The sequence below is a fragment of the Pleurodeles waltl genome, chromosome 6 (assembly GCF_031143425.1).
Source record: "Pleurodeles waltl isolate 20211129_DDA chromosome 6, aPleWal1.hap1.20221129, whole genome shotgun sequence".
NCBI classification, from domain to species: Eukaryota; Metazoa; Chordata; class Amphibia; order Caudata; family Salamandridae; genus Pleurodeles; species Pleurodeles waltl.
The window spans coordinates 1,657,127,509-1,657,199,597 of record NC_090445.1 but is presented as its reverse complement, the minus strand read 5'-3'; positions in this window follow the sequence as shown (position 1 = coordinate 1,657,199,597).

Sequence of the window (72,089 nt, the reverse complement as noted above, 5' to 3'; positions counted from 1 at the left end):
GGATAAAACTCGACAACTAGTATTTCATGTATTAAAAATTTGTATTGTTTGAAACATCTACATCCATTGCAAGTGAACTGTACATAGTGAGAGCATAAAATGAATGACCTGTTGTTGGCTTTTGTGATCAGATCACGACATTGTAGTCATATCACCAATATCTGTAAAATGACAATCCATAGGTGCCAGTAAGTAGAGGAAACAAGTGGGTAATGCCAGCATGCAAATGCCACACAGAATACAACAATAGTCATAGAAATGTGAAGTTGCACTGTCTCACCTGTGTGTCATTGGAAATAGTGACAGATCACTAATGTTCTGTGGTCCACATCCTCATCCTCTGCATCCTCATCCTCACTGTCCTCAGGGTCCACTGCTGCCACAGGGGCATCTCCAGTCTCCTCCTCCTGGAGAAAAGGTACATGGCGTCTCAGGGCCAGGTTGTGCAACATGCAGCATGCCACTATTATCTGGCAGACCTTCTCGGGTGAGTAGCACAGGGATCGACCTGACAGATGGAGGCACCTGAACCTGGCTTTCAGGAGGCCGAAGGTCCTCTCAATTATCCTTCTGGTTCGCCCATGTACCTCATTATAACGTTCTTCAGCCCTTGTCCTGGCATTCCTCACAGGGGTCAGCAGCCACGATAGGTGTGGGTAGCCAGAGTCACCTGTAAGTATTGAGGGACAACATTTAGCCACACACTATCCTATTTGGCTAACAGCAGAGGAATACACTAACATCCACTGGGTGGGGACCAAGGCTCACCCATAAGCCACACCCTGTGCCTCTGTAGTTGGGCCATCATATTTGGGATACTGCTATTCCTCAGGACAAAGGCATCATGCACCGACCATGGATATTTAGAATTGACATGGGTGATGTACTGGTCAGCCAGGCACACCATTTGCACATTCATGAAGTGGAAACTCCTATGATTCCTAAACACCTGTTCGTTCTGTTGGGGGTGACAAACGCAATATGTGTACCATGAATCGTCCCCATAATATTGGGGATATGTCTCATTGCATTCAATACGGCCTTCACAGTGGCCCAATCTTCCACCTGGGGGAAAAAATGTAGCTGCACATGTGTTTTACCAGGGGAGACAAAACTCTTGCCAGCACGTATTATGTACCTGTCCTCCAGTGTAGCTAAGTCCACCAGGGGTCTGTACACAGGGTTATGTCTCCATCTCCTAATCATCTGCAGCGGCAGGAATCTAAGGGACACAAGAGTGAGTAGGCTGTCACAATTTGAACAACCACACCACAACAGTCCACATCGTGCAATAATGTTTTGGGACATTGTGATTTAAAAGTATGTGCCTATTTATCCAGTGACACAGAAATTATCCATAGGCCTGTTAAACCCCCTGAAATGGCGACTGCCTGTCCTGTGTGGGGGGGCAGGTGGAAGTGAGATAATTCCGCCGACTTTGTGCGCAGTGGCGGTAGGCGGTCGTGAACTGATGTGCAATTCCTTATTGGGTTATATTGGGCACTATGGGGTACAGTGGTCAGCCTTCACTTTGGAGGAGTTGGAGTGACTGGTGGATGGGGTCCTACCCCAGTATGGACTGCTGTATGAGCCTCCATACCAACAGGTGAGTATACTGTGGTCACGATGCATGTGGCATGAATACATGGAGATGTGTGTGAAGGCATCATGTAAGGGTGGGTGGGGGGATTGTCTGTTCGCAGTGTACATGTTGTGAGCTGGCCTATGTAGGTTGCAATGGTGATGGGGTTGAGTATGTGGGGCCATGTGTGTGACAGGCTGGACTGTTTGTTTAATGGAATTCTCCTGTATGTATTACCTCTGCAGGTCAGCGCCCATCAAAAGAAGGGATTATGGCATGCCATCGCCAAGGACGTGTGGAACCTGGGGGTCTATGGAAGGCGGAGCACCCACTGTCGGAAACAGTGGGTGGATCTGAGACGTTGGGCACGGAAGACCGCGGAGGCCCAGCTGGGGATGGCCTCCCAACGAGGAAGGGGTGCCCGTCGGACCCTGACCCCCCTGATGGCCTGCATACTGGTGGTGGTGTACCCTGAGCTGAGCTGGATGGGCGCCTGAGGGAATCACAGCAGCCTGACGGGGGTGAGTACAGTGGGTATCATTACAGCTTATGGCTGGTGGGGTGGTATCCAGGTGGTGGTTGTGTGTTAGTGGTTGTCATTAAGGCCAGGCCAGACATAGCAGCGTAGGTCCTCAGAAGGGTAATGGTTGCATGACAAATTCAGGTAACCTACATTGTTAGTATTCACCTCTAGGTGGGGCTGCGTGGGTCCCAGGTATGCTGCAGTTGGTGGTGTGTGCTCCTCCTCATGCCTTGGTGACAAGCCATTTCACTGGTAGTGCAATGCATAGTGCATAGGCCTGTTCCCTGTGTGTGAGGGTGCTGTGTACGTTAACGGTGGTGTTGGTGCAGTCATTGACCCAGTGTATCCTTTGTCTCTCTCCCCCCCTTTCTTGTTTCATCATCCTGTCCCTGTGTTCATTAGCATCATCTGGCGGAGGAGCAGAGGAATCGGTGAAAGAGGGAGCTGCATCCCACAGGATCCTGGAGGCAGAGTCCACCAACGCCAAGGGAACAAGTGGGACAGAGGGCGAGGGGAGCACCATGTAGGAGACTGGAGGGGACAACAGACTCAGATACCTCCTTAAACGGGAGCTCCCTGGAGGTGGCGGACACCTCAGTGACCAACCCAGCTGCAGGTACAGCCACCAACCCCCATACCAGCACCACCCTCCCAGTAGCCCCTCAGCGAGTTGCCCGTGCCCGCTCACCCAGGAGGGTGGGCATCTCTGTCGCCCCAGGCACCTCAGGCCCTGCCCCATTGAGCCCTGCTGCCCTGAGTGAGGAGGCTATTGACCTCCTGAGATCCATCTCTGTAGGGCAGTCAACCATTGTGAATGCCATGCAGGGGCTGGCATCCCAGATGCAGCAATGCAATGCAATGCATTCCTGGAGAGCATTCATGGTGGTTTGGCAGCCCAACAGAGATCGATTCAGGCTCTGGCCTCCTCTCTGATGGCAGCCATTGTCCCTGTTTCTACCGTCCCCCTCCAACTTCCAATTCCCAGTCCCATTCTCCTCAACCCCATCCCAAGCACACAGACAGACGAGCATGCACACAAGGCAACACACAAGAATGGCACAGGCAAACACAAGCACCACACTTCATCCCACAGGCACTCACACAAACAGACACAACAACATCCACAGCCTCCGCTGTCTCCCCCTCATCCTCCTCCTCCAATTCCCTCCCAGTTACATCCACAATCACACCTGCATGCACTACATCTACCTTCACTATCAGCATCACCACACCAAACAGAACACACACCACACTAGCAGACACCTCCACAACATCCATGCATGCGTCCCCTGTGTCCTCTCCCACCGTGTCTGTGCTCCCCTCCTAAAGGACACAAATGCAAGCACTCAGACACCCAACAGCCATCCACCTCACATCAGCATACAACCCTTGCACTTGCACCCAAATCCAGCAGACATACACCTCCAGCAACCACTCCCTCATCTTCCACTCCCATTTCTCCTCCCTCCTCCCACCCAAACGTACCTAAAAAGCTTTTCCTTCCCCAACTTGAGCTCTTCCCTACCCCTGCCCCCCCATCCAAAGACACAGCCCAGCACCTCAGCCAAACAATCCACGGGACAGTGGTAGCACCACCTACTCATGCTGGATACCAGACATGCAACATTGAAGGGGAAGGAGCCAGCACCACCAGGGATGAAAGGGAAAAGTCCTGCACCAGTTGTGAGGAAGAGGAAGGAGCCAGCACCAGCTGTGAGGAAGGGGAAGGAGTCTGCACCCCTAGGCAGAGAGGGGAAGAGCTCATCCACCCCTGCCAGGAAGGGTAAAGGATCCCCGACCCATGAACAGAAGGAGATGAGGCACTATACGCCAGTGGAAGCTGTCAGGCAAACACTGCCACCACCACCAGCTGTCATGGGGCCCCCACTGGCAGCTGTGGATGTGCAGCCATCAGTGAGTGCAGGGAATGCCCAGGAGCCTCCTCCAACAACCACCACCATGCATCCATCAGTGAGTGCAGGGACTGCCCAGGATCCTCCTCCAACCACCACCACAGTGCAGCCATCACCGCAGGCGGACGCAATGTAATCCACCCTCCAGGGGCTATTGTGCGGGCTGCCCCCTCTAGAACCAGTGGGCAAGACACCCGCTCGAGAGGCTGTGGCCTTGCACTCCCCAGGACAAAGCAATGGGCATGTTGTCCCCTCCAGAACCAGTGGGAAAGACACCCACTCGAGAGACTGTGGCCTTGTATTCCCCAGGACAAAGCAATGGGCATGTTGCCCCCTCTGGAACGAGTGGGCAAGACACCCACTCCAGAGTCTGTGGCCTTGCACTCCCCAGGATAAAGCAATGGGCATATTGCCCCCTCCAGAACCAGTGGGAAAGATAACCACTCCAGAGACTGTGGCCTTGCACTCCCCAGGACGAAGCAATTGGCATGCTGCTTCCTCCAGAACCAGTGGGCTTGTTCCTTCATCCCGCTGAGGTGCCCTCCCTCCCCCTGAGGTGCTTGCCTATTTGCAAACTGATGCCCCTGAAGTGCACTATCCGGATGTGGTCATGACTCGAGTTCGACCTTATACTGTGCCCTGTGGCCATGTTGGCCCTTTTAACATTGGACTGGGCAGTGTCCCTTTGTGTACATGTGTATGTATCTGTTTCATTGACAAATCGAATTCTTAATTTCGATGTTGATCTGATTACAATCACTTTAGTCAATTCCTGTTGTCCTGCCGTTTTTCGGCGACAAATTGTTTTTCGTGTGTAGCTGGTTGTGTGTATGGTGTGTGTGTGTCGGTGTGTGTGGTGCGTGTGTGTGTCACTCTCGTTTTCCTTCCATCCTCCCTTATGTGCTAGGCGGCTGTACTCACCGTCTTCGTCGGTGTTGGTGTTCCAGGTAGAGCATAACATAGAAGATCATCTGGAAAACATACAGTTCTGGTTCCATGGCAGCGTGGTTCTTTCCTGTGTCTCCAATGGTGAGTCCTTTCACTTCTGAGCTCTTTTTCCCTCAGGCTTTTGTTGGCGTTGGTACTGCCACTGAAAAAGTGGCGGTTTCCTGTGTCAAAATATGGTGGGTGGTACATTGTCTTCCGCCTGCCTGTTGCCGGCTACCGCCGTAGTGGCTGTTGTTTCCGCCGTGGTGGTTGGTGTGGTATGTTGGCTGTCTATGAGAGTTATCATCACCATGGTCATAATTTTGGGGTACATACCACCAGCCTGTTGGCGGGATTACCGCCACTTTGTCACCCACTGCCAGGGTTGTAATGAGGGCCAATATCCTTTTTCTGTAGCAGAAGTCATAGAACCACAAATCTCTTCATTTTAATGTTAGTGCCATAGGAAAAGTCTCCTGCGGAGTTCCTGTAGGGATACGGTCCATGCTTCTTAGCAAATACAATGAGCTGCCGGGCCTGTTGGTGTTGAGTATGGCAAATCATGGTGTGCCAAGGGTGAAAAGAATTGGAGCTGCAGCGTGATCTCATCTGGTGTGCCCTGTGAATCTCCAGAAAGAGATTCAAGGTGAGACCAAGCATCATGAATATGACGGAACTCAGGAAGGCCAGTAAATGATCTTTTTCAGTATTTTCAGGCACATTCATGATTTGCACGTTATCCCGGTGACTATTATATTCTAAATCAATGGTTTTCCAACATAGTTGTCAAATTTCACTGCCCCAGTCTGGGACATCGTCAATCTGGCTTTCAAGATCCTTGGTCCTCCCGCAAAGGAGGTGATCTGTGAGCAGAATGTAGTGGTTCACTGAAGCTATAGACCGATTGATGTCAGTCAGTTTCTTCATTAACATTACAAGGGTGGGTTCAGTTATAGCTGGTGCCATGTCTGTGTTTTGAAGCTTCTGAGAACAGCTGTTGCCTGCCAGGCTTAGGTCTTTCCATATATCAAGTAGGGGAGACTACTAGGGAATCATATAGTCAGGGATGACAAATTACAGCTCAGGAGTGCACGATTGAAGTAGACTCCAAGGGTCATACGGCTGGCCTCCTTTTCAAGCTACAGGGACACAACAAGCTACAAGAGGCCTCTTTCTACTACTTCACAGCTGACTGTTTCCAACTGGACCTGCCCTAGATCCTGCTGCTGACCTCTGCTGGAGTGAGTCTTAACACCCACATGCTGTACCCAAGGTCTTGGACTCTTGGCTCGTGTTAAAGTGTACTCCTCCCACCATCTTCAGAAACCTGTGTTTTCAAGAGTTTTTAGCTTCTAGATTCTGATGAGAACTGGGACCTGCCTGTCAAGCCAATCCAAAAAAGGTGCATTACTGCTGGGCCAAATATTCAGGATGGTCCTACTCTGAGCTTTTCAGCAGCAGCAACCGTTCATCAGGACCGCTTGGAGAAGGTATTTAGCCTCATAGAACCCTCTTTGGCTACAGCTTGAGCTTCAAAAAAGTGACTAAGTCGAATGTCGAAATAAGCAAGTTGCCTTATTTAGGCATGCAATTGAAATTTCTCCCACTTTGAGCTGTCCCGTCAAAAGTCAATGGCTTTATTGAGACCTAGGCCAGTATCTATTCCACATTGTGGAGCCCTCTTCAGCCACAGCCTGCTGCCTTGCCCCACTGAAATATTTTGACTTACATTTCAGAAAGTGTATCCGAAGGTAAAACTCCTAGTTTCTATGTCCAACCTGTGCTCTGTCACAGTCAGCCTTAACTTGCACCTAAGAATTAGTCAAGTACAACCAGGTGAGGGAAGTAAGTTCAAAACTTTAATAAGTCATAACTCTTTCCCATATTGATTTTTTGTCACTTTGGTGTCATTTTATTTATGATAATTTACTCTATTTTTCTAAAATGTTTTTTTTTATTTTTCTTGTGCTGTGTGTTGACATTATTATTGTTTTGGTACTGTATAAATACTTTACAAATTGCCTCTAAGTTAAGCCTGTCCACTCTGTGCCATAGATACTATCGGATTGAGCTCAGATTTATTAAGTTTAGTGGTTTACCCTAGCAAGGTTTGTAGGTATTACTTGAAGTGTGTACTCACCCCCCTACTAAATCAGGCCCTCATTCCAACCAGTGGAAGTGCTGGCGGTATTTCTGGCTCCCTATTTTGACCTTTCCGCTGGGCAAGCGGACGGTAACATCAACATTGCTGCCGGGTCGTAATAGAGCCGGCGGCAATGCTGATGTGCAGCGGGTGCAGTAGCACCCGTCGCACATTTCACTGCCTGAAATTCGGGCAGTGAAATGCGTGATTGGGCTATGCCTGGGGACCCCTGCACTGCCCATGCCAAGTGAATGGGCAGTGCAGGGGCCCACAGGGGCACCCCAAGTCCCCCTTACCGCCAAGCTTTCCATGGCGGTGTTTACCGTGGCCGTGGCCAAGCTGGCAGTCGGAGATTATGACCGCCAGGCAAAAGCCTGGCGGTATAGTGGACGGGCCGACAATATGGCCGTGGCTATTGCGCCACGGTCATAATAGCAGGCTGAACACCGCCAGCCTGTTGGCGGTGTTACCGCCAGCTTACCGCCGGCCGCCAGGGTCGTAATGAGGCCCACAGTGTCTTACAGTCAGAAACCGGGACTAGTATAACTAAAATCATTTTGTCAGGACCGCATTACATATAAAATAGGATAGATTTCACCAGCTTTCTAATAAAATAGGTAGCTAAATACATTAAATTCAATAAAGGCTCCAACCCAGGTTGTGTTGTATGGGAATGTCTAAAAGCTTGCATTAGGGGAATCACACATGCCTTCTCCATTCTAATAGCAAAAGCCTCTCAAAATAAGGATGAGAAATTACGAGACAACTAGATTTACTATTTACAATTCCTATTAGACAAATCAATCAGAAAAATCTGACCTGAACCAAATGTACACCAACATCTCCACCCTATGCAGATGTATTGAAGCATTTCAAGTGGCAAAAGCTAAAAGAAAGCATGTGCTAATACAACTAATAACTTTGAAACAGGAAAACCAGGAATAATACTTGCTTATATGAGCTAGCAACTCACACTTACAAACCTCACATTCCATCAGAGATTTGGATGCCAAGGACACTCAAAAACCTTCAGATATTTTATTCATGTTTGATAAATTCTACATTTATTTATATAGTTATGATACTAAAATGAAACTAATGAAATTCACATGTATCTAAAACAAATATAATTATCTTTCCTGAATGAATCCCAGAATGCTGAGCTGCATAAATGGCACCTGACAAAGCACCAGGTCCCGACCACATTCCACTGAAAATATATCAAACTACTATAGACGTAATTGCATCACTGTTTTTTAAGTACCTAATGAACTCAAAGAGCATTATGCATTACTGGTGACATGGGCAGAACATATTATTGTATTCTTGCCAAAAAGATTTAAAATCCCTTTGATTCTAAATCCTGTAGGGCAAAATATTTACTTATTTCTGCTTAAAAAATATTCTCTAAGATATTAGCCAATCGGATGAGCCGGGCCTTATGATCCATATTTTCGGACAACCAGTGTGGTTTTGTTCGGGTAAAGTACACCACCAACAATGGATAAAACCCGGGTCTCTGTGACTGGGGATGAATGTTTGCATTGTTCAGCATTCCGTCCATCATCTGTTCTTTTTGCGTTTGTTGCATTAGTGGGAAGGGTATGCACAGATCTGGGTCCCGTGCTCACTGCACCAGTGGATTCAAGCTAGCATGGCTGATGAGAGGTGGTACCGAAACTAGTTCTGGGATGCTTGTTTCTGGTCCAGGGAATACCTGGCCTGGCAGATTGAGCTGGACTGTTCCCATGGGGAGCAAGGTCAATATTTATTTGCATATGGGAACAGTCCCTGGACCGGAAACAAGCATCCCGGAACTGGTTTCGGTATCACCTCTCATCAGCCATGCTAGCTTGAATCCAGTGGTGCAGTGAGCATGGGACTGAAGACTATATTATTGGGCCTGTATGGGAAAAAGACTGCAATATTCTTAATGCACCAACAAACATTTTAGCTAACAGATAGAAAAGATGTTATTGAAAATTTTGATGACCCACATATCTTCGAAAGGGTCAGATTACAGGTTATAAACACTCTCAGGAAAAGACAGTACAAGAGTAAACAATATCTCAAATTTGCCATCACTACCACCTTTAAGAAATAATCAAGAACTTCCGAACAACTTCACGGATCTTAACTTCTGTAGGTAGCAACAATCATTTTATTTATCTCATTTATTTGATCTGTATTTTATTTGAGCACTAATGGAAAACTGGCTATTATTAGCTCTTTGGCTTGGATTCTATAGGTATACACATACATAGGTGTCTACTCACCATTGTGCTTCGTTTGCTACTGCTGGGAGAGCTTGACGTATTGAGGTAGGTGCTTCTTTTTCAAACACTTTCACCATTGTATCTTGTTTCATGGCCACATGCAGCTTCTCTAGGGACACATATCACCCTTTACATCCAGGCAAGTTGAATCTTTTTTTCAGTCCCTCTCACCTCTAATTCCAGGGCCTGCTCCTTCATGGAGCTCCTTGCAGATGCTGTATTGCTTCCTATAGAAGGTACACTGGGTGTTTTCCTTAAGAATCTTCGCCTAAGGGGCTTTCAGTGACTTCTCTTTCTCAGTGGGTGAATCCAGATTTGTAGGGGCCCACTTGGTCCTTCTCTTCTCATTCCAGGCACTCCAGGGATTTTTAGAGCTCATGTTTCTTCACCTAATGTGCATGCAAGGAATCACTTTTTTCCCCACAATTCTCTTATGGTGGTAGCTATCAGAACAAGTCAATTTCCATTTTCTCAAAATAAACCAACCAAAAATAACAAATTTAAGACTCACCATGGGGAAGCAACTTTGTTTCGCTACTACTAGCACTGCACAGAGTTTCAGTCTTACAGCTGCACACCAATTTTCACCCTGGGTCAGACCACACCAATACTGCTGGTCTATCCAGATTCTTCACCTTGGTGATGAGAACTCCCAAAAGGTTCTGAAGTTCTTCCCACCTCCAGCTAGATGGGATGCATGTTAGACCCGTCTGCGTTGGGGTGGTCTTTCCCCAAACATTTTGACTTGTTCCTCCATATTTTTCTGATCTCGTTTTTATTGGCCATGAGATGCTAAAGTGTGAGCTCAATCCTTAAAACATGATAACAGTGGCTTGTCCCAAATTGACATAATTCATTTACTTATAAGTCCCTAGCAAAGTGGTACTACATGTACCCAGGGCCTGTAAATTGCATGTTGCTGGTGGGCCTGCAGCGCTGGTTGTGCTACCAATTTAAATAGCCTTGCAACCCTGTTTTAGGCCCTGCCATTGCAGCCTGAATGTGCAGTTTTAAACTGCCATGTTAACCTGGCAAAATAAACCTTTTGCAGGCTGAAACCTGCCTTTTAACACAAGTAAATCAACCCTAAGCAGCCCACAGGACAGGGTGCATTTTATTTGAAAAGTAGGACATACAGTTTTAGGTTTTACATGTCCTGGTGGTGAAAAACTCTTAAACTTGTTTTTCACTACTGAAAGGCATTCTGGAGTTACCTTATTACATTTAGTAGATTGTAATGTCCAAATGGAAATAGGTAGACAGTTCGTGACTGGTGTCTTTGAAATTGCAATGAAAAATCCTCTTTTTTGGTGAAGTCAGATTTTTTGTTACAATTTTGAAAATGTCACTTTTAGAAATTGGAGAAAGAAAGAATGCCCCTACAACTATATATAATTACATCTTATACAGATACCACATATTTACTCTCAGTATATGTGTCTGATCACTTTCATCAACTTACTTGTACATTCATTTATATAATCATCATAAAAGGATTTCCTCTACACAAGTTATATTCAAATGTTAAAACACAACACGCAATACATCATTGCAAAGTGACCTGTAATTCAACAGTTCATGTGCACCATACAAGTTTTTATAAAACCTCTCACAGGTACGCGGTCAAGGATTTATGTGTATTAAATACAAAAGCACGACATTTACATGACAAAAAATGTTTTCACAGTTACGTAAATCATAAATATTTGACAGTTGCATAAATAATAAACAGAAGTTGCAGTCGCTGCTTGAGAAGGTTTCATCCCCCTCAATTAGTAACCCAATTTCCAACACTGGTGTTCAGCAGTTTGATCTGGACTTGTGTTTGTGCCGGGCCAAAGCGTGATTTTTTATTTCACTAAAGTCACATGTAGATCATTTAATAACACTTTGAGTTTCTTTTAAATTCTCCTTGATTGGCTCGTTTTGCTTTTTTCCAAATCTATTTTTGTTGCTACATAACTGTGTATGACCATGCCTGCAGTAATGGAATTTGACTTGTCCAACCTGGAAAGTTACACTGTGGTTGAGCTCAACCAGCTCTGAGGGTCTGGAAGCTGGACGGAGGTCCACCAGTTACTGACAGCAACAGAGGATGGTAATGAGGAGGATGATATGGAGGAGCAGGAGCTGGGCTCGGATACCAGCCCTGAGATGCAGCACTCAGAGCAGGGGGAGGAGTCCTCTCCTGACTTGGATCTCCCTGCCAAAACAGGAAGCACTGCATCTTTACAGGGCTTGTCCTCAGAGTGGACAGGAGGGCAAAGAAGGAGTTTAAGTTGCAAATGGCCAAGCTCAAGATGGAGGAAAAGAAATTAGCCAAGGAAAAGTGGAGAGTGGCTCATGAGGTAAGTCTCAGATAGCCTGACATCATAGCTAGACTAGAAGAGTCCAGCAACCATGGTGGGAGCATATCCACAGTGTCTGAAGGGGTCAAGAAAGTTTATCTAAATATGATGCTGAGAACACATGTTCAATATTTGGTTTACACAGCTGCGCCACCATCTTGTTGATAGTAAGTTGCTAGTAAGCTCACTGACCCAGGGAAGCTTTCTAAAGAGGTAGACTACTGGGTCAGCACCAAAGTGTCCAAAAAGGTATCTAAAGGAGATCACCAGAAGGGTGTTCAGGGGTCTCACCAGAAGAAATAGGAAAGGGAGTGAAAAACTTGCTAAAAATAAGGAGTTCTCTAAAGGCCCCTCAAATAATTCCTACGGGTAACATAATGGTAACCACCTCGAATTTGCCTGAAAGAAAGGGGTTCTTTGATACCCCAGTGTACTGAGTGCTCCATGTATGGACATTCCATGCCTATTGTTCCCCTAAAGGGAGGTACCACATAAGGTGTTTGGGTTTAGCCCATTTTAACTTGTCTATGAACACCCTCGCAGCCTTGTGAGGGAGAGGTGAGAGTAAGCTCCTAGGAAACCCCCTCAGGATTTGGTCAGCTGTATGCAGGACACTCCATAACCAGATGCAGCTCTTCTGGAAAAAGATGGAAGATAATCTTGAGGCACGTCAAGACGTAATGAAACTGAAGCACAACTAGTAGTTCTTAAGGTCTCTACAATCCCCTTAAGTGTGTGCTACATAAAACACATCAAACCCCACTTTGAAAGGTCTGAAGTCACCATGCTCTTGGTGACAGATGACAAGAGTGGAAGAGGAGACTGAACCTCTTCCTGAACTCCTGTCTTCCAAGGAGCATGATGGGTCCATCCATAGAGGGAGTTAATCTATCCACTACTCTGATCCCAGTACAGCAGAGTGACTATCACCAGTTACTGGGTATTTTTTTTCTCCATTCTCTCTCACCCCAGGGTTGAAACATTTTTGTACCCAGAACATAGATACTTGTGTCAGTATGCCTGTCAAAAACAGAATGTATAGACCATTGGATAAGATGAATGCCAGTATCATGGAGGAGGTTGCCACAATAATGGCATTAGAGGTGATTGGGCCCTCCAACAGTCCCTGGTCTAGCACAGTTATGCTGGTAGCAAGGTTGCCCCACTAGACCTAACTTGGCCCCTCTATGCAGCTCACACTCCATCATAGATGGCCTGAACTAGTGACTTTGTCCCAGTTCAGCATGATCAGCTAACCACAGTCGGCGCTTTAAGCCTTTGGGCCCTATTTTCACTAAAATCTTTAGAACTGATTATCTCCGGTTCTACTACTTGGATTTATGCCATTTGGTTGGCATATAATTCATTACATTGTTCCTTTGTTTCTAAATTGGGGTGGGCTCTTTCTTGTGTTGTGTGTTCACTTTATTACTGTTTGTGTGCTGCATAAATACTTTATACACTGCCTCGAAGTTAAGCCTGACTGCTTTTGCGCAAGCCACCAGAGGTTAATTTGGGGCTTGCTTGTGTTTTATCCTGACAGATGTTGCAGTTGCTGCTTGAGTAGGGTTTCACCATCCTCAATCAGTAACCTAATTTCCAACATGTTTGCTTTGCCAATGTTTGTTTATATTTACCAGCTTTTTTGATCATCATGGTAGTCTTCATTGTTTGAGTCAAATATTTTTTTCATTTTTTGCCTCTGTTGACTTTTTACATTTCACATAATCTTACACTTGTAAATAAAGGCATTTCTGCACCTAATTTGAATGTGAGGGTATCACCAGGGTGCAACAACTTACAGACTTTTTATCTCGCAAACGTTCAGTAGTTTATGCAAAAACTAATAGTGAGTTTGCGGAGTTCCATTCTACGTGATTTGTTCTTTGGTGTGAAAATATGGAATTTCACAAGTATGCATGGTGTAATTCATGTTGGGTCACTTGTGAGGAAAAGCTAAGCAAAGAATCCACTTGCATTTAAAAGATCTGTGAGTTGCGGGCACCATCCAACACTTGTGCGAAAGTACACAGGTCTAGCACAAGAGGAAAACTCTGTCAATTAAGGGTAGGCCAATAGGGTTTTTGGGGGGCAGCTGACCACGGGGAAGTGTGCCCCCAGGTTTACTTGGCGAATGGAGCAGTCCAGGAGACTGTAGCACCTTTGGCCTGTTTCCAACAAGTGTACAGCCCAAAGGGTTTACATGCAGCCATTTTGGGCTTCCCACCATCATTTTTGACCCTGTGGCTAATGTAGCGTAGGCAGTACAGGTGTTTCCAATTTTTCCAGTGTGTCAGAAAAGTTTCATAAAGGGTTTTTGGAGATGACAGAAGAAAAAGTTGCCCAGGCGTTGCGTCAGCTTAGTGAAGTAGGACACCTGGACTCGCTCGTATAGGGTGCACAGGTAGACCCTGGGTGCTTGGTGTGCCTGGTGTCCAAATAGGTAACTGCTACAGTCTTGGCGTGCTCGCTGCTGCAGCAGTCAACCATGCCTCAGAGAGGAGGTAAGGTAGGGGAAAGGGGCTGCTTGAGAGCTCATCTAGAGTCCCCAAAATTGGGGCAGAATGGTCGCACGGTGACAACAACTCCCATGCGGCATCTACGCGGGGAATGAGGAGAACGTAATGGGTAGCTGGCGGCATCAGTGTGGGAGGCTGCGGCCCTTGTGTCCGGGCCTATTCATGAAGCCAGTGTTGGTGGGCAAGGTGCTGAGGCCCTAGACGTTCTGGCTGTTGGTGAGGTGGGGGAGGGGCCAGGGAGCGACACTGATCCTGCTGGGCCATTAGGCTCAAATATGCATGGACTGAAAAAGCACAGTGCAGAGGTGTATAGGGAAGGGGAAGTGGAGGAGCCAGCCAATGGGACAGAGGAGCGTCAGCACATGGTGAGAAGAGAGAAGGCCGCTGTAAGTTTTTAGTAGTTAGAGTTTGGCAGTGCTAAGCTGAGAAAGGGCTGTTATGTCAAGGACACTGTTGTGGGCATAGAAGAATATAGAGTACTTGGCAAGGGTGACCAGTCCCCACTTAAAGAAGGCAGCAAACAGGGAGAAAGCTTGCAAAACAAGGCTACAGGGGTATCAGAAGTGGCACAGCAGAGTGTATCGGGTAGCAACTTGGCGACAGGAGCGGAAACAGAGGCAGGGGGAGAGAAGAAGGGGGAGAAGGCGGACAGTCCTGAGAGTAAGGAACTACAAATAAAAAAGCTGTTGTATATGGGCGTGACCAAACCCTCAGGCGCACACCTCATGATGTCCACAAAGGAGAAAATATGGAGAGGGGAGTCTTTGGAGATATTTAAGCTGTTGCACAGGGAGCTTAGTACTAAGGAAGGATCGAAGGAGGACAAATTTGATTTGTCCAAATGGCAGAAGGTACCGATGACTATTGAAAATTTCACAGCAGCCTTTCTAAGATATGCAAGCATGTAGAGTGAGAAATTCTCTGAGAGATGCATGCCGTTTTTCAAATGCATGGGCATGATCCTGAAGGTGCGGTTAATAAATTGGGAATATGCATAGGCACAGTGTGATGACAAATTCTGAGCGAGCATGGCGCTTGGCTCAGAAGCTAAGTGGCGGGAGATTGATTCTGAATTGTGGCAGCACATTATGGGGCCCTCCAAGTTTGGTAAGAACACATTTATTGAGATGCAACGCCAATGCCTTACTTATAGTATACTGGCACTTTCAGGGGTGCCCCTCTCAGGGAGGGCTGGGGGCTACATCAAGGGGCAAGGTGGGCCACTGGGAGCCTGCTGGGATTTCAAAAAAGGTTTATGCATGCACAATGCTGTAATTTGCAGCAGAAATGCTCCAAATGCACAGGGAAGTATGCACTCATACATTGTTTTGGGGCTACAGGAGGACACCAGACTGGGAAGTGGCACTCACAGGTAGGGAACTCAGGTGCGGAGCAACCCTGCCCAGCTACAGGCTCTAGAGGGTGGAGAGAGCACAGGAAGCAGTGGTAAAGGGCTCATGCACCAAATAATCTTGAGTGGTTGGAATTTTGACTGTGGTACTACAGCAAGAAAGAGGGTGCAATGCTGTTGAGGTAGGGGTTCTGCAGGGGATCAGATTTGGTTACAAAAGCTCGAGGGGGTGTAGGTGGGCAGAAAATTTGAAGTTGCTCGTCCCAGATACGGGTGGTGCAAGATAAACTTCAGAAGCAAATACAGGAGGGCAAGATGGCAGGCCTGTTCAATCATTGGCCAATAGAAAACTTGATTGTGTGTCCCATAGAAGTGCTTCCTAAGAAGGAGAAACTGCACTTTAGACTAATACAACATTTCTCCTGGCCCAAAGGTAGCTCAGTCAATAATTATATAGCAGAGGACTTGGCATCACTGTCTTACTCATCAGTTGATGTGGAGATGTCCTTAGTGGAACAAGTGGGCAGAGGCACAAAAATGGCCAAGAGTGACCTTCAGTCAGCCTTTCTGTTGCTGCCAGTGCTTTCTGATGATTTTCAGTTGCATGGCGTTCAATTTGCAGGTAACTAGTATGTGGACAAGGAACTGCCTATGGGGTGCTCGATTTCCTGCAATTTATTGGAGCGTTTCTGTTCGTTCTTACAAAGGCTGTTTCACGTAGGGCATGTGTTTATGACGCAGTATGTTAATGATTTCTTTTTGTCGGACAACCTGGCTCAGATGACTGCCAGCGGTAGCTGTCAAGTTTTCAAGAGCTCATGAAGGACCTGAGAGTGCCTTTGGCACTGGAAAAGACAGTGGGTCTCATTACAGTGTTATCCTTTTTGGGGACCAAACTGGATTTGGTGGCCATGGAAGCATGCTTACCACCAGATAAGAAGCTGCCGATGCAACTGCTGTAGGACCCAATGTTCGCAAGGGCAAAGTTCAGGTATTGCTGGGTCAACTGAATTTTGGAAGCAGAGTGGTCAGAGCATAGAGGACTTTTTGTCGGTGCCTTGGTATATCCGTGTCTAGTTTGTTTGCCCCATCATCATTGTGATGAGATTGTCCGCAAGAGTGCGGGAGGATTTACACATGTGGTGTTGTTTTCTTTCCATTTCTTGACCTGAAAGAATTTCTGTGGAATGTGCATATTTACTCTGATGCAGCTGGTGCTGCGGGCTTTGGGTTGTATTGGAGGGGCGATGGTGTGTGGAGGACTGGCCTGTGGCGTGGAAGCGGGGTGGGCAGGAGCTCTTTCCGTTGGTGGTGGCGGTGACAATGTGGGGTTCTGAGTTGACACTTAAAAATTTTCTTTTCAGAACTGACAACATGGCAGGGGTGAAAATTGTGAACAGGCAGTCAGCGAGGGACTTCCAAGTACTGCACTGTTGTCGGTCTTTGTATTGAGGTATTTGAGGCACAACATTCTGTTTAGAGTGAAGCATGTGCCCTAGATGGACAATGATATTGCAGATGCTTTGTCTCATTCACAGTGAGAGAGATTATATGGGCTAGCCACGGAGGGGACAGGAACAGGACACCAATGCTGAAGGACCTGTGGACAGTAGACAACAGAGAACGTTCCAGTTGGTGGTAGAGTCCTTGGCAGAGTCTACCAGGAAAGCATATGCTTAGGCTTGGGTCGAATTTTTGGACAATGAGGCTCAGAGGAGGTCAGAGGAATGGAGCAGGATGGAAGATGTGGTACCATTCATTCTGAAGGTTTGTCCAGAGTCACAATCGCTGGGAACTTAGCAGTTATTGTATTTAATGAGAAGTTGGTCTCGGGTTACGCTCCATCAGCGGGGGAACTGGGGGAGAGGAAGTTCGGGGATAACATATTATAACATAATGTGTATTTGTAAAGCGCACATTCACTCAGAAGGGAATCTTGGCACTGAATAACAGATGTTTATTTGTACGCAACTCAATGGTACTCATTTTGTCGACCTCAGAAGGATGAAAGGCTGAGCTGACCTGCCAGAATTTGAACCTGTAAGCAAGAGATCAAACACAGGCCCCTACAGTGGACACATTAGTAAACTAAACCACCAGAAACTGCTGACCTAGGGAGAAGGTTCACGTGGGACCGAAAAGGAGACCGCTGACTTGTCTCCTGTTTTGGAAAGTTATTCAAACTTTGCCAGCTATATGCAATGGGGAGGACAAAACAATGTTTTTTCACCATACCAATGACTTGATTGTACCATGTTTATTATTGTTTAGTTTGTTAAAGGGGAGAGGCCACTGGGGTGACGAGCACTAAGGGGACTGCACAGAGCACTCCCCTCACTAGGCATGTACAAACACATATGCGCAGTAGGCTCTCTCCAGCCCAGCAACACAGTTGCCGGGCTGAAGGGAGCATGCACAGGCTTCAAGTCTGACTGGGAGCGCCCTGGCTTGGCGCTCCAAGCCAATCCTGATGCTGCTCTGAACAGCGTCAGGATTGGCTGCAGGGCAGGCTGGGAGTCTGTGCTTGCCTGCAGCGACGGGCGAAAGAGGAGCGGCGTGGTGGATTTGGTAAGTTTTTTTCCAATTTTAATTTTTTTTATTCCATTTTACCCACTCTCATCCCCACCATCCCCACCCCCGCACGCTGCACCTGCTCCTTGTAAGCGAAGCGAGCTGCGACTGGGCAGGGAGTGTCTGTAAATGGATTAAGGAGGCACGAGATGGCTTCAGGATTATGCTGCTTTAGTATTCTGTGTTCGCACATTTAATTGCAGCAGCTGCGTGTTTAACAGGAGAGCTTTGGGCACCGGCACGTTTTTATTTACAAATTAAGCACTATGTTTGACGTTTCACTGGGAATATGTACGAGTCTGTAGTTGGTTGTGTCAGGCACCGAAAGCATTCTTTGCAAAATATCACCATTTTCATCTTGGTTGTGTCGTTCATTAAAACAAAGGATGCTAGCACTGTTTTCAGTGCACCCTCGGCAATGCAGCCCATGGCAAGAATAAAAACCGGAAAAGGCTTTGCTGCCACTGGTACTCTGAGGACGTGGGTTGAGTGAAACACTCCGAGCTGCACGCCAGGAACACTTTGAATTGCCACTCACCCCTCAGTTGCTAATTTGCGCATGTCTCACCCTCACACCCACCCCTGCCTTTCCCACCGTCTTTGCAAATTAATGTGATTTCCAGTCAGCGAACCTGGTGAGGGGGCAGAGGCACGGGAAGCAGAGGAAGTCACTCCTGTAGCGCAGGTAATTAATCCATGCGCGGCGGCTGCAAGAATAGCTTTGATGACAAAAAGAAGCGCGCGCCGCTTCGGGAGCCAGCCTGCCCCAGCCCTGTCACTTCTGGAAACATTTTCATTTTGAAAGAAGCGTAGTTTGGAAGAGTGTGTGTGCCAGCCGATCCCTTTGCCTGCTGATAACTTCTTACATTCACGGGCGTAGCTCTAAATTGGAATATTATTAAGTTGAGCGCGGAATAATTAAGACATGTTTTCAGTTAACTCCCAAAGGGTCTTGGTGCAGCTGGAATTAATGAAGTTTTACATTCGTTTTAAGGATTCCTCATTTCACAAGTGCTCAAAAATACTAACCCAAGCACGTGTCATGCCTCAAACCTAACAACTCAGCCAACGTCAGGTTCTGGAGTGCAACAGTTGTAGTTTATTAAACAAGCATTGGCAAAGCCAATAGGTCTGGCTTGAATTGCTATTAATAATGCCTATAGTGAAATGTTCTAGTAAAGTAGTCCTCCATGTTTTGCAGTGCAAGTGTTGGCTCTCTAATTAAATAATAAGTGGGGTGATGCACAGGAACAGGACTGACCGGGTCTTTGTAAAACCTAGTATGTCATCCAAACATTAAGTCCCAGCTCCAGTTAATAAAACCATCACAGGACAAGAATTCATGTCAAAACCGAAATTGTTTATTCAAAATTAAGATCATTCCAGAAGGCAAAAAGATCATCAGTCGATCATGAATTAGCTCAAATCAAATTAGTCAAAGTCATAATCTGCAAGAAGGCTAACATAAAGTCAGTTCCCTAAGAAGTAAGCCAAAAGTCTCAAAGGGCCTCATTACGAATGTGGTGGTCTCATGACATGGTTTTCGGTGGCGGTCAGACCACCGGCTATGCGGTGGTCCAAACGCCATATTACGACTCAATTTAAGAAGATACATGTGAATTAACCAATGACAGTTCAAATAGACAAGATACATCAAATAATTTACATCTAGTTAACACCTACTTTGGTGCATATTAATATATCTTATGTGCATAGGAAATAAAGGAACTGTTAGTGTGTTTGTATATCTTAACAAGCAATAACACGTTTAGAGCAGGAATAACTCGCTCATTTGAGCGTAAGAAAAAGGCCTTGAATATTGCGTCATATGGGAACATCCTAGACATACTTTTCTAAAATATTAAAGCACACAGAGACATGCACAGGGAAAGGCTTGTTAATGTAAAATAAAAGTGTACATTTTGTTCTGAAAATATTAGTGGGTGTCAATTTAAGATGCTTTGCTACACATCTAAATTAAGCATTCACTTATTGTTATTAAAAAAAAATCTTACACAATCATAAGGTGAGATACACCAATAAACCAATTATTTGAGGTGAGAGTACAATACTTCAATGGGCTGAGTCAAGGTGTGATTGACAAAGTCACAAGACAATGACTGAAAGAGGCTTGTCCAAAAAAATCCAGTGACTTAAGGCAATGGACCCTAAGTGCCTTCGGTCTGTATTGTAAGCAATGGTTCCGGCTGATGTTTGTGCTATCAAGTCCATATCTGAAAAGCATGGCACTCACCCAAGCACACATGCAATTCAACATTCTTCAATGGCAAACATAATTCTACTTAATCTTTCACAGGGGAACATCAGTTGATCTAAGACAGCACTATAATTTGTACAACATCTGCATGACTGCCTGAACATTTTACTAGAATGGTCACACTAGTGCACTTTTGATATGTGTCCCCGTACTACTGCCTAGATTTTGGAACAAGCACTTTGTTTAAGCCCAGTTCCTGATGTTGGCAATGATGTCACTCATACACTAGCAGACCTGACTTCCTTGACTGGTGTCCTATCAGGCATCCCGACATATATCGTCAGCATCTACTCTAGCTTGTGTGGTCTCACCAAATTGATTACTTTTTCAACATTCTCAGTGGATCTTCATACAAGCTTCTGACAGATTCCAGATGCTTTTGCACAGATACAGAATCAGACATGTTCAGTATCATTCAGCTACTGATGGTGAGAGCAAGTTCACTTTTACTGCACAGATGCCAAAGTATAGCTAGGCACCCCAACAAGCAGCTCTAACAAGCACACCCCTCTTCTAACTTTCAGTTGCAGTAAAACGTTTTTTTTACTATCACTATTTTATTGTGTTATTAGACTGGTTGCAACATGACAACACTCTTCAGATTCTAATTCACTCTCTAGGCACTATAATTTATACCACGTTATATGTTGCCCCTAGAATGCTCCATGCTCCTGAGTCCATCATTATAAGGGACTAATTCAACTGCTTGCAGTCTCATTCCCCTTTCAATATGTGTCTATTTAAAGAGGACACTTTGCAATCCCAACCGACTGTGGCCACTCTACTCTAAACTTCAGCCTACTAGAAACAGAAACATGTGCAAACTCAAGCCTCTCTCAACGACTGTAGCGATCACATGACTGGCAGGTCATCTTCGCACTGGCTTTATAAAGGCTGCCCACACATTTAGGGGTGACTCCTTCGCTATGGCAAAGAGGCGTCACCCCCGCAGGGTGAGCCAGGAGCAAAAAAATAAAACAATAGTTTTCTATAGTTTTATTTTTCTGCTTCGGGCACCGCAGTGCAGGGAGGGCCGGGGCCTGGGAGGTGGGAGGGAGAAGTAGGGGAGAGTGCACCTAAGTGCGCATGTGTGTTTGGCCGGCTGTCCGAGGCCGGCTAAACACACATGGGCACTTAGGTTTCTCCAACCCAGCTGTGTACACAGCTGAGCTGGAGAAAAAGCACAGACCCGAGGCTTGTGTCTGCGCAGCAGTGACTGCCGCTCAGACCATTCCTGACGCTGCTTACATGCTATGTTTAGTATGTATGCAGCACCAGGATTGGTGGGGAGCCTGTGCTGGTGTCCCAGCAATCAGTGCCAGGACACCACATTGACGAAAGAGGATGGCAAGCGAGCTATGGCGTCCTTGAACATAAGTTCAATTTCCTCTATTTTATTGTTTCATTTTCTCCCATCCATGTTCGCCCCCCCGCCCCTCCCCTTGTGATTTTCGGCGGCCGTCGCTGCACCCAACTGACCCTGAACAATTACTCATTACACAGAAATGTAAACACCCAAAATTCTAGATAACATTCATTGCTTGATAGTTGATGGTGCCGTCTGTCTCCTTATTCTTCTGGATTTGTCCGTGGCATCAGATAGTTGATCACCATATGCTCTTCCGTTTTACAAGCAAACATGTGCATTGGTACTAAAATCTCCGAATGGTCCTTTATGACACATGGTAAACAACTGGCCAGGCTACAGAGTTTTACCCCAGATCTATCAAGAGATGTGATCACATGGGTTTGGTACAACCATCTCAGTTATTCAGGCTGTATATGGTGCCACTTATGATCCTGATGGAGAAGGCAGGTAACACCATTCACCACCAAGGCAGGTGAGGCCATTCACCTATATGCTCAAGACACTCAGATCTATTTAAACATTTCTGCAGTCCAAGCTTTATTAACACTGAGCAAATGCTCTGTGTGCTTACAAAACTGTAGAGCTTCTGTTCTTTCCAAGTTTAACGCAGAGAAAATGAAATGCATCCCGATTTCTTGACACAGGATGCAAATTTGAACAGAAACCGGCATGAAGAGGTGCGTTGTGGTAGTTTCATCCAATCTCTTACGAACAAAGTCAAGCAGTGCGAGACTGGAAACCAATGCCATCACAGCCCTGCCTTCTTCAACTGCTTTCATTCCCTCTTTTTCATCTCTCTCTGATCTCCATCTATTCTCTCTCTTTCCGTCCACATTCCTTCCCTCACCCATTTTTTCTTTCTGCCCTCTTCCTCGCTGATTTTGCCCACTATTTCTGGGGCGATGGAAAGAGTGAATGAGGTGGAACTCCGCACTTTAGGTGTATGCCCAGAGTTCTGCCCAATGGAGGATTTTTTTTTGGCAAAGCAGGGCTATATATATATATATATATATATATATATATATATATATAAATATATATATGTATATATATATGTGTGTGTGTTTATACAGACACAGACAGAAAGTTCTTGGGCTTCTTGTGCGGCGATCTGAGTCACACTCCGGTCACCTGTAACACTAACTCCCATACTCCTCATCATCAAAGGAATCCCTTAGACACTCCTGGTTGCTGCAGAGTATTTTATTAGAAAGTGGCTCCTCCAGGCTCGTTTCGGTCGTAGCCTTCTTCATGGGTCAAAGAGTGGAGCAAACATAAAAAAATCAGAATTTACAATAGCACTGTGGGGTAAAGGAGCGTTGTAGAGCCCTGCTTGGTATTACCACACAATGTAAAAGTCAACATGTTGTAATGCCCATGGGTAAACGGCATATGAAGTAAAGACCCGCATTGTAAAGTTTGATATTCTTTGCAGATTCTTCAGGACCCGAGGGCTATAAAGTAAAGTATAGAGTGTTTTCAAGGGAACCTGTTGTTCTATTAGTCTCTGCCCTTTGAAGGGAAAAACAAAACCAAACAAAAATGCATCTTATATTTCTTGATGGTGTGAAACGTGCAGTGCAGCAATTTTTTTAAAAAAATCTAATTGTAGCAATACATTTTAAAAAACCTAAAATTTTAAAATATTATGGCCCTCATTCCAACCCTGGCGGTCTCTGACCGCCAGGGCGGAGGGCAGCGGAAGCACCGCCAACAGGCTGGCGGTGCTTCCAGGGCTATTCTGACTGCGGCGGTAAAGCCGCGGTCAGAAAAGGGGGACCGGCGGTTTCCCGCCGGTTTTCCCCTGGCCCAGGGAATCCTCCATGGCGGCGCTGCTTGCAGCGCCGCCATGGGGATTCCGACCCCCTTCCCGCCAGCCTGTTTCTGGCTGTTTTCACACCCAGAACAAGGATGGCGGGAACGGGTGTCGTGGGGCCCCTGGGGGCCCCTGCACTGCCCATGCCACTGGCATGGGCAGTGCAGGGGCCCCCTAACAGGGCCCCATACAGAGTGAAAATCGCGACGGGTGCCACTGCACCCGTCGCACCCCTGCAACTCCGCCAGCTCCATTCGGAGCCGGCTTCCTCGTTGCAGGGGCTTTCCTGCTGGGCCGGCGGGCGGCCTTTTGGCGGTCGCCCGCCGGCCCAGCGGGAAAGCCAGAATGGCATCTGCGGTCTCCTGACCGCGGAGCGGCCATTTGGCGGTAACCGCATGGTGGGCGGCGACCGCCGCCCGCCGCGGTCAGAATGACAGCCTATGTCTTTTAGGTTGAACTATAGGTGTATCGTAAAAAGTTAGAATTATGTGGCCTTGGCTTAGATATTCTTTCGGACATTTTGAGGAGACTGCTGAGGACTGAGAAAACTGGTTTCATATTCAATACTAATTTATACTATATTCTGTATACATCAATACCTAAAACTGTAGAGTCAGAAAAATACTATAATGAGAGCTCCACCGTACTCAATCACAATTGTTTTTAAAAGTAGTGGGGAACTAAACCACATTCGTCTTCACTTAACTGTTTAACCACACTTGTTTTACTGTACACTAATGCCATTGATGTTGTCATATGTCTTTTTCAAGAATACACAATTAATTCAAGTTTTTTACTGAAAACTTTAAGAAACTATATCACTAGATGTAAAGATGGAATGCAACATTTCTCTCCTAAGATAGCTGTTGAAATGTAGATACAGGGAGGTGCCAACAGCTAGTAATAAGACGACAATCACAAATAAGGTCCAGTCAAATTCACAAAAATAAATTAATCCTTGCTCAGCCCTTGGTAGCTTGGCTGACGAGCAGTCAGGCTTAGCTTAGGAGACGGATGTGTAAAGCATTTAATATCACCAAAACAGGAAATAAGTAAGACACAACACAAAATAAAAACCCAACACTAATTTATAAAAATAGGAAATATGTTTATGGTTAAAATTACACCAAAACAACAAAAATCCAATGTAGGGAACCAGAAATATGATTTTTTAAAAGATTAAATGTAAAATTGTGCTTTCTAGCACCAAAAACGTGAAAAGCGCCAACTGCGGTTCTTATTCTCTCAACGTCGAGCATGGTTCCTTGGCAGGCTGGTTTGTGGTTCGACAATTGTGGCTTGCTTCAGGGGGAGGCCTCAGTGAAAAACTGGAGGTATTGGCTTTCGTCATTGAAGGAGTGGGAGACTCAGCTGGGCAAACCTGAATTTCAGGCAGGGTTGCTGTCCAACATCACTTGCTTGACTCTCAAAAACGGGTCGGACAACTTATGGAGCTTTTTTCTAAAATGTCTCCAAATGGTTCTAACCTTCTGGAGCTTTTGCCAGAATGTCCTTTTGGGGTCTGGGAGGGTCCACAACACCAGTAACGTTTCCAGAACTTCTGAGTTGCTCTTTGGAGAGTTGGGACTACAATTCCCACAATGCACTGATCAAATCCTTAAAAGTCCACTGGACACTGGTCAACTGGGCTCGTTTTGCAGGAGTTGATGCAGGTGACTCCTTGTAACTCTTTTGTACCTGTTGCTTTCAGGGAGTCTACTCCTTAAACTTTGAAGCAAGGCAAAGTTCTCTTTTGTGAAGCCCAGAGTATACATCTGGTGCGTCCTTATGAGCACAGCCCTCTTCCGGTGCAGACCAGGGGCTAGCAGGGCAGACCTTCTTCTCTTGATGCATCCAGCCAGGGATCTGAGGTGCTTGGCATCGTTTGCATACTTATCCAGGTTTCTGGGCTGGCAAAGTGATGGGGGGGTACCCCTGACCAGTGGGGTACAGGGTGCCACCTTTGTGATGACAACTTCCTTAGATGTCTGGCACGTTTTTTGTACTACAAGGCAATGTTTCACAAAAATTCAAAATGGAAAAAATCTCTCACAGGGCCTCCGATCTGGTTGTGGGTGCAGGAAGTGGGGTGGGCCTGGTTCCTATCCTAACTGCCTTTCTCCCTTTAGAGACCAGTTTGGCTACCCAGCTCCCTTCATGTCCCGACATCAAAAGCAGCAGATCTCCTCCCACCAGATGGTCACTTTGCCTCAGCCTAAGACACTTCACACCTCATCAGAGCTTCTTAACTCAGCTTGTCAAGGGCTGACCAATCAGTAGAGGCTGCTACAGGGCTGACTTTAGGTAACTTTAGGAAAGCATTTCTAAAACAACGTTCCTACAACAATTATAATAAATCTAACCTTGACAAGTTGTTGGATGAATGTTCTAGCTCAGTCCTCTCAAAGGTCAGACTTTAATAAAGTTTAATAAAGTCTTCCTGTGTTAGCCTATAGAGCTAGCAGCGCCACAATGGGGAAGAACGAAAATGGCAGTTTTTCCCTCATTAGGGCATATAAAACATATTTTATAACGTCCCTGCTTATGATTACAAGGCACCCCCCCTACCCTTGAGGTACCTACAGTAGAACTTAGGAATGACATATGTAAAAATAAGGCACCACGGCAATGCACACCAAGTGCATTAAATCTACCAGGCCTCTGAACCTACATGCCCTACCATAAGCTAGGGACTTTCAGGTAGGTTGTCAGAGACAATTGGAATCATTCCTAATGACAAAATACCCTTATGACAGAGCACCTGCCCTGGGCCTGGTTGGCATGGCCCAAGCCACAATCAGAGTGAGAAAACAGCAGTATCAGTCAAAAACAGGGACAGAAAGTGAGAGGACATCTGCAAAAAGCCCAGTTTTCTCACAATAGCTAACATACCTGATAAATCCTGGTCACTTTGTTTCCACCTCCAAATAGTTTAGAATATAAAATTAGGTAAAAGTGCAGTGATATCCTCTATTGATCTGGGCTCTAAAATCTTCTGGGAACATGATTTGAAGTAGACGATTGTGGAAGAAAATTAATGTAATTTGGTGGTGTCGCTGTATCTTGACACTTCTTTACTGGTGGGCTGAGTCTGATTTATAATAAGCCAGTCTTTCGCCTGAGGGTGCCCATCACTAAAATAGTGCATTCACACTCTGTTGTGTGCTGAAATATCACCTCGCAAAGCTTCACAGCCTCCTCGCCCACCCCCACTGGAAAGCACATCTTCATAAACTAAGTCTCACATCACAAAATAGAATAGCGTAGGGGGCGGTAGCTAAGTCCAATTAAACACTATGGAAAGTGACAAACGAGAGAAAACATAAGCGGCTGCAAAATACAAGTTATTTTTGTAGGCACATTTTGCACGACATCTTTTTTTTCAAAAAATACTTTTTTTATAGCAGACCTACTAACACATATTTTAAAGTTTGGTAGTTCTGTGAAGAATGGACACTAGTATTATCCAGTTCAACTCTCCTCATTTTTTACCAACCTCAGAATGATGAAAGGTTAACCAGGCCCTGCCAGGGTTCAAACCGCTGACCCGAAGGTTGCACGGAGATCTCCTCAGCGAACGTCGAACTGGCTGAGTTGACCTTTTTTGCCTGATAGAACATGACAATGAGACTCGGAAGATGTACTTTATCTAACCCGCTTGTCAACAAGTGCCACTTTTCAGAGATCTCTGTGTTTATGGAAGGGGAGTCCAATGCACGCACAGAAGGGCTGGATCAATGCATATTTTTAGATAACGATTCATTTCGTGATGGACTCTCAGTCAGCTTTATTTCATGTGAATCTACATCACCTGGATAGCCTGAGAATCTGACAAGGATGAGGCCCTCTTGATCTATGATGGACAACGCTGATCTAAGGACACAGTGATGAGAGAACTACATCTCTCAAGGACACTTTGAGGGTCAGCTATTTGGGGAGCTGTTTACTCATTTTTCGTACATGGAGAGGGGCTGTTTGGGGAGCTGTTACTCATATTTCGTACAGGGAGAGGGGCTGTTTGGGGAGCTGTTTGCTCATATTTCGTACATGGAGAGGGGCTGTTATTCCCATCCAGAGAAGCAGGAGTCTATTTGTCGCATTTTTAGGCTTTTAATGACCACATGGCCACTAGATATAATCATCTTCCTGTGTTTGACCAACCAGCACACCCAGTGCGGAAGACGTACTAATTTCAGTGCAATTGTCCTGACGATTTCAGATGAATGGTGAAATCTTGACAGAAAGACGAAAAAAACGTGGGACTCACTAGAGTCTATGAGATGAAAAGCAAAAGAATTTATGAATTACAGGATAAAATGGCGGAATTTTTCTAGGTAGTGCAGACAGTTAAATAATCAGAAAGCAGGAACATTTCAGGGACACTAAGGGCATTCCGTGAAAGCGCTACTCTTTGAGAGATTTTAAAGGCCTACAGTACCTGTTCGACCTGACAGCCTTAGGGTGGTATTCCCCATCTTTTTTCCTGCTTCCCTCCATTATTCTGACCTTGTTTTTGCTGTTTTTTTTTTAACTCTGCACACTTTACCACTGCAGACCAGTGCTAAAGTGCTTGTGCTCTCTCCCACAAGCATGGTAATATTGGCTCATACGCAATCAGCATATTTAATTTACGTATAAATCCCTAGTAAAGTGCACTACATGTGCCCAGGGCCTGTAAATGATGTGTTACTAGTGGGCCTGCAGCACTGATTGTGCGACCCACGTAAGTAGCCCCTTAATCATGACTCAGGCCTGCCATTGCAGAGCCCGGGTGTGCAGTTTTCGCTGCCACTTCGATGGGGCATTTAAAACCCTTTGCCAAACGTTTAATCCCTTTTTATTACACATGCCACCCCTAAGGTAGACCCTAGGCACATTTGGTGGTGTCGCTGTATCTTGACACCTCTTTACTGGTGGGCTGAGTCTGATTTATAATAAACCAGTCTAGTCGCCTGAGGGTGCCCATCACTAAAATAGTGCTTCACACTGGGTTGTGTGCTGAAATATCACCTCGCAAAGCTTCACAGCCTCCTCGCCCACCCCCACTGGAGAACACATCTTCCTAAATTAAGCGTCACATCACAAAATAGAATAGCGTAGGGGGCGGTTGCTAAGTCCAATGAAACACTATGCAAAGTGACAAACGAGAGAAAACATAAGCGGCTGTAAAATGCAAGTTATTTTTGTAGGCACATTTCGCACCACATCTTTTTTTTTCCAAAAATACTTTTTTATAGCAGACCTGCTAACACATATTTTACAGTTTGGTAGTTCTGTGAAGAATGGACACTGGTATTATCCAGTTCAACTCTCCTCATTTTTTACCAACCTCAGAATGATGAAAGGTTAACCAGGCCCTGCCAGGGTTCAAACCGCTGACCCGCAGGTTGCACAGAGATCTCATCAGCGAACGTCGAACTGGCTGAGTTGTCCTTTTTTGTTTGATAGAACATGACAATGAGACTCAGAAGATGTACATTATCCAACCCCCTTGTTATCAAGTGCCACTTTTTAGAGATCTCTTTGTTTATGGAAGGGGAGTCCAATGCACGCACAGAAGGGCTGGATCAATGCATATTTTTAGATAACGATTCATTTCCTGATGGACTCTCAGTCAGCTTTATTTCATGTAAATCTATATCACCTGGATAGCCTGAGAATCTGATAAGGACCAGGCCCTCTTGATCTATGATGGACAACGCTGATCTAAGGACACAGTGATGAGAGAACTACATTTCTCAAGGACACTTTGAGGGTCAGCTGTTTGGAGAGCTGTTTACTCATATTTCGTACATAGAGAGGGGCCGTTGTTATCCCACGACGCACAGGAGATGAATGATTGATCTTAACTAGGATCCTCAAATGGTGAATTCGTGTCCTTATAAAATATCAAACTTTTGAATACTAGTGTACATAATTATTTTGCTTTTTATTACATTTTTCCTTAAACCCTGTTACAGTGCAAACATAACTCAGTAAGACAGGAGTCCTTACATTTCAGCAGAGAAAACAGCACTAAAGGCAGCATCGTTCTCACATTATAAAATGTAAGAAATGGTAAAGGTAACATCATTTAAACAAGCATTGGTAATGCAATGGGTCTCGCGTTTGCTCGAGTTAGAACTATTAGCATTTTAAATTTCTAACTGGACTTTTCTTGCTACGTAAATTGAAATTTAAAAGAAAAACAGTTGACATAAGAAAGTCAGTTCAAAGCGCCACAGCAGCCAGGAGCATAAGTGCAAAGGAGAAATACAAAAGGAAAAAGGAGTGCGCTCGCAGTCAAACGTTTCGGCAAAAGTGCAATTATATATGTAACAGGGTTGATGGCCAAGGTGGAAACAAAACCGCCCCAGGGAGGGACAAATGTAAAGTATTTACCAATGATAACAAAGGATTTTTGAGAGGCAAGCCCTTGAATGAGTTATAGTGATGGGCGTGCGGTGGGCGTGGTTAAAAGCCAAGAAAGATTAAAACACGTCAAAACGCTTGCGCACTTGACCTAAAAACACACAACCTAAAGCAACCTTGTCACTACCCAATTGCCACCAGACTGATGGACAAGGACAATACTAGTGGCATTTTACATACCTCTAGATACTTGATGAGCATTGGCTGTGCGAGTATATCTTGCCTTGGCAAGCTGGTGTGATGACTTCGGTTATTTTTTATTGCAAGAATATTCCATAACAATTAAGAAAAACACATCCTGCTCCTACTCGTGAGAGCCATTGAAATTTTAAAATAAAATAAACATTGCATATAATTTAAGGAGACCTCTACGGGGGTGTTCTTGGAGGCAAGTGCCCTTTAAACAGACGTAGACACCATTTCTTACTTTGCCAATGGTAGTTAAATTGCCTAAAAAATAGATTAATGTGCCCTTCTCTCGTGCAGAGTGACACAAGATGATGAACTGAAGCCACCAGCATTGGGTGAGGGAGTCACATGCAAAGGAATGGACTTTTAGGCTGATAAGTGAACTGGGAACCTCACAAGTAACCATCCAGAGAAGCAGAAGTCTATTTGTCGAATTTGTAGGCATTTAATGACCATTTGGCCACTAGATATATTTTCTGTAAACCATTTTCTTGTGTTTGACCAACCAGCACACCCAGTGGGGAAGACGTACTAATTTCAGAGCAATTGTCCTGACGATTTCAGATGAATGGTGAAATCTTGACAGAAAGACAAAAAAAAACATGGGACTCACTAGAGTGTATGAGATGAAAAGCAAAAGAATTTATGAGTTACAGGATAAAAAGGCAGAATTTTTCTAGGTAATGCAGACAGTTAAATAATCAGAAAGCTGGAACATTTCAGGGACACTAAGGGCATTCCGTGAAAGTGCTACTCTTAGAGAGATTTTAAAGGCCTACAGTACCTGTGCGACCTGACAGCCTTAGGGTGGTATTCCCGATCTTTTTTCCTGCTTCCCTCCATTATTCTGATCTAGGTTTTCCTAGTTTTTTAACTCTGCACACTTTACCACAGCAGACCAGTGCTAAAGTGCTTGTGCTCTCTCCCACAAGCATGGTAGTATTGGCTCATACACAATCAGCATATTTAATTTACACATAAGTCCCTAGTGAAGTGCACTACATGTGCCCACGGCCTGTAAATGAAGTGTTACTAGTGGGCCTGCAGCACTGATTGTGCCACCCACGTAAGTAGCCCCTTAATCATGACTCAGGCCTGCCATTGCAGAGCCCGGGTGTGCAGTTTTCGCTGCCACTTCGACGTGGCATTTAAAACCCTTTGCCAAAAGTTTAATCCCTTTTTATTAGGGTCGAGCCTGCGTTGCATGCGCTCGTGCATGCGTATCGCAGCGAGACGCTCTACTCATTAGAAAAGGGCTCGGAGCCCTGTCAACATCACGTCAGTGTTTTTTATTGGTTCGTGGGCTTGCCTATTAAAATCCGCTTGCTTTCATTAGTCGAAGGCATGCACACGTCATGCCTTTTCCGGTGGCTAGCCCTCCTCAAGCGCATTGACCAAGTACAGAAAACATGCGAGGCTCGCTGTTTTCTGTCCGGTTCGTGGACTACTTTTTCTCTATTTTACTAGCGCGATTTCGCTTGGCGGAAGTCGAGCGCTTTACACAGTTAATTTGCACTATTTCGGTTACGTACATAAATACACTTTTGCCGATAGGTGAAAAGTCGGGTTAGGAGTTTGCATTGCTATCAGCTCTAACATGAGCAAATGCGAGACCCGTTGCATTGCAAATGCTTGTTACACATGTCACCCCTAAGGTAGGCCCTTGGCACATCTGGTGGTGTCGCTGTATCTTGACACCTCTTTACTGGCGGGCTGAGTCTGATTTATAATAAGCCAGTCTAGTCGCCTGAGGGTGCCCATCACTAAAATAGTGCTTCACACTGGGTTGTGTGGTGAAATATCACCTTGCAAAGCTTCACAGCCTCCTCGCCCACCCCCACTGGAGAACACATCTTCCTAAATTAAGCGTCACATCACAAAATAGAATAGCGTAGGGGGCGGTAGCTAAGTCCAATTAAACACTATGTAAAGTGACAAACGAGAGAAAACATAAGCGGCTGCAAAATGCAAGTTATTTTTGTAGGCACATTTTGCACATTTTTTTTTTTAAATACTTTTTTTTATAGCAGACCTGCTAACACATATTTTACAGTTTGGTCCTCATTTTTTATCAACCTCAGAATGATGAAAGGTTAACCAGGCCCTGCCAGGGTCTTAACTGCTGACCCGCAGGTTGCACAGAGATCTCATCAGCGAACGTCGAATTGGCTGAGTTGTCCTTTGTTGCTTGATTCAACATGACAGTGACACTCAGAAGATGTACTTTATCTAACCCGCTTGTTATCAAGCTCCACTTTTCAGAGATCTCTGTTTTATGGAAGGGGAGTCCAATGCACGCACAGAAGGGTGGATAAATGCACATTTTCAGGTAACGATCCATTTCGTGATGGACTCTCATTCGGCTTTATTATATGTAAATCTATGTCACGTGGATAGTCTGAGAATCTGACATGGATCAGGCCCTCATGATCTATGATGGAAAACGCTGATCCAAGGACACAGTGATGAGAGACCTACATCTCTCAAGGACACTTTGAGGGTCAGCTGTTTGGGGAGCTGTTTACTCATATTTCGTACATAGAGGGGGCCGTTGTTATCCCACGACGCACAGGAGATGAATAATCGATCTTAACTAAGCTCCTCAAAGTGTGAATTCGTGTCCATATCAAATATTATCATTTTGGATACTAGTGCACATAATTATTTTGCTTTTTATTACATTTTTCCTTAAACCCTATTACAGTGCAAACATAACTCAGTAAGACAGGAGTCCTTACATTCCAGCAGAGAAAACTGCACTAAAGGCAGCATCGTTCTCACATTATAAAATGTATGAAATGGTAAAGGTAACATCATTTAAATGAGCATTTGTAATACAATGGGTCTCGCGTTTGCTCGAGTTAGAGCTATTAGCATTGTAAATTCCTAACTGGACTTTTCTTGCCACGTAAATTGAAAATGAAAATTAGAACAGTTGAGATAAGCCAGCCTATTCAAAGCACCACGGCCACCATGAGCATGAGCGTGAAGGAGAGACACAAAAAGAAAAAGAAGTTCTCTTGCAGTCATTCTAGCTGTAAACTTGCATGTATCCATGTAACAGGGTCGATGGCCAAGGCGGTAACAAAACAGACCCAAGGAGGAACAAACGTAAAGTATTTACCAATGATAACAAAGGGTTTTTGAAAGGCAAGCCCATGGACGAGTGATAGTGATGGGCATGCGGTGGGCGTGGTTAAAAGCCCACAAAGACTAAAACACGTCAGAGCGCTTGCACACTCAAACTAAAAACACACAACCCAAAGCAACCATGTCACAATCCAATTACTACCAGACTGATGTACAAGGACAAAACAGGTGCATTTTATATACCGCTAGATTCTAGATAAGCATTGCCTGTGGAGTATATGTGGCCTTGGCAAGCTGGTGTGATGAATTGGGTTATTTTTTATTGCAAGAATATTCAATACCATTAAGGATAAACACACCATGTGCCTACTCATGGGAGCCATAGACCTCTACGGGTGCGGGCTAGGAGGTAGGTGCGCTTTAAACAGGTTTAGCCACTCTTTCTTACTTTGGCAATGGTATTTGATTTTTCTTACAAAATAGATTAATGGGTCCTTCTCTCATGCAGTGACACAAGATGATTAATTGAAACCACCAGCATTGGATGAGTGAGGCACATTCAAAGGAATGGACATTTAGGCTGATAAGTGGACTGGGCTCCTCACATGTAGCCATCCAAGGAAGTAGGAGTCTCTTTGCCGCATTTTTAGGTGTTTATTGACCATTTGGCCACTAGATATATTGGGGCAGATTTAAGAAAAGTGGCGTTGCACTGGGTGCAGCGCCACGTTCCTTGTGCCCCGTAGTGCCCCCTACAGCCACCATGTGTGCGCCATATTTAAAATACGCATACCATGGCGCAAGGTGGGTTCAATACCATCAAAGTTAATGGTGCTATTGATGTACTGTTCAGGGTTGGTGTCAAAATGTTGGTGCTAACCCTGAACAGTACGTAGGAGCACATTGTAACCAATGGTGTGCCCCCTTTCAATGCCTGCTCTGAGCAGGCATTAAAAATGCCAAAAAAATGGTGCAAAGAAATCTCTTAGATTTCTTTGCACCATTTTTTCGGCTCCCCCAATGGGGGAACGGCCTCCTTGCATACATTATGCCTGGCTCAAGGGGTTACAAAGTGGTGCAATGCATGCATTGCGCCACTTTGTAAAAATGACCCTGCGTTTTTGCCATAATATCGCCACAATAGCGTCAAAAAATTATGCTAATGTGGGAATATATGGCGCAAGAGACTCTTAAATATGCCTGATTTTCTGTAAACCAGTTTCTTGTGTTTGACCAACCAGCAAACCCGGGGGGGGAGGGACTTACTATTTTCAGAGCAATTTTCCTGACAATTTGAGATGAATGGTGAAATCTTGACAGAAAAAATGAAACTACCATGGGGCTCACTAGAGTGTATGAGACGAAAAGCAAAAGAATCGATGAATTAACAGGTTAAAATGGCAGCATTTTTCAAGGTATTGCAGACACTTAATCAGAAAGCAAGAACATTTCAGGGAAACAAAGGGCATCCTGTGTAAGCGCTACTCTTGGAGAGATTTTAAAGGCCTACAGTATCTGTGAGACCTGACAACCTTAGGGAGGTCTTTCTCCAACTTTTTGCCGGCCTCCCTCCATTTTTCTGACCTAGTTTTTGCTGGTTTTAGGTCTCTGTGCACTTTACCACTGCTGACCAGTGCTGAAGTGCTTGTGCTCTATCCCCCAAACATGGTAATATTGGCTCATACCCCATTGGAATATTTAATTTACTTGGAAATCCCTAGTAAAGTGCACCATATGTGCCCAGGGCTTGCAAATTAAGTGTTGCGAGTGGGCCTGCTGCACTGATTGTGCCACCCACATAGGTAGCCCCTTAATCATGACTCAGGTCTGCCATTGAAAAGCCCAGATGTGCAGGTTTTACTGCCATTTCTACTTGACATCTAAAACCATTTGCCATGTGTTAAACTCCCCTTTTATTATCCATAAGTCAGTCTAAGGTAGGCCCTAGGTAGCCCATAGGGCATGGTGCTATGTAAAAGGTAGGGCATGTGCTTTTAAGTTTTACATGTCCTTGTAATAAAAAACTCCCAAAGTCGTTTATCACAGCTATGGGGCCTAACCCTTCCATAGGTCAACACTGGGAATTCCTTAATATACTTTTAAGTTGTAATTCCTGATTGATAAGGAGTAGCTATGTAATGTTTATATCATTGGAATAGTACTGATAAATACTCTTTACTGGTAAAGTTGTATTTAACATAGTAATTTAGAAATGTCACTTTTTAGAAAGTGGACATTTTCCTGCTCTTACAGCTTTGTGTGCCTGCAGCCCATCTCCAGTATACGTCTGGAGTGGGTGACAGTTACACTTTGTCCATTCTCCCTAGACACCCACAAACACAGGAAGATTAGGTGTGTCTGGGTACTCATCTACATTCATCTGCATTATGATGGCTCTTCCTCAGCAGGAAGAGCGAGAAGGGATGAACTGTGAACCTGAATAGGCAGTGCACGTCTCCACAAAAAGGGCTGATTACCCCTGATGATGGTGTGGAGCCAGAGTTGGGAAAAAAGGGCCTCTGTGCAACAGCGGTAAAGAAGATGGTGCTCCTCCAAGGAAACAACCACACAACTAGCAGAACCACCTTCAAGACCTCACTACACCTCTACCACGGCTTCTAAGGGTGAAGAAAAGAGAGGCCTCAGCTGCTCACATTAACTCTTGCTCCAACCACACCAAAGAACTTTTTAGCATTATCAGGGAGTTCTCCAGTCCTGTAGCCACTGAGAACAGCCTTACTCCCTCACAGGAGCTCTGTGACAACCTCGTAACCTTCTTCCACTACAAGATCCTAACCATCTACAAGAACTTCAAACCTTCAACCAGAGCCCATCCATTTCCTCAACTCACAGAGACCTACCACCTCCAGCACAGAACCCCGACTAAACACCTGGAACACCCTCTCCACCTAGGAAACTGCCACCCTCATGAACTCCATCCACTCAGAAGCACCAAATGACCCCTTCTCATACCACATCTTCAACCTCGGAAAAGACAAAATTAGCCAAGAACTCACCTTCCTACTCAACACCTCCATAACTACAGCCTCATTCTCAGAAGACTAGAAGCACACTGAGATCAAACCGTTAGTCAAGATACCATCATCCAACCCAGAGAACTCAATAACTACAGAGACAGCTTCTTGCTCCCCTTCCTGGCAAAAGTACAGGAAAAGGCCATCAATAAACAACTTGCCATCCACATCAAGCTATACCACCTACTCAACTCCTTCCAATCCAGATTCCACAGCATCCACAGCACCAAGTCTGCCCTCATCACATCTTACAGATGACATCTCAGCCTTCCTTGATCAAGAAGAAATGGCGGCTCTGATCCTCCTCGACCTCTCTTCAGCGTTCGACGCGGTATCCTATCACATGTTGATCACCAGGCTACACAACATCAGTATCCAAAGAAAAACCCTCAGATGGATCGCCTCCTTCCTAACGGGAAGTACCCAGAAAATCCACCTATTTTCATTCACCTTCGAACCCTAGGACCTCATCTGCAGAGTCCCGCAGGGCTCACCTCTCAGCCTTACCCTCTTCCACACCTACATGCCACCCTTCGCCAACATCATCAGATCCCGTGGGATCAGCATCATCTCATACGCAGGCGACACTCAACTTATCATTTCCCTCTCCAGGGACCCTACCACCACCAGAGCCAGATTCCACACTTGCATGATGAAATTTGCCTGGATGAGCGAGAACTGCCTAAAGCTTAACATCGACATAACAGAAGTCCTGATCTTTGGCAAAACTCCCACTCCTGAAACGATTCCTGGTGGTCTGCAGAACTAGGACCTGCACCCTCTCCTTGCAATCATGCAAGGAACCTTGGCATCATCCTCGACAGCAAGCTGACCATGAAATCCTAGGTCAATGCAATCTCCTCAGCGTGCTTTTTAACTCTGCACAAGCTGCGGAAGATCTTTATGTGGCTCCCCACCAACATCAGATGCACTGTCACTCAAGCCTTTTTCACAATAAGACTCAACTACTGCTACGCCCTCTACTACGGTATTTCCACACACCTCCGCACAAAACTACAGGCCATCCTGTGTTCTGCAGCCAGACTCATCCTCGACTTCCCCCAATGGACCCACATCTCCTCCCACCTGAAGGAACTTCACTGGCTCTCTGTAACAAAGAGATGCCAGTTCAAGCTACTGACCCAGGTGTGCAAAGTCCTTCACAACCTGGGACCTGCCTGTATCAAGCATGTCTGATTTTCCACCAACCGGCCAGACAACTCCGTTCCACCTCTCTATCAATTGCCTACGCCCCCTTCATTTACAGAATCTCCAGCGAAGGTAACTCCTTCTCCTACCTCATAGTAAAGGGTGGCATAGAGCTGCGGTGGGGGCATCCAACCCCCCCTCTCCCGCAGCTCCATACTACCCCATCTCTACCGGAATTTGGAAAAGCACTCATCACCTGGCTCTTAGACTAAGGGTATTGCACCCTGCAAGCGCCTGACTACCCTCATGGGTGATTAGAAGCACTGTACAAATTGACTGATTGATTGAAGGGCGTTTTCTAGATGTTTGTGCACTTGGGATAAGGTATTGTCCCTCACATTTGAATACATCTGAGACGGACAGTCCCATAAAGCCATGCTGTGTTGTGTGAAGGGCAGAAGCGAAAAGAGAATGGCAACTGAAAAGATCAGTGGCTTAGGAGGGATGACCTTATGTCCCAATATCTATGTGGTTAGTATGCATTTTGTATTTAGATTTTTTTTTAGCACACAGGATTCCTCGTGTGGACTAGAACATTTCAAGGTTTAGCTGTACCCTGCGTAGGAGGAGTGCAGTGAAGCAGAAGTTGCAGAAGCAGTGAACAGATCAGTTTATTTGCTGAATGTCAACAGTTTCAAGATTCCTTTCCTGGCAATGATGAGGTCAATGATAGAGCCTGTATGTACAAGAATGGGAATACTGGACAAGGCAGTGTCCATCTTGGAAGGATTCTATCGGCTGAGGGCCCTGCTGCCTTTGTGCCTGTGTGCTTTTTTCTCACATCCAATTTTTCAACCTCCTTGCTGCCTGTGCTAAAACTGTTCACCTTTATTTCTTGACATTTGTGTAACACATACTCTCACTTCTTTGAGTGTGAAATCTAAAAGCAATCATTTTACTATCACTATGAATCTACAATCTCTCTGTCTCAGAATCTTTTTACTCATATTGCTGTTACGTCATCATAAAGTAAAATATAAATGAACCAGTACCATACTGTAATGTTCCAAAGAACACCAATTGATATTTGTTAATTTTTACAACTCTCAACCATATTTCTCTTTCTCCTCTTTCTGCAAGCTCTGTCTGTAAACATATTTATGGAAGTTTGCATGTAGCTGGTTTGTGGGCGGTTAATGCATTGTGATACGGAGCTCTTTAAGGAGATGCATCTTCATCCCTTTCATAAATTAGAGCAGTATTGAGATGACCATGTTGGATTCAGGAATTTTGGTCCAGATCCTCGATGCATAGATGGAAAAGTCCTGCTGCCCTGTGTTTTTTTCTTTTTCACACGTCTTAGAATGCAGTCTGATGACGTCCTGGCTGTGAGTGTGCTAAAGAACCACCAGAAATGTTACTCTTGTTTGGCTCAAATTCTGGTAACTGCCTCTGCCTTGTGAATGACCTCAGATGGTTTCTCAGAGCTATGAACTGCCTTTACCTCTGGCAAAAATCATCACATTTCCCAGTCAAGTTCAGACAAGAAGACAGATAACACAGATTCACAAATCCTTACAGAATATTAACATGGTCTTTTTAAAATATCCATTCATAATCACAAAGCTGCCATTATTCTTGTGGGTCATCTTGAATCTCTGGGTATAATTTTTGTCATGGAAACATTTCTGTGTAATGTGGGGAAATGTTTTAATTGTATATATATTTACTGTATTCTAAATCTGTTTTGAAATTTTAAGGAAAATAGATCTAAAAAACGAATACAGATTTGTGTAATCTATATTCTAGGATTTAGATATAAATACTCTCTATATCACTCAACGGCGTATCAGAAGACATAAAGCCATATGTACTTTAGAGGTTGTAAGATACTGATTGCAATTTACAATCTGTATTTTTGTGACTGGTAAATATTTTTAAGAATCTACTATGCACTAATAGGTTAGGTCTTCAAAATCCGAATCGTAGTGGGTTGGAATCAGACCTACCTCTTGCATATTAACAAGGTAGGTTGCAAATTGTGACCCACCATGGTTCTTTGCCTTCACAGGAATGGTGGTAGACCACCACATGTGTGATTGCTTTTAAATAAAACAATATTTTTGTTTAAAATGCAGCTCTTTTCCACAGAAGAAAATGGGCTGCATCCAGTTATTTTTTTACAATTTATAAAAGGTGGGCCTGATGGGCGGTATAGTCCATGTGCCTAGCTAAGTCTGCACATATTGCATTTTTTATATAAACATACTCTTCTACTAGCTAGATTTGTATGCTAGCTCATGACATTGCTTATAGAGAATGAATACAGATATTTTCAACTTGCTCATAATGCCCTCCTGTATTCGGTCTTTCTTGCCTTGTCCAATATCATTGTTCCACATAACATGTACTGCAACATTACAACTTTAGTAGTCCTAATAAAAATAACTATTTTATGAAATACTGCTGTAAAGAGTGTTACTCCTTGCGATCTTCTGCAACCCGCTTCTCAAGAATACATCTGAATATATTGCAGCCACCTAAAGTACACTTTGGAACTTTACTGGCTGGACGGTTCACAAGGAGACATTGCATAGTTTTGCATAGTTCCACATTCAGCTCCATTGTCCGTAGTTTAAGGTTACACTCAATGACAGAGCTCATTTTCATCTGGTGCTAGAAACTTGCACACTCCTCTGAAATCTCAGTGCACACACCAAGTCCCCCTCATAATTACTGACACATTATTTTATCCTTGAGACATTTATCTTCGTTGTATATTGTCAATAAAGTTTTGTTTCACTGTGTTTTGCCAGAGAAATATCATCATCATTATGTCTACCATGATTGACGTGCGGTTACATCCATGATGGTTGATTACCGCAATACACTTCCATCATCACTGTTTCGAGGAAGACATCCTTGCCTCTAAAGGTACAGGGGTAGATCGCTATCAGACTTTTTGTGTGAAGAGTTGACTATTGGTACTGGTTTTTCTCCCTCCCCTTGTGTACAGTACACTAGTGGTCACACCATTGCACCATCTATTGCCCGAGCGTCATCTGGGAGTATTGAAGAGTTCCTTGTGTATATGTACATCTCTAGCTTGAGTTTACACAAAGAAACATCATAGTTGTGTGTGAACTTTCACCATCATTAGGGTATAATTGAACAGGTGGACAAGAAATTGTTTTCTTGTCCTTCCACCAATGTAGATATTTGAGTGTACATATATCAATTAGTGAATTTGGGATAAGGGAACTCTGGGTAAATCTGTGTGTGGCTAGGAATGGAATGGTTGCTTCTTCTCACCGGGCATATCCCTAAAACCAATGGCACAACTGATTTTTTCACGTTAAAATTACTGATATTGTGCAGCGTTTTGAATTAGTAGTACGCCACATCACTTTTCTAGCTCATCATTGATGGCGTTAGAATTAATCCTATGCTTAGAATGTTGCTATAAATAGGCTTTTGTGGTAGAAGATGTAGAAGATGTTCTTGTGCTCTGTGAAAAGTAGTATCCCTCCATCTAAACAGAAAACTACCCAGAGTTTCCTTTTCTGGGTTTTCTACAATTTATGTAGTAATCTAAATTTGCGAGCATTTGCTTTAGATGTCATTTCCTATTATTCATCTTCTCCACTGTGGCCATCTTGGTTTGGTCAGTCACACCACCGTAGCCGACATTAGTTCACGTCAAGGGATATTGTGTTATTTCCCATGCAACTAAAAGGATTAAGTCTTATTAAGAGGCATGTTTTTCCCTGAAATAATTCCTGCATTAAGGGTGAGTGTTAAGCCCTCAGGTGTTTTTAATTTCACTGACAAATTTTGTTAATTTTGCTTTGAGTGAAATTCACGAATTGTAATTAGTTTTTTTGATTTTGTGTAATTTATGCCCAAAGAGACTGGTTTGAGGAGAAACTGTATCACAGAAAGACATATTTCTGTTCGAACCGTCTCCATCTATCATCTAGTGTGACTTTTTTTCTACAACCAATGCCTTTTGTGAAATGTTTAATCACAATACACTCAGACCAAGTTTCACATGGTACATATAATTTTGTGTAACTTTTGCAAAGCTTTATGAAAAAAATACACAATTTCAGAAACATTTCCTTCTATCAGGAACTGAGTGAAGTGGTGAATTAGGGAACATCGGTGAATTATGTCATAATGGACCTCGACACCCCACAAGAGGTCATCAAACAAAGTAACATTCTAAGAATGGTTAATGTTGGTGTTGGAGGACTGGGTAAAGAGAAATATGTATATATTCAATGGATGGGCACCTTAGGGGCCCAACTCCTTACCTGTGTCTTGCTTTGATTACCTACTTCAATTTGCATCAAATATCAAACAGGTGAGTTTCCCCTTTGTGTTTTCACCAACATATGCTAATCCCGATTAGGAGAAGAAAGTGTGACTGCACATCCCTGGTGCCCTAAAATACACCCGGTTAACTCTCTCTGTACCCAGCACCATGCCTCAGCTCATGGTGATTGAATGTTGAACCATTACTGGCAGTTTTCTTATCCCATGCATGAATTTCACTCAATTGACATTAACTCTGAATTTCTCAATAATTTATCACACAGATCAGTTGGAAAGAGACCAAAGCTTTTTTTTCCCTTTCATATGGTTTACAACTTGGGACTCATTGTTACATTTTTATTAATATTTTTTGTCATTTTGCTTTGCTTGTTTCTCTTCTGATTATCATATTGTAAAATGTCTAGAGAGGGGATCACACAAGGTAAGCCCCTTCTAAATTTGTGAAATTAAATCTTTGATTAAATCCTGGCCCGGTTATGTCAGCGCGTAATTAATGGATTAAAATATTGTTTTTTTTAATGTAGATCTGCTGTGAGCTTCCGCTTGCTCGCTTTACTCTTCCTTCATTAAGATGCTCCAGCTGTTTCCTCCAAAGAACCCAATACAAGCTTGAAGAGTGGAAATAGATTGATGGGTGTTTTTTTCCATGGAATTCAGTGCCGGGGATTTAAAGTGGCTCTTAACTAATTTCAAACTTCTAATTATAGCAGCTTAATGAGCAGCCATCTTGTAACAGAGGGGTTCCTTTAGGGTGAATGGAGATTTATGCAAATCTAATTATCTTTGACTGCTGTTCTCATTGTGCTCCACAAATCTTCACTGTTTCTCACATCTCTTAGTAGATGCGGTGCTTCACCAACCAATATTTTATTTTTTGGGTTTTGGCTTGCCTTCGATCTTAAACTTTTCTCCGAGAGATCAAAAGAATATATATTTTCATGATCCTGCTATTTGGGACACTCAAGGATGCCTACCCTACCTTTTCCTCACTTTGGAAAAAATTTGCTTAATCGGTTATGCAAATAGGAAAACGTGGCAATAAAATCTTGAGATAGGTACAACCACTATGATACAGGTGCTTTTCTCATCTTTAGGTAGGGTGGAGGAGCTGAAAGTTGAGAGGGGCCCTCTAACTGGCCCCCTTTGTGTCCTAATGCACAGAAAGGGCCCCTCCCTCAAAGATATTACTTCAGGAAATAGGCACCTGTCTTCCTTTTGTACCCACACCTTAGATTTCCTGGAACACTTATCAGCAAAGTGCAAGATCTCCCTTTTAGCCACCTAGTCCCTGCACTGCTTCCCGCGAAGTTGGGGTATTGCTGACAGAGTAGCACCTTTCCATGGCAAGGTCTTTTTGAGCAAGACATTACTATAAAGATTCTTCAAAGTCAATTTATGGATTACTCTTCGGAGACTCAACTTCTAACCATCTTGGCTACTAGCACAGGCTCTCTGTTGTCAATAGGTTTTGGTTCAAAAGTCTCTGAATCTGCCTTACCACAGTTGTTAACTATTGCCTCTATTTTCTACCAAATCTGCTGGTTCCTTATCATCCAGCGACAACTCTCTGTTCATCCTCAGTTTGTCTTCCCACTGTAGCATCTATTTGCGACTCTCTCCAGGGAGGTCACTTCTTTTCATCCATAGGAGCCAAATACTGTAATTCTCTACCTCTATCTCTCAGAAGTCAAACTAGTCTTCTCTAGCTAGCTGTTTTACCTGTCCTGGCTCTGCTAGCGTTAGGGTACTCAAATAGTTAACTGTGTGCTTTAGAAGTACTGTATATAAATAAAAAATGTTGTGTTAAAGGGGGTGTGGGCCTTCTGTCTGAGAAGATGGCTGCCTAACCAAGGAGCTCTGTATCGCCCTTCAACAACTTGCTCTTTCTTACTGGCAACCCATATCCAAAACACAAAGCAGCCTGGCTTGGTGGAAAAAAGGATCCCCAAACGAAGTTTCAACATCAACTTGCCTCTCCTCTCTCTCTGGTGACTTGTGTTACCCAAAATGGCTGCCGAGTTCCTGATAGGCAACCTAGGATATACCGCTAACTGCAGGTGTCCTTTGAACTAGCCATCTCACAGCCTCTACGCCCCAGCTGTCCTATACCTTGTTCTACCTGTAAAATGTCTTGCGGGTGCATTTACAAGTATTCGGACACTACTGCAGATCATCTGCATATATTGGGAACTTCATTCACGTGGGAAGCCCAGACTTAATGAAGACAAATGAAGGACGAAACGCCCTCTACAAAACATTTAGTGCAAACAGTGCTTTGTGGCACTGATAAAGGGGGAATGATTGGATACCTGAAAGGTTCACTCTAGCCTTCAATGCCCATTCATTGTGTTTGAAGTCCAGGATGCCAGCTTTCCCCGACTGCACTTCTGTGTGCACTCCGAAGAGGGCGACATAATGCAGCAATCAAGACAGTCCGCCACTTACTGACAATTTCTTTTTCCTTTATCACAGCAATTCGCAAAGATACTTTTGACCTTTGTACTGTCTGATAACCCCAAAGTACCCCCAAGGCTCCCCTAGTCCCCGAGAATATGTTATAAATATGTATCATCTGCAGTTGCCCCCTCAACTTTCCTGCACACTGAGCCGAGTACAGTGGTTACATTGAGGATAACATGATTAAGGTTACCGCTTATACAATATTTAGGCTAATATATGCAATAGTGGCTACTATGGCACAATTAGTGAAAATACTGAAATACGGTGCTTAAAGGCCTCAATATATGTATTGTGTAAAAGAAGACTTCATCCGGGATTTGAGGAATAAGTACACATTTAATCAGCCCTGGTCTGACATCAGCACCCACACCTCTTGACTCTTTCTCTCGCCGACTTCCACTTAACTCGTTCTAAGTCCCCTTTGAAAGATAGGAGTCCATTACATCAGAAACAGAACACCAGCACAATTCTCACACAGGAAGGCAAAGAAAGTAAAAACACAACAAATCCCCTTCCCTTAACAAAGCATCTAAAATTTACAATATAAAAAAACAAACCCAAACCAAACTGAAACAAAGTATAAAAATATAAATCCAACACAACATTGATAAATTCAACAATAACAAAACAAGTTCAAGTAACATAATCTTTTAAGTACATGGTTCTCTTGACAATACGACCAGATTTACTCTGCTCACATCTTCCTTGATCACCCCCGTGAGTTTTACTCGTACCTTGACTGTAGTATATATCTTTCACTCCACCCATACCACTTTCTTCCATACGACCTTCGTATCCAGTCTCAACATCACTTAACCAAGCATAACACCTCCTCACCACATCACTTTTCACTTCCCTCACAAAACCTTTGCATCTCGCCAGTCTGTTCATATGCCACCCTTGTCCATCACTAAACTTTGCAGCATTCACATATACTTCTTCTACCTTCAAAGGTTTAGAAAATGTACTTTCTACCTTTCTCACTGTCCCTGGTTTTGTGACTTGTACCATTTCACATACTCCTAGCTGCACCATAGTAGCTCCAGATTTGCTATGGCTATACAATTTATACATGTCCTGCTTTCATTAATATTATTTTTTCACCACTTCTGGCAACCGTTGCACCTGAGTAGGCTTCATCGCCCACCACTGAGTCCTTAGCGAGCAGGTCTCTATCCTGCATGACTGTCGGGGGCTGTACTCAATAACACCTGGTGTAATCTCTATCAGCCACACCATTTTCTTCAATTCTAGCATCCACCTTTTCTGTTTGCTAGAGACCATCTGCAGAGTCCCCTTCATAACATAGTTGAACCTTTCAACTTCACCATTCCCTTCAGGATAATAAACAGAAGTAGATTTATGCACCACGCCATTGCACTGAAAATAATTCTCAAATTTGCTGTAAATTGAGTGCCATTATGAGTAATTACTTTCCTAGGTAAACTTTCTCTCTGGTACAATTCATCCACAAATGTGAGCACATTCTCCACATTGGTGACCTCCAAAAAAGCCACCTCCGGTTACTTTGAAAAAAAAACATGGCAACCAAAACATGAACACATTCCCCATTCCCAGCCAGCACAGGCCCAATAATGTCCACTTCTATAGTTTTCAAAGCCATACCAGGCCCTTCCACAGGAACCACGGGCAGTCTCTATTAGACTCGTCTACAACTTCACATTCAGGACACTCCCTCGCCACCTGTTTCACATCACCATCCATTCTTGACCACCAGTATCTTTCCTTAATCCTTTTCTTGCTTTTTTCCTATGCCCTAATGACCTCAATGACATAACTCCACTACTCTATTCCTTAAACTTTGCAGTCTTACAATTCTCTCCCCTCTCATCAAATTTCCACCCAACCCTTATAATTCCTCACAAACCTTCCATGACATTCTTGGTCAGCAACTGATGACCCTCTTCCTCAACAAATTTCTTCTCTGTCCAACTCCCCAACACATACAATTTTACATGCTCCAATGTAACATCTTTGCTCACTGCTTCATTCAACTCCTCTTGAGTTATCACACTCTTTTCTTCTTCATATGGCCAAGCGACACTTAACTCCTCCCAACTATTCTCAGGCACTTCGCACAAAAGCAGAGGTAACTGACTTAGACAGTTCGCAACTTTCTTTTTCACACTAAGTACATACTGCATTTCGTAACTTTAATCCATAACTTTTATGGATAATCTGGCAATCCTCGGTGTAGCTGTCTATAAACCTTCAGTAGATAACAATTTTACAAGAGGCTAATGATCAGACCTGAGAAGTACTTCAGAGCTCCACACAAAGTTTCTAAAGTGCTTAAGCACCCATTCCACAGAAAAATGTCTCTCTTTCCATTACCGAGTATCGCTGATCGACAGGTGACAACACCCTAGACACAAAAGCCACAACCAGTTCATTGCCACACTTATCCCTTTGTGACAATATAGCTCCAATTACTTTACAGATCGAGTTGGTGGTGATTATGCACTTATTGCTAAGATCAAATCCATGTAGGGTATTCGCCATACTTATCTCGATTTTGATAGACTCAAATTCTTCCTGTATTTTATCCGACCATTCAAACTTGATCTTGTTTTTCAGCAATTGTCTTATTCCATATGTTTTTTCCAAATTGTTTTTGCAAACGTGGAATGAAATTCCAATAACCCCCAGGAAAGACTTTAAGTCAACTTTGCTGGATGGTACTGATGCAACACGTATGGCAATAACCAACTTTCTTTTAGGTTTCATGCCTTTCTTCTTCACTTTACCCTGAATAGGCCAACGTTTGCACAGCAATCCTGCATTTAGAAAATGCTGCTGACAACGCATCTTCCTGTCATGTGGTTAACACTTTCCTCTAACTGTGATAATGTTGATTTATGTCTTTTCCCATCACCAATATGTTATCTTGAAAAACATATTGTTCCTTCATACCTTTTAAAACGTTGTGTATTTTTTTTTTAAACCGCAGCCTTGGAAGCTAAGCGAAACGGAATCCTTACAAACCTATAAAAACCTGTGGATGTCAGAAATGCAGCCAGATCATTACTGTCTGGGTAAAAGTAGATCTGGTGATAAGTGGAAGATAAGTCTACAGATGAAAACCATTTAATCTGCCTTATTGTGGTCAATATTTCATTAATCCTTGGCAATGTAAACTTCTCCAGAACAATGTTTTCACTAAGGTACTGCAGGTCCACACATAAACAAATATTCCAGTCTGGTTGCCTTGCTATGACTAAGGGGGCCATCTTCTCCAAGGCCTCAGCCGTTGCTATTTTGCCAGCTTTCAAAACATCTTAATCTCCACATTCACCTCTCGCACAGTCCAAGGTAGGTTTCTCATTGTATGTACCTTATGTTGTGCATTCCTTTTTAAGATAATTCTATGTGAAAATCCCTCCAACATACCAACATTTCCAGAAAATACTTCCAAAACGCGTTTAAAAGCTTTTTCCCATTTTCCACACTGCTACCTACCACTAATACCTGCTCTAAGCTTTTAGGGTTCAAAACTATGTCTAGGGTCCTTTGACCCACCCACCCCAACACTGAGGAGCTTTCCTCCATTACATGCAGTTTTCACATAGCTCACATAGCACTCCTGTTTTTAAACTCAAAATTGAGTGGCCTGTAGTCAACAATACGTATGGACTCACCATTAAAACTCTGTGGCACAATATCAGATTGTAACAAGTGGGAACTCCAACCCTCTTTAAAAAAATTCTACCTCACACACTTATCAACAGTGGTGTGAGGTGATCCTGAATCCACCACTATCAAGATGTTTATCTCCTCTAGTTGAAGTTCACATACAGGTTTATTCCTATAGGTCTTAGTGGGACTACTTACCACCCTCAGGGATGTTTTGTCAATCTCATCTATGCTCAAAACACACTCTCTCCTGTTAAGTACTATCATCAGTTATGGACAAATCTGATTCAGAACTAATGTTGTCTTTAATGGCAATCATCCTTCGTTCCCAATTTTTCCTTTTGCAAACTTTAGCATAGCCCCTCTAATCCACATAGGGAGCATTTTTGATTAATTGCAGGGCAATTTTTACTGTTTGCCAACTGCTCCATACTTACATACCTATAAAACCTCTTAGGAATAGTGTTATCCCCATACTGACTCTGACCTCCAACTTTTGTTGAGTACCCCCTTCTTTGACTGCTTTCTAGCTTTCTTTAGTCTTTTTTTCCAGATTTAACTTTAGGCACCACCTCACAAGATCCTCCACCCACAAGCTTTCCAAGGCTGATTTGGCACGCCTGTTTGAAACTTCTGCTTTCTTCACCACAACAATTACCTCCCCCACTGGGAACTCTCCATGTGTCCACAATTTTTCTGGCCCATAGTAATTGTTAAGGTTCATAATTATTTGATCCCCAATAAGTTCATCATGCAGTGAACCAACCCTGTAATGAAGTGCCAATTTCTTTAAGGCTGAAACATATATTCTTCTATGGATTCCGTTTTTCCTTGTTTCCTGTAATTAAAATTGAATATGTCTCTCGCAAAACACACACACAGTGAATACTAATTGTCTAGATTTGCTATTGCTTTCACAAAAGCATCCCCCTTTGCAGGGAGTCTTGGTTTCTAATATAGAACTTGAGACGTCGAGGACCTAGGGAATTTCAAAATATCTAATTTTTCTTTTCTGTACTTAAAAATTCATCCTCAATAGTGTCTATGTAATTTATGAAATACTCCTTCCATTCCTGTCATTGTACCAGTGGATCCCCAGGCATTGCCAAGAATGGTTGTGGAGGTGTCATTGAGGAAGGTTGAAAGGCACACACCTTTTTTCCAAATGCAGAAGACAAACTAAACATAAGGTTGCAATTATATGCTGATGATTATGTCAATTATAAGTTTCAAGAGGTGCCAATATATGCCGTCAACAGGTAAATGCCTCACATTAAATATAAAGAAAAAAAACAAAGGCTTACCAATTCCAGCATTGACTAGGATGTTCAGTACCTGCAATCAGAATCTAGATCATTAGAAAATCTGACACTGTTGCTGGCTCCAAAATATCATGTCGCACAGCTGAGAAAACATTAGCCAAGATGGAAACTTGGAGCATTAGCATCCATTGCCTGGCAATTACTCTTACACAGCTGTGTCACATGACACAACAGTTGGTGTAGCGTTGGTGCAAGTTCATGCATATGCTCGAGATCAATTACTCATGCGCTTTGTCACCTGAAGTGCTCACACCTGTACAGCCACCATCCATTCACAATGATTTTCCAATAATGGGTGCAAGATGTCCTCAAGCAGCCTTCGCCTTCATCATCTGCCAATAGACATTTCGCAAAAGAGGTTTCTCATCAGCTGCACCAGGTGCTGCAGAAATGCACAGCGATGCTTGTGGGTTTCACAGCAATGTTCGTGAGGTCACTTGCCAGGGCTGAGAGCTTGTCCCCGATCTATAGTGTACAAAAGAAGACTCCATCCAGGATTTGAAGAGTAAGTACACACTTTATTCAGACCTGATCAGCCGCCAGCACCCACACCAATTCACTCCTTTTCTTGCAGGCTTCAACTGAACTCATTGTGAGTCGCCTTTGAAAGATAGCGTTTAATTGTATCATAAACAGAGCTCCAGCCGCAGTCTCACACAGGAAGACAAAGAACGTACTAACACAACACCATACCTCTGCCTGCTTTTCCTTGTAGGGTGAAGGCCCTACTTGTATCTTCAGCTGCTTTTCAATATTATGCCTCACCAGTGTAACTGCGGTGCTGTCCTAAGATCTTCAATGAAGGATGTGCCAATGAGAAATAAACAGAAACAATAGTCCCTTGGAACCTGTAACTGCCTTCTTGCTATTCACTATTGTGGTAAAATATGACATACAAAAAGACAAATACGTACGTTGGCCAAAAGAGATCAAAACAAGACACACTTATCTCTTAACTGCTGGTTAAAGGAAAGAACGACAGCAGGATAGTCCTGAAACTGATCATGCAAAAACTCAACTTTCTACACATCCTGGTCCAAACCACTAAAAGAAGCACATATAATATGCAGAATGAACTCTCCGGCATAACAGATGGCCTGGGCAAGAGTACGACAGAGGAAGAATCCTGCATCAGCAGGACAATGAGCTTAAATCTGAAAAAAGAATGGCAGCACTAGCCTAACTAACAGCATTGGAGCACTAAAGAGAAGTGTTATTGAGAAGTGAACTAGAAGAAGGAAACAGAAGAGGAAACTTGAGAATTTTCGGCTTTGTGAAAAATAAGGGACAATCCTTCATAGCGTTATTGGAATCTGGGCTACCACAAAACCTGGGAAATAAATGTAAACAAGCCATTGAAAACACCACAGCACACAGACTACCCACCATGAAACTCAAAATATCTCACAACTCCGAAAGCCATCATATATAGACCATTGAGATACACCCATGCAGAGATGATAATTGGACAGATGAAGAAAAACCATCAATTGGAAAGGCTCAAAAATTGGAATATATCAAGACTACTCAAAGGAAACCGTGAAAAAGAGGAAAATATTCCTGTCCCAAAGAATGACTCTTAGATACCTGTCTTTCCAGTTTTCCTTTGCAGGGCCGCACATCTCAAAATAATGTACAGCAGGAAACAAACTGTCTTTGATGATCCATCTGACTTAGAGAACTTCATCTCCAATATTGTTGATGTTCAGATCCCTGATTCCTTCCTACCAGCCAGACCTAATCCCTTCCTACTTGCTCTATAAGGTAATATTCTCACTATTAATTTTCCCCCTCACCAGTCTATAACCAACTTGTACTATTTCCTTTATTGCCTCTCACTGCCATATCCCTTCAGGTGCATTTCTATAAGATAACCACATCACCTGTAATCTTGAATACTTGCTGTGCCAAGCCATGGAGAAAGACTAAACATTGTATCGCCTTTTACAATACGGCATTAACAATTTATTAACATATCATACTAACTTTCAGTCTGAACACCGCACTTGACTTTACTGTTAATGTTATTTTTTCTTAAAGCTAGTTAAACTAATTACATTCATGGCCCTCAAAGGCATTATTATTCTACAAGTATAAGCAGGTATGTTCCTGATAATTCACATACATTTTTTAAATACATGATCTGTTTATGATATATGATGGTATGACATAATACAATGTGTGATATGATATGTTATCAGGAACCTAGCTACCTTTGTGTGTTATCACGTTGAAAACTAATAGACACAGAGAGACACAACCAATCACACACACATCTACACTCATAACTACATAAACACTCTTACACTGACTTTCACTCATTCCCATTCACCCATTCACAACGATCCTACTCACACACACACATCCAATCAAAATATTCACTCATCAACACTTCTTATTCTTTTAATGTTCTTGCTGTGATCCACTCGATTATCAAACATTGACCGATGCTCTGCACAACCTGTGTGGGGTAGGCCACTTGTGACTTCTGCTGCCTTACATGTACTGTTGGGGGGACATCAATAATCAGAGAATGACTTTTGTCATGATTGTACTTTTGCTTGTTTCCTATTTCATTCCTTCGCTATTTTGCCTCCTCATTTCTCTTTCACCTCTTCAGTCCCCTCTCAGCATTTCCTTGTTCCCCTTCCCTGGGCTGAACTTATAGTGAAAACTAAAATCAGATCTTACAAACCGTCGCAGCTTGCGGGGATTACAAGGGGCGAGGCGGTGCTCAGGGGGGAGAATATTAATAATATAAAAATATAAAGAAAAAAACACTTACCTGCACTCCGTGCTGCCGCTCCTCTGTCTCTTCAGGAGGCAGCACAGGCTCCCAGCCTGCCCTGCAGCTGATCGTGATGCTGCTCAGAGCAGCATTAGGATTGGCTGGGAGCGCCCAGCCAGGGTGCTCCCAGGCTGACTGGGAGCCTGTGCCTGCTCTCTCCAGCTTGGCAACACAGTGCCGGGCTGGAGAGAGCACAGTGTGCATGTGTGTTTGGTTGGCCCGAGACGGCCAGCCAATCACACATGCGCACTGAGGGGATTGCACAGTGCACCCTTCTCGTCCCCATCATCCCCAATACCCCACACCTTTAACAACGAAAGGATAATAAACCCAGTTTGTTATTCTTTCGCTGTTAAAGGTTTGCAGCGGCTGCAGCTGGTGGGGGGGGGAACGCTCCTCCACCATAGCGGAAGAGCTGCCGCTGCTTACAAACCAGCTATGCCTCGATCTTTTAGGTCTACCACCTTTCATCACATCATTCTCCTAAGACGGAATGGTCACTGTGTAGTCCCTAACAAAATACTAGACAAATATTGATCTAATGTCAGATATTAAGGTCATGCCCCTGAAAGCTAAGGATCTAAATCACCTCATCAAATGCCAAAAATACTAGACAGGTGATATAAGCTAAAAGGGGACCTAATATTCCTTCGAGAAACAAGAATAGGCATTAAAGAAGCTTTTGCAATGCGTTAACTAATGGGTTAATAAAAAAAATAAACATACCTGCTCCTGCTGTGGTCAGTCGACTTGCGATCCTCTTCCGATTGTGTTGGTGTCCCAGCAGTTCCTGGGAAACAAGCAAAGGCTACCTATGCAATTCTAGTGCTGCTCTCAGGCTAAACATAGCCTTTGCGAACGAGCCGCCCCTGCAATCTAGGGCTGATTTACTCAGACCTGTGTTGTAAGGAAGGTTGAGGCAACCTCAAACCTATGCTACTCGACTGCAGTTTAGTCAAAAACACCTGGAAGGACATCAGTAACTTCTCCTCCCAAATACTAAACATAAGTTGGTCTCCAGACTTAGCCTCCATTTCATTGGAAACAATCTTCTGTACATTGCTGAATGACTCCATAAAGACGTCATACTTCTACTAACAATTGAAATTATGTCTACTCTAGCGGAGTGAAAAGACCTTAACCAATTATCAATCCATCGATGGAGGGACTGGACTCAATTTAAAAGGGGTGCTGATAACTCAATTAACAACGTTTTAACCAGCACTCGATGTGGAAGGAACCTCTGAAAAAAACTAGACAAATGCATTGAATCTCTTAAACACCCACAAAAAGGCCCAAAAAGACCTAAGTCAATTATGGCCCTTGAACCTTATACACAGCACTTACCATAAACACCTCCCAGCTGCTCCAGGTCACACTACTGATTAGTTGGACCTACCTCTTCAGCTTCTCCCTCCCATTCTATGTCACCTCACCCTCCTTTCTCTGTCTCCGACATTCCTCCTTAACTGATAAGTTTGTTTAGTTTGTTCAGTTCTCTAAATCATTTTCCATGTTTGATTGTGCAGTTTGACTAGCGTGACTGGACGTATGAACTTTGTGCAATGAATATATCAGTCAATTGTCATGGACACCCCTCATGCACTGGGACTTTACTCAATTGCTATTTTTGTATCATGGGGTCCCATACCTTGGTAACTGTTTTATAAAACTAAATAAAGATGTTTGAAATAAAGATAAATGTTGTGTATATGGGATGGAAACCTATCTAGAACACATTGATATAGATTTATATGTAAAGTGAAATCCCAGAGTCAGTCTTGATAAACGCAAATGCACTTTCTACAAATGCTGTAGGACAGTCATCTGCTGTTTTCTGAGGTAAGTGGCCTTGGCCGACTGTTTGCCTTGCTCTAATGGAGGCATAGATGAAGGCAGCTTGTTTGGAAGTGCAATCAATGAAAAACAGATTTTCTGCATGTCTGCTTTCTCTAATATCTCGTCTATTCATGAAAAGGATGTATTTTCCGCCTCTTTGGTAATCTGTGCAAAATCACTTGGATTCCTGCTCGACTCCAAATGTTCTCTGCAAGGACATGCTGCAGGGAAGGTGTAGTCTGCACAATATTATCTCTGCCTACAAGGAAATATTTAATCCTTTCTCAAGGGTGATCATTATTTCTCCATTCCCCCAATAGGACTCCCTTTCCTTTGAGAGGTAACTTCAATTTCGCTGCGCAGCTAATTGCAAAAAAGTGTGAGAGGCCCTCGCCCATCTTCAAGGAGACACATTTTCTAAAACTGGTATTCCTCACAAGCTGTTTCAGTTGCAACTTTCCACTTTACAATTTTTAATCCGCTGACCTGCCCCTTCTCTTCTACCTTTCAACAAGGAATCAAGAAATTATACTTTTACTCTTTTTAATTTTCTGTGAATGAGATATTGTTGACTATACTGAAAGGTTTTTTTTATGGTTTAAGTCTTTTTATTTGTTATAAACGAGCACAACATACACTCACCTACATCTGTGGGCCGGTGAGGTGCATAATAGGGTGGGGGCGAGCAGGGAAAAAATGGGGAGGACGAGGAAGTGGAGTTAGTCTGCCCAGCTAGGGAGAGGGATAAGATGGGGAGGTGGAATGGAATAAGAACTAGGGGAGAGGGGGTGTCTCTTCCGACCAGGCAATATGTTATCAGGCATAGGGGTCAGTTAAGTGGACAATGTAGAGCATCAGATTCAGGCCGGTCCTTCTCTATCCCATTGGTCAGTAACTGGCTCCTTCTGTGTAAGCCTGAGGACCCTCAAGTAATTCACGCATGACAGTTGGCAGAAATCTTGCGAGAGGAAAGAGAGGCACGGACCCCACATTTTAGCAAAGATGGGCAGTTTGTTCTTGGTTGACACAGTAAGTTTTTCCATGTCTACAGTATCCCAAAGGTTATGCAACCAATCTGTGTGTGTGTGGGAGAAGAGACAGTGTTCCACTTACAAGTGATGGCTTGCTTGGTTGCACACAGTGCCATTGTGGCAGGTTTGCCTTTAGGGGAAGTAGATCGGGTAGGTTAGAACATTTGGGAGACCCAGTAGGATGTAGTTGAGAAATGCCGGGACTTTAGTCCAAAAAATCTTGTTGACGTCTCTCAGGATCTTGTCTCAATACTGCTTAAGTTTGGGGCAGCACCAGAGGAGGAGTGATAGGGTGTCAGTGTGGCTGCAGTCATGCAAGGATGTGTCCCTGCTATCTGGCCTCTATTCTGCCACCCTTGCTTGGGTGTAGTACCAATAATGAGTTACTTTGAGCAGCGTATTGCCCGCTGCACTGAGTGAGAAGATCCGTGCCCTCTGGAGAATATCAGTCCATTCTTTAGGAGTGAAAGTGTGTTCCAGTTTGTCTTCCCACCTTCTCTGGGCAGGTGATTTGGTGCTGCCCGCCGGTTGATTTAAGAACTTGTACATATTCGAAAGCAGGCCTTTGTCCCCCTCTTCATAATGAGTCACTTTTTGAATTTGGTGAGAGGTCTGCTATCTGAAGCATGGACAGGGGCTGTGTGATCCAGTGTGTGACAGCCATTTAGTGCTAGATCTCCTTGACTGGAAGCCCGTAAGAAGCTTGTTTTCACTGGAAGTCCTTGAGGCTAGTGTGGTAGAAGAGGTGTCCTATCCTTTTACACTCTGCCGCCTGCCAGACCTAGTAGCTGAAACTGACTTTGCCTGGATGAATTCTGGATTTGCCACCTGGGGAGTGAGCAGATAGATGGCTGTGGAGAGGCCCCTAAACACCAGGACCCTATCCCAGGCCTCCACTTTGGCCCACGGAACAGGGAAGATATACCCTCCAGGGCAGTGGTGTCATATGAGCAGCCAGGGCACTTTTCATACGTAGATCTCAGCCATACTTTGGTCCATAAAGCACCAGTGAGTTTCTGTGAGTGGTTGGGAACACTCCACCATGCATCATAGCTGGGCTACTAGGTAGTAGTGTGTTAGGTGTGGGATACTCAAACTTCCCTCTGCCACTCTCAGGTAAGCCCGTTTCCAAATCCTACATTGATAATGTGAACCATTAGTAGGCTACCAAGGTGTCATGGGTTGAGGAGGTGGATGCTGAGAAGGTACTGAGAAACTGTGACATAACCGCATATGGCATAATTTTGAGTAACAATGATCAATGGGGTATGTAGAATTGGGCAGAGTGGGAGCTGTGCAGTTAACTGGTATGACTTATGCTCCACTGAATTAGCAATTCCTATTCCATTCGCTGGAAGGGGAGCAAGCAGGATTTTAATTTTAGAGGCCTCCACTGGCTCTGCTATGGGCAATCCTTGACCCAGTGGCCTGTCTGCTTTTGGACATCAGATCTCGTGACCCACAGTATTTTGGATGGGTCACTGCCACTGAATTTTCCTATCCAGCTCCACCATGGCAGACATGGGCAGGAAAACAATCACTTTAGGGGTGTGTTTTTGAAAAACAAAAAAGTTTGCAGAGTTTGCAAATAACACAATGCAGCCTGCTGGGCATGAAATTGTGAAGAAAGTGAATCTTCTAATGCCACGAATGCACTTTCTTCACAGACCACCAGCAAGGTAGGCAGACATCTTAAAATGTAGCAGGTGGCCCTTCGATAAAGGACGGGCACGAGGGCCTTCGCCAATTTTATGTGCTTGTGGGCCACTCACCTGGGTTTAAATGACCCCCAAGCCTTGCTCGCTGTATATAAATCTAGAAGACCCTGCAGAACCACAAGATTTATTAAGTTTATGTAGTGGCCCAATATTCTTGTTTAAGCTCACACTGTATTTCAGAAAACATGGAAAACAAAGAGTGTTTGCCAACAATTAATTAAGGGAAGCCATGCAATAGTTAAACACTTAGGCTGCCAGGAGGCAGTAGTCAAGGATGACTGTGTTTGTTCTTTGCAGTCAACCATGGAATTTTGGAAATGATAGCGATATTGCACCAGACTGATTTGGAAGCATAAGTAGCGACTTCTTCCACAGTTCTTGTTTTCAATGCTGCTTATTTCTGAAAGGAAGAGGAAAGGGGGTATTTGGCAAAGCAGTTTACGTTGAAAAAAACAAGATTTGATAATATTGCTCACTTGTGTTAAGACTGAACTTGGTCAATGACCTTTCGGCGATTGGCTGGGGGCAAGGACAGGTCCACAGACACTCACTCCAGGCATGTGGACCTTCACCAAGGAGGAGGACTTCTATTTCGAAAGAACTCTGTTTCAGCCATTTGACACACACTCGCACCCAGGTGTTCACAGCCTCCGGGAGAGGAAGTAAGTGGGAGCTCTAAATGTTATTGATACCTGAGGAGCCAGAGCAGGATCTCGGTAGATGAGTCCAAAGGAGTTGATTGTACCAGCCAGAGATCAAAGGTAGAAGATAAATAGGAAAGGGCATGCGGTTGGATCCTGTGGTACACCACATGTGATGGAAAGCAATGGAAATTCTTTGTGGTGTGTTTTTAGAAGGACCAAACAGGGCAGTTCATTTCCTACGGGTGGTGCTTCATCCTTTAGGTTCTGATGGCACCTTTTTAAACATGGTACCCATGCAGGCCCACTGCTTGAAAGCAAGAGTGAGAGGAGAATGGCAGAGACCTCTCTCTATGACAAAAATAGACATTACGGGGCATACTTACAAGCCTCTAGCTCCACCTTGTGCCTCGCTAGTGTCATTTTTTATGCTAATGAGTCATTAAGGAGGCCTTTCTCCTACGCCATATTTAAAAAGTGGTGCAATGCTTGCATTGCGCCACTTTGTAAACCCTTGCGCCACATTATGCCTGCGCCAGGCATAAGGTATGCAAGGGGGGCGTTCTGACGCAGGGAGGCCTGAAAAAATGGCACAGTGAAATTCACAACATTTCACTGCTCCATTTTGTCCGTCATTTTTAATGCCTGCTCAGAGCAGACGTTAAAATGATGCACACATTTCAATTAATGGGCCTCCCTGTGCTTTGCTGCACTAGCATCAACATTTGTTACGCTAGTGCCGCAAAGCACCACAATAGCATCAAAAATGTTGAAGCTGTTGTCCTAATGACCACCATGGTGCACTGTATTGTAAAAACAACACAACCATGGTGTCGTTAGGTGAGACAGGGGTGACACAAGAAAAGTTCTGCACGGGGACCGATGCACCACTTTCTTGTAAATATGCCCCTAAATTCTGTACGTACTCAAGGCGCTAGAGGGGACCTTGGCACACCAACAAGAGAGATCACCCATCAATTCTTGGTGGCTTCATGCAAAAAGCTATTGTAACGTTTTCAACGTTTTCCCGTGGTTCTAATGTGTGGAGAGGGTTTTAAAAACACAGTAACGACCAGACCAAGTGAAAGTTTTAGCAATGATTGTTTTAAGTCCCAGTTTTCAAAAACCTGTTTGCTATTCAGATTCCCTCACAGATGAATTCTAAGTCAGAAGGATGAGGCCAGCAATACCCAGTGCTGCCTGCTGGAATGCAAAGGATAAAACTAAGTCAGAAAAAGAGGGAAATGCATTTACACCAGCTGACTATGAACAACCCGTAATGATGGAAAGTATATGTTACATAGAAGTTCCCAAACAAAAAATCACCACCCAACTCGTAACCAAAATATCAACTCTAATCCTTACCCCCCAATCTATCAAAAACCCTGCCACCAACCTTGCATTGTTCAAAAAACTTTAATAACCAAAAAAAGTATTTAGTTCAAAAATTAAATGGATTCTCCTCATCGTCACTAAAAAATCTTCCTCTTTTTTTGTTATTCTGGTTTTCATCACATTGCCTTCTGCCACTGTCGTGCAATGACGCTTTTCTCCAGTGTATCTTGCAGCATGTGTTTGGGTGGATCCTAGGCCCCCTGAAACAAGAAGGAACGTATGTCTATTGTTAGCACTTATGGCCTACATATGGGAGAGAGGAGCTTAAAATACACCAAAAGAACAACATGTCTCATGTGCTGAATACATTATACTGTAAAAGCAGAGGCCTGCGAGCAAACAGCAGGTATGATGCTCATTAGGAACTCTACAAAGGAACCGATACTAATCTGTCATGTTGTTTTCTCATTAAAGCTTTTTTTTAGATATTAATAGAGTTATCTCTGTACTTTCAGTGCAGATTTTGAACAAGTCAAAGTCACACTCTCTGGCATTTTGTGTTGAAGAGGTAGGGGTTGAAAAGGATGGTGTGTTGTCAAAAATACACCAAAGAAAATGAAAAATAACAAATATTAAAAAAATATTTTCTAAGAAATAATATTACTGGAATGCAGCATTTGGGAACTCCGGATCAGAACCTTTTGGCTCTTTCTTCCCCCCAAGGTAGCAAGTCTGAATTAAGAGCTGCTTTATTCGTAAGTCGTGAAAAGACACGGGCATCATTTGTGGGTCTTTGCTGGTTGCGGCTGCCACCATTTACATTCATCTTGGTAGCACTAAACACATCTTTGTCACCATTGATTCAAAGGGCACAGGGAAGGCCCAAAATAAAATAGGGCAAGGAGAGCCGTGTCTTCTTTCTTTAGCTTCCATCCAAAGTCCCTCTCCCGAGAGTGAGACATGGGTGAGGACTCTGGCCTCTCTGCAGTCGTCTGTTTGGTGCTGGTGAGCTAGAAGATGGGCTCAGGTTGGCAGCTTCTCCTTTCTAAGGGGGAGGAAAATATATATTTTTTTAAACACCGCTCCAGGATGGCATTGAAAGGATGCCACTCCATCATGCGTAAACTGCAGAGCTGCATTGTTGCCTCTCCATAGGCACCAAGGTGGGATCCTGAAGGGAAGTGTCTTTTCTATAGAGACCAATAAGGATATACTGTCTGTCCTCCTCTTTGTTCCCCTGGTCACTTACAGTGGGGGGACATGTAGAATTATTGATGGCAGAGCGACCACTGGCTCCACCATTTGGACCCATGTTGTGGCAGAATAAATGCCAAAACCAATGGTGCTCGTGGGGTTACGAATGTAAGGAAGCCCACTAACGCCCTGTCACCATCATCCTGTGTGCCTGGGACCACCAGGTAAACCATAGCACTAAGTAGTTCTCTCGTGAGTCACTTCAGTGGAAAGAAATGTCCATGGCAAGAGTGGAGGACTTTAATTTCTGATGACTGGCCGTAGCCATCAAGGTAGAGGTACTGGTACTACACAGTTTTAAAGGATGCATCCCATGTGGTTCAAAAGGACTACGGAAATAAGTATCTGCAAGATATGCTGCATTACTGTCTTCAGGTTAAACAAATAAGGTTATGGCTACTCAGTGAACATAATTGACAGAAATTGGATTGGTGTTCATAGAGATGTGAGCCGCAGCAAACACATTCCTTGTCAGGGTGAGGCACAAGTCAACCCCAAATCAACCTGAGTTATGAACTTTTAAAGCTTTTTGTGGAAACAGCACCAAAAAGCACAAAGCGCCCACTACGGATATCGCGTCACTCTGGACCAGGCAAAGTGACATTGCAGGCCAACCGTGATGGAGTGAAGATCAGCTACAGTCACCAGGTTGTGCCTGCTGTAGTTTACCTTCCCAAATCCATGCAGAGAATCACATTTGCACTGGAGGGGGCTGCGAAAAGCAGGGACAGTATCCTATGAAGCCGTCAACATAGCACAAACAGCAGGCCAGGAGGAGGGTGTTCTTGAGCTTCATGTTGGCAATCCCCCGCTAGTTGGTTGATGCTGTAGCGCAAAGAGGCAGCTGCCAGAGCTTCATTTTGAATCCCAGTGTGAGTCGAAAGGTCTCTATGTGAATGGGACCTTTCGCAATCACAAAGAGCCCAAACGGTTGTAGACATTTCCCTGAACCACAGCAAGGTTTTAAGACCTGAGTGACACTACATGAGGGTCAGAAGCTCACTGCAGCTGGGTCCAGGGACCTGTGGAGGATGTTGTGGAGTCTTTAATGTCCCTGAGACTCAGATCAGGAGGCCAGCCAACTAGTTCCTGGAGTCACCATGATGTCCTGGGATTAAGGGTGAGATTGCATGTCCACTTCTCTTCTCATCCAGGCAAGAGTACATCAGCAGCAGGTCAGCACAGCAGGGCAGCAGTTCTTTCAGAGCAGCAGTCCAGCAGAGTGGCAGTCCTTTCAGAAGAACCTGGACTCTTGTAGTACTTTGATTGTATACAGTTGTTTTTCATGTTATTTTTGGACTAAATGTTTTCGATGATGTATCTAGTCCAATGGATGATGAATTATATTAACAAATGAGATTAGTACCTCTGTGTATTTGATTAAGTTTTTATGAGATTCTAAATATTGTGATTAAAGTATATTTGGTTACTCTTTATATTGAAGTTATATCTGTTGTTCTTAGGTTGATAATTAAGCATCCTCAAAGCAAAAGATTGAATTTTAGCAACAATTCCAGGGAAAAAAACATTTGTACTGGTATCCCAAGTGCCTTTGAAAAATGGGTCACTCTCTAAATTGCTGGTGTCCTTTAAGCAGCACAACAGTTCTTCTTCCAGGCAGAGTATCCACAGATCCAAAAAGTGTGCTGAAGTGGTGGTGTCCGAGGTCCAGTATTTATATCCATTTGTGCCTTTGAAACAGAGAGAAACTTCTAGAGGCATGCCTTTGAAGTGCACAGGTGTCCTGCCTTCCTAGCCCTTGCTCAAGACTAACTACAGGGGTATGTACAGTCCTTTGTTTGGAGACAGGTCACAGCGTATTCAAGTGTAAGTGAGGCTGGGCTAAGCTCTTCTCTCCTACCCTGCTAGTGAGGGCCCATCCAGTCACACCTGAGCTCCTCATTGTGTGTGACTGTCTAGAAGGAAGACACAAAGCCCAACTGTCAAATACAGCCGGTGGGGTGACCCAGAGACAGGCCTCAGGCATCTCCACCTCAGATCCTGAAGCTGACCAGCCAAGAAGTTGCTTCCACCCTCACCAATTTATGTAACCTTTTTCGTTCATAGCTAAAGTCCATAAGTGCTGAAAATGGACATTATGAGGCCACTCTTAAAAAATAAAATCAACAAATCCTTCATTTCTCTCAAACTACAGGCTGATTTCTATGCTCCCCCACCACCTACATAGCCGAGAAAGCAGTTAATGCATAGTTGAACAACTATCAGGAGCTGAACCAGCCACACAACAAATGTGAACTAGGATGCAGGCTATGGTACAGTATGGAAACAACTCTAGTGGTCATAACGGGTGACTTGAGGATGAATCTGGACAAGGATGACTCTGCTGTTCGTGTCCTTTTAGACCTCTCCACAGCTTTTGATATGGTCTTTCATCCAACTTTACACTCTAGATAAACTACTTTTGGGATATTTAAGGAGGCTGTCAGGTGGTTAGTCTCTTGTATTAACTGACCATACTTGTATTCTCACTCTTCTTTTAAACCTTTTATCATCAGCTGTGGAGTGCTATAGGGCACTACAATGTTTAATCTTTATATCACTCCACTGTTAGACACAGTTAGATCCTTTGGGCTCAGGATTTTATCATTCATAGACAATACTTGGATTATTGTATCAATATCTGATTAGCTCAGATATACCAGGATGGCATTCCTGAAATGTATGTCTAGAGTAGCCAGGTGGATGAAACAAAATGTTTTAAAGCTGTATGGAAAAAGCAGTGAACCTCCTCAATGGGAAACCATCTTCAAACTGGTCATCATCGTCATACTGACCCACTGAGTTGAGGATTCAAGCTATCCTCATAAATGAAGCAAAATAAATGAATGTAATATTTAACACCTAGCTAACTTTCAAATTGCAGATTAACAAAAGTAACTTCTCTGTGTTTCCCAATATTAAGAATGGATGTTGAAAATGTGTCTGCCCCTATCTGACTCGGCATGTAAAACAGTAATTCAGACTATAATAGCCTCTCGTCTTGATTAGGGGAATGTTCTATATCTTGGCATCTTGCACCATCTAATACAACACCTTTAGATGTGCAAAGCACAGCTGGCATACTCCTGGTTAAGATCCCTAAAATGCTGCCATAGCTAATCATCTATAAAACCTACATTGGCTGCCTATGTGTAAGCATTTCATGTTCAAGGCCCACTGTCTTATACACAATAGCCTGAACAACTCATGCCCTGTATGCATTTGGTCAAGGTTTCTGTCTTGCAAACCAGTGCACTCTCTCTTCTCCTGTACTTCACATCTCTTAGTAACACCGAGAATCAACCCTTCTAAGGAAATGAGGAAGGGACTTTAGTTATCTATCAGTTAAGTTGTGGATTCCTCTCCCCTTACAGCCGAGGAACTCTCAAAATCACACTCCTTTTAGAAAGCCATTTAAAACCTGACTCTTTCATCTTTCATAGCGCTATCAGCGCTGCCCCTCTCCTTTTGCCTGAAACTCCTTGTAGCGCCAGGACACCCTTGGGGTATCTGTTTTTGCTTTATAAATGACATTGCATTCGTTCATTAATTCATTCATTCAGTTAGTCCCATCTCTAAACGCAATATTAACGTACTGTCCTAATCCCTTGCTCCACTGCCTCTTTGGAGGACCTGATGACCATGAACTGCCTGTCCTTTCCCATATCCCTGAAAGGCACAATCTTAACTTTCAAATATTATATTATATGTTCTGTCTGCTGCTGTTGTGACTGTCCAATGATACTCGTATGTGTGCTGTCATTGATTATATTATTTGTTACTCTATATTTCTATTAATCACCGGCGCACTCTAAATGTGAAGCTACTATACTGTGGTGCCAGGTTGGCCCTTCTTTGTGCTAAATATATAGAAACTAAATAATATGTAAACAAATATGATTCCAGTTGGGTTTACAGCTAAATAGTAGGTTTTATAGTAGGTGTTATTAACAAATTCATTTTTTCTCTCATGTTATTGATATCAGATGAATGAATGTTTGAGTTAGCTTTGTAGAGATTCAAACTAATGCCCTGCAGGTTACATTCAGATCTATGCAGATAGTTTATCCCTTCTGGGCAATCACACTAGGATTTCAATATGTAACTGGCAGGTCACATTCAGTGTTCTGCTGCAAGTACATCAACCTGCTGAGTATTTTATGATAATGAATAACTGAGCTACTGAGAGTTCTAAACCCCAACCAAGTGAGCAATCTTACAAATTGAAACCCTTGGTCAGCAAATGCGGCCAAAAATATGAGACAGTGGGTTAACAGTCCTGCTGCAGTGTTTTTTTGCCATGTAAAGTTTTAGTCCTGCTGTGGTGGATAACATGATTACCACTGAGTTATAGTAATAGTGACACCCATTATTTACTTTAATGTGCATGGATGTCAATTCACCAAAATGGCTGGGGTAGTGGAAGTAACCTCATATATACTTTTTGATCTTAATTACATCACAGGAAGTGATATCATACAATCTTTGACCCTGACTCTTCCCTGAAGTGATGCCACATGACCTTAACCCTGATGACATCACAATAATTGACATTGTTGAAGTTCCATAATAACTGCATGATTAATATAACAACACAAATGTCTGCAGAAGAGATGACCTATAATGGGGGACTGACATGATCTTTGAGGGTGGTGGGGCATAATACTTCTCCTAAATTGAAGTGAGTAAGTTAAGCCAGGGACTCGGAAAGGGCACTTGTTAAATATTCAGATCATTTCATGGTATACTAAACCAATGAAACCTGGTGCTCTCAAGGAGTCCACCACATTTTTTTCAAAATGTGCTATGGTTGACTACATATATCAAAAATGACCTCCATTTGCCAGGGCCAGCATTTTGTCATGGGTGCCCCTATGTCCCTAGGACCATCGTTTTACGAGTTCTACATGGGGCTGAAGTGACTGGCAGGCGGAGGCATGGGGCAGTACAATGGAGCTACTGCCGGCCATGTTGTCCTACCTACCAGCATGATGGGCATCCTGCTTCCCATGCACACTGCCGTGCATGTGACTAAGTGAGTCTGTGAACCCCAAATAAGCCCTGGATCCCCCCGTTTTGAGCCCCTTACCTGCTGGACCACCAAGCTTTCCATGGTGGTGGAATTTTCAATAAAGTCTCGGTGGTCTGGCAGGTTGTAATAGCCATGATGGTCCTGATGCCAGGATCTCTAACATTGACAGCTGTGGTGAAGGACTGCGGCAGTCCCCGCCATACTGACTGACAGTCAGCATGGTGGGGCTGGCGGACCACTGGCGGTCTTTTGGAGAACCATAACCAAACTCATAATATTGCAGTTAGCCAACATGTCGGTCTACGAACCGCCAAACACATAATGAGGCCCATAATGTTAATTTGGTCTTTATAGTTAGCTTCTAAAATGTGAGGGACATATTTATGAAAGGCTTGCACTGCCAGAGCATCACTTTTTTGATGCTCCGTCAGCGCAATCCACTCAACCATATCTATCAGGGTACGCAAAGCCTCTTTGTTTGGCTTTGAATGGCCTCATAGTTATGGAGTAAGACAAAGCAACGCAAGTCACTGCGTTGCCTTACTCTGAACCAGGGAGGCATTCCATGGTGTGGTGGGTTTTCCCATGCAGCACCCATGGATTTTGACTCTGCCCCACATTTACTTAATCAGATAAGTATGGGGCAGCTCCAAAACCTTATGCCTCCCCAGAGTAGGTGTACTGAGGGGAAATATTTTAATTTCTCCTCGTTTTTTCCTCTTTCCATGTGGGTGGCATTCTGCAGCACACATAGAAAGAGGTAAATGCCTCTCAGGATTGTGAAGGAGTACCTTCCTTGCACAAAAACAATCCTGCATGCAATGCAGACACCATTGCACAATGGTGCAAGGATGCTTTTGTTGATGCTAGACAGCCAATTGTGCACCCGTGAAGGGGGGAAAGGACAGGAATGCACCACATTGCATAAATATGGTGCTTTCCTGCCTTTTCACATTGGCGTACAGTAGCACAGCAAGAAGACTTGAGGCGTTGCCCTCGCCAATTTCCTATTAATAAGCTCCTATGTGTATTGGTATTTAGAAGTATATATATTTGTTTTAAACATTTATTTAAAACATTCCTAACACTAAATTAAATATTTTAATTTTAAACATTAAATGTACAATAAATGACAAATTCATGAACACATATACAACCAACAAAAATATTCAACTTAATTAAAATATTGAAATACACATATTAAAATTAGTTGTATTTATTTGTTCTCTACACTAAAATTAAAAATAAAAACAATTGTTTAACATATATTAATATTTTAATATGTTACAATTCTTCAAAAATAATATCAGAAACAAAAAAACTAAAAATTATATATAAAATATTTAACTAAACTAATGAAGTAGATATAAAACATAAAAACGTTTCTCTAAATACAAAATAGACATTTCTAAACACAAAATACGTAAAAATAACATAAATAAACATTAATATTAAAAAAAAAAAAAATCCACTCTTATTAACGGTAGGAAAAACTTTGGACTTCGGAGGGGTTAGATTTCCTATTCCCACTACAGTCCAAGCAACCTTAGGGAAAGTGTTGGACTTTGGAGGGGGTAGATATACTATTGCCACCCAATCTAAGGAACAGTAGGGAAAACGCTGGGCTTCGGAGTGGTTAGATTAATTATTTCCACTCCATTCTAAGCGACAGTAGAGATTTATTTATTTATTTGAGTTCATTCGGTCTAGAAATCTAGACCATTTAGAGTAACAAAGATAACAATCATACATGATAGATAATATTTGTAAAAAATAAAATAAAAATAAAAACGTAATAGCAATATAAAAAACAATAATAATCAGGACAGTATAACAATAAAATCAACAGGACTAAGTATTTGATCATAGATAAAAAGTACAATAAATAAGACATGGCTAAAAATGTTAAGAGAAAAGAGATAAAAGCTAGGATATAAAATTTTGTCTAACATACCAATGTGTGCAGTTATTTTCCCATAAGACCTGGCCCTCGTCAATCCAAAAAACAAATAGAGTTCCCATTTAGATATAGGGTACTTTAACAAGAAGCCTATTAGATTTCAGCTAAAAAAAAAGGCTCTATAAGCTTATACAATCTCTATTGTTCATATAGAGGGCAACAAGTTCCTGCTAAAAATTCCTAGTGATACTACTAGAAAATAACAGTTGAGTCTCCTTCTGTCGACTAATGTCAGGATGGCTCACATGCCCTTTGATACAATAAGCCTACGCCGGATGTACCAGGCCTCCGATAAATATTTGGTAACTGTAATAGCTACCACGGAGGATGAGTCATATGTACAGATTCTGGTGGAGTTTGCTCTATCCTGTAATGACATGTTTTTGCAGAGGGGAATGATCCACCTCCCTCTGGGACTCTTATACAAAGGGCAGAAAAATAGTATATGCTCTATTGTTTCTTTGCAAGTTTGGCAAGAGATACATCTATCATTTGAAACGATGTTTCAAAGCCGTAAAACCATTAATAGGCAGTGTACCATAGCTTAGTTGGAGATATAAAGCACGGGCGTACGGAGGCATGGGAAGGTTCAAGAAGTTCTCAGCCCAGGGCTCGTGCTTGAATTGGAGAAATTCCATTGTTAGCCTGCCCGCCCCCTTTTGGTGCAAGGAGTCTTCATTAACTTTCTCCCAATATCTTTTTGTGACAAGTTTCCTTGCATTATCGGGGATTTGATCCGGATATTTCCAGTAGCAAGGAAAACCTATTTTGACCCAGGCTGATTTCATCTCCTTCAGCCGTGGAATTTTCTCCAGTGCCTGGGGGGCGGCTATTAGCTCTCTTATAGCCAGCCTATATGGTTCGAGTTCAACAGATTTCCATAAACGAATCCAATAGGAGAGAGGCCTTAGGGCCGCTGTGGTTTTAATACTGTTTAAACCTTGGTCAAGCCTTAGAGGGGTCATTGGTGAGCCCATACCTAACCGGGCAATCTGTCTAAGGAAATGATTTTCCTTGGTTTGCAGAGTATCGAGGTTTTTGTGGGACCCCCAAAGTTCCGCTCCATAAAGGGCCGCTGCTCTGATTTGGACATTGTAAATCTCCGCAAGTATGTTCAAGGGGGGACTCGGAGCCTTTCTCGATCTACGGACAAGGGCCCCGCCTCTCTGGCTTATAATGAGAGCCCCTTTGTCAATGGCTGCCTTCCATTTGCCTGTGGTCGATAGTCTGAAACCCAAATAGTCGAACTCTTCTACTTTCTCCAATGGAATCGAGTTCATTTCTATACTAACGCGCGATCGTTTCTTGGAGGTACTATATATCATAAGTTTTGTTTTCTTAATGTTTACGTCCAGACCATAGTCACTACAAAAAACACAGAATTGGTTGATCAGGTTTTGGATTCCCATTGGCGATTTTGATATCAAAATTGTAACATCTGCATATAGCAGACACAGGATTTTTTTCCCAACCAATTCAGGTGAATCATTTGTGCAGTTCTCTAAGTAGTGGATGCAATTATTGATATATAGCAAAAAAAGAGTGGGTGCCAGGACACATCCATGTCTAACTCCTTTTTTAATAGCTACGGGGTCAGTCAACTCGCCCCCCTGGCCACATCTAATTTGAGCGAAAGTATTTTCATGCAGTTGAGCAATGAGTTTCAGGAGACCAGATGGCACTCCCATATTTGATAATGTTGACCACAGCAGGGTCCTGGGGATCAAATCAAATGCGGCTCTGAGGTCTATGAAGACCACATAGAGATTACCCCTCCCCAGGTCAACATTCTTCCATTTTATTGACATGAATCTTAGGGCTTGGTCAACTGTACTCACTGCAGGTCTGAATCCTGCTTGTAGGTCAGAAAGAGCTTCGGACTCCATAATCCATTCCTCAAGATGGAGCAGAAGATGTTTTGCATAGATTTTTTGGGAGTTATCAAGGAGACTAATCGGACGATAATTGGCAGGGATATTCGGATTTCCTTTTTTAAAAATGGGTACTATTTCAGCCCCTTTCCAAGTGGGTGGAGCGGGGGCCCCTGCTGCAATTGCATTGCAGATAAGGTTGAGATATGGTGCCCATATATCTGGTCTTGATTTGTATAGATCGCCTGGAATCTTATCTGGGCCAGGGGCCTTTCCCCATTTCAATGAGTCTATTGCTGCTCTTGTTTCGGTTAGAGAGAATGTGATCGGGTGGTCTCTTGGTTTATTGAGGCATCAGGGGCCCACAGAGATGTTCAGATGGCCCTTCGTATAGTTGCCCAAAGTGCTCTACCCATGATGCTGAGAGAATTGAGGAGCCAGGTGCGGCAGGGGAATTACTACAGTCATCAGTTATTAGTTTCCAGAACCTAGATGTGTTATTGGATTTAGCAGTCTCCAGAATAATAACCCATCTGGCCTCTTCCCAGCTTCTGCGTGCCTTGGAACATTCCTTCTTATAAACCTTTCTGGCTGTTCCTAACAGCCCAACATGGCCTTCTTTTATTGCTTCCAGGAGAGATAGTTGTGCTTCTCTGCAACAATTGTCAAACCAAGGAGCGCAGTGCTTTTAGTTAGGATTATTAAGAATCTTTTTTGTAAAAAGATGCTTTAAAGATTGAAACAAATCACTGTGGGCTGCTAAGAGTCTGTCACCCTCCCCATTCTCGTTTAGCCGGATCATACACTCCATCTGGTTGGCAAGCAGTTTGTAAATAGATGCCAGGTGTTTAGGGGAAGAAATAACAGATTCCCATTTTAGGTTGCGTCTGTTATTAGTTAGGGCCAGCTGAGAGGCATGGATCTTAGAGTAGGGCACATTAAACGAAGGAAAAAGTCCTCTGGTCGATAAGATCAACGGGTCATGATCGCTCTCAATTTGCTTTTTGACCCTCATATCGAACATGTGGCTCCACAGTCCGATGTCAAGAAATATATAGTCAATACGACTGCTGTGCCCTCCGCACCTAAAGGTAGCTTGCAAATTTACATCCGAGCGCGAGCGACCGTTGCAGGCTCGGAGGCCATGGGCTAGTGTGATGTCGGCCAGTAAGCGCGCAGATTTATTCAGCCTTGGTCTTTTGTTGGAGACTAGCTGAGGGATGCCCCAATGGGCATCCTCTTCTTTACATATTCCTTGGACTAGAGGATTAGGTTTGAAAGTGACATTAAAATCCCCTCCAATCAAAACAAAGAAGGAGGGATTGTTTTTAAGAAAACTGTCCAAAATGGACAGGACATCAGAATCAGGGTGGGAGCTCACATTCCTGTTATAGATATTAATTAAAAGTAAAGGTCTCTCTTCAGAAATCATTATTAATAGGACTTGCAAATCAGGGCAACCCGTATCTATTTCTTCTATCTTGCACCTAAGAGAAGTATTGATCCATACAAGCAGCCCTCCCGATGGACTCCCAGAAGATGACTTGCGTGCTGGAACCCAATAGCTTTTAAAGCCTAGTCTATATTTGGGTTCTAATGCCCACGTTTCTTGGAAGAGGCAGATCAGGTGATCATCAATAAAATTGCCCCATCCTGGGCTTTGTAATTTGCTTTCCAACCCTGCTATATTCCAGCTGAGTACCTTATCGAGATTTTTATGGACCCTGCTTTATTCTGAGGATATTTCCTACAGGGGGAGGAACTGCTAGGAACCATGCTATTTCCCTTAGGTATATTAGGACCAGTAGCTTTCTCGCTATGTGCCTTGTAAACCTCGCTGGATGTGACCCCAGCTATATTTAAATTTGGTAGGTTGGCCATACGGGTGGACCCCAGAATGTGTGGAACAATTGGCAGGTACGGAATACATTCCTCGCTGGCTTGGCTCGTGGTGCTTGTGGGTGGTCCCTGATTAACAGGATCTGCCAAGGTCGAAGGGGAAACAGAGTTAGAGATGCTGAGGGCAGTAGGGTGAATGTCCTCAGCCTCACCCTTGCTCGGAGCCACTTCCGAAAGGTCATCTCCTAGTCAGTCTGTCTCAGAAAGAGATGTCGAAGGGCATCTAGGGACAAGTGCAGGGATAGACTGTGTGTGGATAGCCGGGGGAGCCCCGTATAACGTTGGCAATTGTCTACTCCAAGCTGGCATGGGAGGTGGATAAAACACTTGTAACCTGCAAAGAGAGGCTTTTTCAATTATAGGGTAAGGTCTATTAGCGTTTAAAAAGAGCCGTTGGACAAGGTCAGGAGAATTGAAGTTGATAACTATGCAGTCCCCTGAACCGATCTTCGCTAGGGAACCCACCCACCCTACCCGTCTCACCATCAGCATTGAGGGTGTCATGGAAAAAGCAAACCCCGCATTCGCGTGCAACCAATGGATGACCTTGTTTTTAAGTTCGGTAAAAGATTCAGTGGAATGAGGTTTGAGTTCAGGAACATTCGATATAATGAGCACATAATGACAAGATTCTGGTGGTAAATGGAGCACTTTTGGATCTAGCAGACCCCTGATCTTGTCACTCTTCTGGTGTTCTGTTTGCGGGTGCTCCCAAGTGGGGTTGCCATCTCCCGGATTGGTTACTGAGTTATTCCATGGGGTGGTTCCTTTTGAAAGGGGAACTGAGACCATATGGGGCTTATTCATTAAAATACTAGCTGTTTTGACGGAGCTGGGCCAATCTTGGTTTAAAGAGGAAAAAGGGATTTTGGGTATTTGGCCAGTGGGTCTGTTGGCAGTGATGAGGTCATGGTTGGCAAGGGGATGGGATTGAATTTCTACGGGTGGAGCCATTTTTGATGGCTGGCCATTAATAAGGCTTTCCAATTTGTCCTCAATTGATTGGAGGCGGGTTAAAATAGGAAGAAATAGTTTTGAAAGCTCATCTCTTATGAAATCCCTGGTGTACTCATTAGCATGACACTCATTTGTGTTGTGTAAGTGGATTAATACCGTATCCTTATTAGAAGATTGGGCCAAGTTAGAGGGGCTCAAAGTCCTGGATCGTTTGTTTTTAAAAGCGGGTTCCCTTCGTTTCCTTTTTCCTTTGGTATTAGAATCTGCTAAGGTAAGGGGGCCTTCATTTGAGGGACTCTGAGCCAGCAGAATTGGTGCAGCACGGGTGGTAATTACAATTGGGGTTTCATCCTGATTCTCCTGGGAGATTGTAGAGGGGGAGGGGAAAGGGGTAGTCAGTACAGACTGTAATTCTGTTCGCGGGGGGCTGTGGGGCTGAGCTATCATGAACTAGGCTGTTGGTTGAGGAAGGGGGGGCAGCTAAGCGTCGCTGCACTAAC